The following is a 66,911-nucleotide window of genomic DNA, read 5'->3' as shown; positions in this document are numbered from 1 at the left end:
TTATATCAAGTCATGCTTTTAAGGGCTCTATCCTAATACTACATGTATACGAGCATGAGGTTGTTGGAAGATAGAACCCTTAAAAGCATGTCATGATATAATAATGATTCCTATTTCACAATCTTATCTATCATTTTCATGCATTATATCCACTTCAAGCATTTAGGCTTGACACATATTGTATTATACATAATTTAAGTGCATTAGAATTTACATAAAAGATCTAAGTTATGGGTTCCTTGCAAGCAAATGATTTGTTCATAGTCGATTCATAGACTTAGGCAACCCATTTAAGAATTTAGCGCAAACTCAATATCCTCTTAAGGTTGAGAGTCTATACATTATAGTAGGTTAATTAATCATGATTACTCAATAGCTAATGTCATGATTCATCGTAGGTTCTATCCTATGAGTAATCATACACACAGTGCACTTATCATGGGAAAACCATCCTAATGACTAAGACAAGTCATCCCTCCAATTAAGAGGTATCACTATAGTCTCATATGGATTGCCTAAATATATAAATCGATTGTGAACTACTTATCATCTTGCAAGGAATCCATGACTTAAATATTCTATACAACTCTTAATGTATTCAAGTTATGTACAATGTAGATGATGTGAGCATGTATGCGCAGATAATGAATTAATGCAAATGAGATAGATGATACAAATCATGTGTTCATTAAAAGAAGATAAGCTATTCACATTAATGAATTTGGGCAATCCAGTAGGGACTGTAGCATACTACCTCTTAATTAAAAGGATGATTTGTCTTGACGATCGAAATAGTTTTCCCATGGTGAGTGCACTAGTGTATATAATTATAAATTGGATAGGACCTACAGTAAATCATGACATAAGGCTATCAGTTATTACGATTCACCAAGTTACTATATTGTATAGACTCTCAACCTTGTGAGGATATTGAATTTGTGCCAAAATCAATAAGTTAAAGCTTTAACTTATGGGTGAGACTCTAATTTAGTCATATATCCCTATAGATTATGTCACTATTGATGGAGGTTGGTGACAACAAATATTCTAATTAGAAGCACCTTGATATCTCATGGTATTGAGACAATATATCCCCTTACATAATCCAAAGGACATGTGATCTAAAAGACTATGGTCATAGTAATTCCTTTTGTGGAATTTTGAAATATGCTCCTTAGAAATAAAATATGTCAATTGATCACATAATAAGTGAATCTATAACTCAAGAATTGGAGATGTAATCTTAATAAATGATAACACTGCCTTATTAGATTACAAACAATAGTTCATAAGGAGTTTGAATGTAATGGATGGTTGGACACAGACCTTAGCTATGCTCATTGCAATTTTAAATGATACTAAAGTTCAGTTGATTCTCTTTAATAGATTGTTGAATCAACTTCAGAATTGGATTCTTAGGGAGTCAGTACTTTTTTTTATGGATCCTAATGGTCCCCACTCGAGCTCATTTTTCATGGAGACAAATTTATTTTAAGGGATTTGGGTTTTTAGTTCATAAGTGTGCATAAGGGCGTTTCAATAGAAGCATGAAGTTGTACTAGATCTTATGAATTGTCTTTCTGGTATGAGCTAATTAATTAATGGGAGCCCGTTAAGGCTAATTAATTAATTAGAACCTAGTTGATCTAAATTAGGTGACCCAAGCCCAATTTAGGCTCAAGTCACTTAAGCCCACATTGAAACCTTTGTTTAGGGTTAAGGTTTCACTTTTGCCTATCACATTTCGAAGAGCCTTTATAGAGAAACCTTAAGCACCCTTTAGTGAGGAAAACACACTTTTTTCTCATGTCTAGAACCATGTTTAGAGATATTGAATCGAAGATTGTTAGGTAGATGAGATCTACAACGTTTTCTACAATTTTGAATTCTTCAACAACCGCTTTTGCAATTTTGAATTGATTTGGAAACATCCAAATCTAAGTATGTTTTCAATTTTCTCTAGATTATTTATCTAATTGGTTTTTGAAGATCATGTTTTCGCTTAGATTATTTTCTATAGAAGCCTTGGGTTAGATGCATTCATTCTGCTAGATCTAAGGCTAAGGAACGAAGCAATTCAAGGTTCCCAACATCTACACCTAGTATTCATGTTAGTTTTAGTACAAGAGAGCCTCTTCATAGTGGGATGACTATTATGCAACCAAATAGGTTCATGCATTTGAAAGAGTCTTGCAAGGCCATTCCAGAGGAACATGAGATTGATTCCATAGATTACGATGAAGTAATAAGCAGTAACGATGCTAGTTTATGACAATGAGCTATGGAAGTAGTTAGAATCTATGTATTCTAATGGGGTCTAAGAGGTTGTAGAAACACTAGAATGGATAAAGCCTATAAGGTGCAAGTGAGTCTATATAAGAGGAAGAAAGGGATAGGTAGAAGGTTGAGACATATAATGCTAGGCTTGTAGTGAATGGTTATAATAAAAAACTTGGTTCTAGCTATGAGAAGACCTTCTTACCAGTAACCATGCTCAAATACATCAAAATACTCTTATCCATTGCAACACATCTCGATTATGAGATATGAAAAATGGATGTTAAAACAACATTCTTGAATAGTAATCTTAAAGGGAACATCTATATTATGTAATCAGATAGATTCATAACAAAAAGGAAATGACACTTTGTGTGCAAGTTGCATAAATCCATTTATAGTTTTAAACAACCATCTCACTCATAGAATTGACATTTGATCAAGATATCAAGACTCTTGATTTTGACCAAAAATGAGGATAAGCCTTGTGTGTATAAGAACACATAGGAATGCATGGTGGTATTTTTTATCTTGTAAGTTGATGACATTCTACTCATTGTGAATGATATAGGTTTATTGTTATTAGACAAGATTTGGTTATCTACTTAGTTCTAGATGAAAGATTCAGGTGAGACACAAAGTATTCTTAGGATTAGGGTCTTTTAGGACTGCAATAATGGGAAGATTGAGTTATCTTAAGATACCTATATTGACAAGCTTTTGGACAAGTATGTGATATAAGACTCCAAAAAGGGTTTGCTATCCTTCAAGAATGGAGAGCCTTTTTATCAGGATTAGTGTCCTAATATATTTTATGAGAAATATAGCATGAAGGTAGTACTTATTAAGAAGCCCCATATCACTCTATTCCTAGGCCCAGGATCATTAAGGTATATGTAATCCTATCTTAGACTCTCTAGATTTATCACATAGTGGAAACTTAGCATTTAAAACCAAAATAAATACCATAGATCCAAAGACAAGTGTTATACTTGTGCTATGGATGTTCCCGAATTGATTCTTGTCGGTTAGAATACTCTAAAATGATATATGATCTCGTAAACTTAATCGTCTTCCATCCAATGAGTTCTCCTTGAGTCTAGGCATTGAGATGATGGAGATCTCTATGTTAGAGCCTAAGGTTCTCTCTATGGACTGAAATGAGAGAGAGTAAGAGTAAAACCCTAACCCTTAAGAGGGGTATTTATAGGCTTCTTATTTTACTTAAGTGACTTGAGCTCACCATGGGTTTAGGTTACTTAATCTAGACCAAAAAAGTTGTTAATCAATTAATTAACCCAACAGTGTTCCAATTAATCAATTAGCCAAGTCCAGAGATACCAGTCACTTACCCCTTATAATCTTGCATGATTAACAAAAAAACCTTTATGCACATAAATGAATTAAAAACTCATCTAACCTTTATAAACCATGTCATCAATGAATATGAACTCGAGTAAGGACTATTAAGACTTATAGAATGGTATTGGCTCTCTCAAAATCCAAATTTGAAGTTGACTCGACATCTTACTAAAAAGAGCCAACTATACTCCAATACCCTATGTATATTACAATGAAACATCAAGTGCTTAGGTCCATGACCTATTATCCGTTGTATGTAGTCCCCCCATGAACTGGTCATCTATAGTTTAACAAAGTCAAAACTATCAGCCTTTCAAGACTACTTCTACCATCCTTGAATTATAGATACTTTTATTATGTGATTAAATGCAATATTCTAGCTCACTAAGAACATATCTCAAATTCCACTAAAAGAATTATTATGGGCTCATAGATTTCATGATCACACACCCTTAGGATCACCCAAGGAGACACATTGTCCCAAAGTCCATGAGATATCATGGTGCCTTTATTGAAAATGCCTATTACTAATGATAACTCAATCCATAGGGAATATATAATCACTTTAGGATTTCACCCATAAGTCAAAACCACTGCTAATTTTGGCATAAACTCAATATTTTCTCAAGGTTGATAGACAATACAATGTAGCAGCTTAGTAAAGTCATGACTATTTAATAACCTTATGTCATAACTCACTATAAGTTTAGTCCAATATGTAACCATACACACTAGTGGACTTATCATGTAAACCTTATTCCGATGGCCAAAACCAACCATCCTTCCAATTAGGAGGTGGTATACAACAACCTCAAATGGATTGCTTAAGTCTACGAACTGGTTGTGAACAAATCATATACTTGTTAGGGACCCATGACTTGGATATTTCATGCAACTCTTAATGTACCCAAGTCATATACAATGCAAAACATGTTATGCTAGAATGCTCATAAAATATAATGCATGAAATAAGGATAAATAAAAGTGAGACTATAATATCATTAAATAAATATTGAATTCCAAATATGTTACATCATGTAATATTTTTAAGGGCTTTATCCTAACAACCTAAGTCTAATTTGGGCTTAAGTCACTTAAGCATAGGGAAGCCTATAAATAGTTAGGGCTTCAAACTTTTGTCATTCATTTTCCAAAAAAAAAATAGCAAAACCTCAAGAGAAAAAGAGAATGTCACCCTTCGCTTATGTTTAGATCCTTAAAGGGCAATATCAAGTGGAAAATCCTCGGGTAAACATGTAAGAAAAACTTGGATTGCTCCATTCCTAAGCCCTGGATAGTTATGGTGCATGAAATCCTATCCTAGGCTTCTTTATATCTAAGCACAACGAAAGCAAAGTATTAAAAAGCAAAATGATACCAAAGGTTTAGAGATTAGTGTCACACCTGTGATCTAAATGTTCCCAAATTGATTTCTTTCGGTGTAGAATACTCTAAAATTGTTGTAAATCTCATAAACGTCATAATCGTCTATCCTATGACTACTTCTTGAGTCTAGACATTGAGATGGTGAAGATCTTAGGGTTAGAGGCTAGGGTTCTTTCTTTGGAATATAAGGGGAAAATGACAAAATTGAACTTAAAACCCTAACCCCTAAAAGGGTATTTATAGGCTTGTTATTAGGATTAAGTGACTTGAGCCTACTATGAGATTGGGTCACTTAATCTAATCCAAAAAGATTGTTAATTGATTAATTAACACAACAAAACTCTAATTAATCAATTAGTTTAGTCTAAAGATACTGCTCATTTACCCCTGTGTAACCTTACATAGTTACCAAAATGCCCTTATACACATAAATGAACTAAGAACCCATCTAACCCTCATAAACCATGTCATCAAAGGATATAAGTTTGAGCGAGAACCATTGAAACTCATAGGATAATACCGGCTCATTCAAAATCCAATTATAAAGTTAACTCAACATTCTACTAAAAAGAGTCAATTGCAATCCAGTTATGAAGCTAACTCAACATTCCACTAAAAATAGTCAACTGTAGTCCAGTACCCTATGTATATTACAACGAGACACCGAGTGCTTAGGTCTATAACTTACTATTCACTGTATGTAGTCTCCCCATAAATTGGTTGTTTTAGTCTAACAAAGTGAAAACTATCAGTCTTTCAAGACTATATTTACTATCATTGAGTTATTGATCATTTTATTATGTGATTAAAAGTATCATCACTGCCTACCAGAGGGGCTGACTACAGTAGTATCTCCATCTCCTTGTCATCTGAAGGATAGCTGGGGGTATCCTAAGTGATGCCATGCTTTTTCATGCAGCACTGATAGCCGAAGAAAAACATGTCATCTACCTATTTCTAGTACTCGCTCTCCAGTCTCTCCTTCTAAGTAGCAAACCCTGTCCGGAGCTCCTTCATTTCCTTTCTCAACCGCTCGTTCTCTTACTCAGTTTTTTTGCACTTGGCCTGTGCCGCATTCTCTTCATCTCCTAGTCGACGTGCCTCAGCATTGACTGTCTCTCTCTCCTCTTCTACCTTCCTCAGCGACTCGGCTCTCTCATCAACGACTTTTCGAGCAATAGCAAGCTTGCTCTCTGCCAGTTTCAGTTTGGAGTGGAGCTCTTCACTTCTGTCCATTCGTTGGGTAATAAACGCCTTCATAGCCTCAGCAACCTCCAACCGTTTGAAGAGTATAGTGCATTGCCGATCCAGATTGCAGACATCGACCACTATCTGAATCATCAGTAAGGAATGTGTCAAATGGTCAGGGGCTAAGAGGGACAAGACTTACCACTTCTGCCATTTCAACAGCTGTGAAATCCTGCATAGTCCAAATACAGTAAAAAACAGATTCTAGGGTGCCAAATAGTAGATGGGCTGCGAAGAAAATGCGGGGATCGCCATCTAGGTCCACCGAGACCCGCTTCAGTAGTTTGACCATCTCCTCTCAGCTGGAAGCACGAGACGCCTGAGGGCGTGGAGGAACATAAGCCACGCACTCAATAGAGTCATTGCTAACTGGGGCCGAACCAGTAGAGGGCCCGACTCGCTCATAACGGGCATCCTTTCCAGCAGAAAGCCTCGTGACCAGCACACAATTGGGCAATGCAACATCAGCCGTAGGTTTTGACGCTGAGGGAATGGTTGAAACGGGCGTCGGGCGGAGTACCTCCGTGTAGGATTTCTTGGCAGGAGGAGGAGCGACTATGATAGATTCAGAGAGCCACTTGCGTTGCCTCTCCTTGAAGCCGAATTTTAGGTTTTTCGCCATATCTTTCTCTCCCTTTGGCTCATAGATGATACGGGGCACCATAGGTTTAACCTCCATCTCCGGCTCGATTCTCGCTGTAGACGAGTCAGCCATTGAATCTAGCTCAGTGTTGTCCGCAGAGGAGGATGTAGAAGAAGCTGAGGCAGACGAAGATGCAAGCGGCGAAGCCGGTGCCTTCTTAATAGGTTGAGTGGCAAGTTTCTTCTTCTTGGCGGGATGGCAAATAGTGGAACTAGTGGCAAGACTGCTTGTACCTAGGATTTGCCTTAGCGTCCTAACCAAACGCTTCTTCTTCATTTCTTCTAGCTAGTCTTGATGTGCCTTTGCGTCCGCTGCTCGTGCAACCTTGTAGAAAGGGAGATCCTTTAGCACGTGGTGCTCATCGGGCACCAAGACCTTGGGGGCTGGACGAGGAAGGATGGGCAGGACGTACGACTTGGGCTCCCGGACCACAACAAGCAGATTCCTATCTATCAAAAGGATCCGATGGTTCCGCTCGTTTGCAGTTATCTCAAACATCTTATTAAGATGGTCGAAGAAAGCCTTCTCTACCCACTCTACAACCTGACCTCTCCTGTCCTTGCATGCACCACGCAAACAAAAAATAATCAGTAACAAGTTTATAGGCAATAAGCTATGAATGACACATAAAAAAACTACAACGCATTCTATCCGGAATATGTAACGAGTAAAGCGGGTGAAATTCTCGGTCTGGACCCTCAAACATGCTAGCCCAAGGACCAAAGACAAGGACATGCCCCCTAGCCCCGCCCTTGTTAGAATCTGGAAGCCCCGTAACCAACTAGAGAAAGGGAATATGAGCGGACAGACTGAATATTTCTTTATGACTCATCTTGATGGTATAAACAAAAAGGACCTCTAATAGGGAGAGGTCCAAGTGGAAAAACATGTCTAGGATGTTGCACCTTATCAACACCCTAACAACATTCAGGTGAATGAAGGCTGGAGGGATTTTGGTGAAGTGAAGAAACTGCTTGAAGAAGGAAGGCAAGGGAAAGCGGAGGCCGACGTTGAACTGTTCCTCGCTAAAGTAGATGACATTGTGAGATTACTTCTCAATAGGGGTAGGTTTTCCGTCTACCAAGAGTACGAAGATGTCGTTCGGAATGCGAAAACGCTCTCGAAACTCCTGTTTAGATAAAAGTTCGGTAGGGTGCTCCATCCAAGTGCGTTCGGCGCCCGCACCCTTTCGGCCACCTTTCTGGCATTTACCAACTGTGCTAATAGAAGTAATGTCCCCTCTTGCTGACATACTAAAGCATAAGACGGCGTGAAGCCTGCACGACACAACGCCGATCGTTAGAAACAGTCACCCGACCCTTTAAATATATAGCAATTAACCTACGCAGATCTACAACCCACGCTTGGGCAAGTTACCTAGCCTAGCCTGTTAAGCAAGCCCTAACCAAGGACCCCTCCCCTACCCTTCCCCTCTCTTGTTATATGACCACAACAAAACAAATGCCTATGTGTACCATTTAAGGAACCACTAGAAAAGAAGTGAAAAGAGAAAGACGAAAAAAAACCTTAACTCTAGCAAGTGCTATCGGTCTTTCCCCCAACGACAACTGCCTTCTCCAGGGAAAACATTAAAACCCTACACTCTGAACCTCACAATGTTCATTTTGCATCCAAAAAGTCACAAACTCCAAAAACAACCCCAACAGCAGACCAATGAACAATGAAAAAGAAGAAACCAATGCAAAGGGAGAATGAGCTTGCCAATATCAAGAAGAGGCGTTCGCTAACAGAAACAAGGCTCGCTTGAGGCAGACCTGAGAAAAATTGTGAAACCGTAGGAAAAGGTGTAGCGACCGAAGTTGTAGCAGAACAAATGCAGAAGACTGGAAGAGGAAGAAGAAGCTCCAAAAGCAATAATGTCAAAAAAATTAGCCCAGAAGGTCTGAAGTCCCCTATTTATAGGAGATTGAACCCCTAGGGATCCCAAAAAACAAGCCGCTTGGAAGCGCACTCCACAACGTGCTGCCTAATAGGTGACCTCGGTGAAAGCGACCCTCATTGAAAACCCCAAGCGACACGTGTCTCGCAAAGATTGGGGTGATTAGAAAATATACATAACCTGTCCACCTCTGTTCGGACATAGGTACATTGATTAAAGAGGGCATTGTGGGGACACCCTCTCCACGTGTCACTTCCTTTCTACACTACTCGGGTAGTGCCACAACGTCCGGAGGCTTCCATTTGGACCTCAAGGACGTATGGCAAATGGCATCGGACCCCCTAAGCGGACGACTCCTTCCGGCCAGCCTTCAAGGCCCTCCTTGCTACATGTAATCATTTACATCTGACATGGAAATGGCTGATGGGATCTTTCCCGATCCTCATGTCCATGTCAATTGATTATCACTCATTGCCTCATACCTTAAGCAAGTTGAAATGACGGGCAATTGCATCATGACACAACTTCTGACGACACCTGCCAACCGCCTAAAACTGTAATGATTGCCTTGCCACCTACAGGGCAGCCATCATTATAGAGAAGGTCAAAGTGCCTATTCAGCACAATAGTGGTTTTCTCTTTAGCACTATAAAAAGCACTCATGAAACATAACTTAGGTACGCGCGAAGCTGGCCTATTCATTCTCCCCTTGAAATGGTCTAATCTACCTGTGTCTAACTTAAGCTTCGGAGGGGCTTGCCCGAACCACCTGTCCGGACATCCTTTGTGTGGGGAAGAACTCACCCAATTCCTCATTGTTAGGTAGAAGCTTTGAGAGGCACAACATAAAGAGGATCTGACCTCAGTTGACCTCGCATCAACAATGGAGACTTCCATATACAGTGTCTTCACTAAGGCCTTCATCAGCGTGACCGCCTCCATGAACATCACTAGAGTGGCAATAGTGGCACCATTCAACATCTACTTCAACTCAAAGAATGTGTATAGCACACGGGGTAAGGCAGTTGTTCCTACCATCGATCTTGTTCTGCAAAACAACAACGTGGTCTGGAGAATTTTCGGAGCGAATTCAATGGTGATGTGTTGTGCCTTGGATTTGTTGATAGAGGAGAAAACCCCAAAACTTCAATTGTTATTGGAGGGTACCAGTTGGAGGATAACCTTCTACAATTTGATTTGGTTGCATCAAGACTTAGGTTCAGCTCCTCTCTTATCTTTAGCCAAACCACATGCTCCAACTTCAACTTCACATCCAATTAAACCCTTAAGATGATCTTCACCTAGGTTTAAGAGTATGAATAAGGAAGAAGCCATGAGGCCTTGAAACCATCACTTTGTTTTGGAATGTGGTAATCCTATTTGAGAAGAAATGTTCCCAACAGAAGAAGATGTTAATGGAAAGTGAAGTTTTGGGAAAGAGATGGGTGTTTAATTTATTCCATAGTTTTGTTTAATGAACTTTGAAAGTTGTTAAGTCATAAGTCTAAAAAAATTATTAATTTAATTCTATTGAGTTGATTATATATTTTTAAATTGTTTGTGTAATGTTTGGTTTACAAAAATTGTAAAGCGAGAGAAATAAGATAAATAAAAAAAATAGGAGAAAAGAAATATAAAAATAAAAAATAAATTTAAAGTTAATAAATTATTTTTATATGTTATTTTAAATTTATTTAATTTATTTTAATTCTTTTATATAAATATTAAATAATATAAAATTTGTATAAATTTATAACTAATTTTTAATTATATTTCACTTTTTTTTTTATAATAATATCAAATATAAAAAAAATCATTTTTTTAAATATTTTTTTTCTTAAAAATCAAATATAATTAAATTTTTATATAGAAAAATTAAAATAAATAAATAAATTTTAAAGTTATATATAAAATATAATTTATCGAATTTAAATTATTTTTTCTTTGGCTCCACAAAATATTAAAAATGAAAAACAATTGATGTAAGTTTAATAAATTTTTAAATTTTATTGACCCAAAAATTTAAATCTTTTTAGAGAAATCTAAAAATTAATTCGAGATAATCAAGGTTGTTGATGAAGGCTTTGAGATAATGAAACTCTGTTTGGAGTTGAAACAGAGCTGGATTTAGAAGTTAGGCTTGAGCCCGCGTTTGTGTGACCGTTGGAAATCCCGCGTGTGACCGTTGGAAATCCCGCGTGTGACCGTTAGGGATTTGAAAATCCCGCGTGTGACCGTTAGGGATTTGAAAATCCCGCGTGTGACCGTTAGGGATTTGAAAATCCCGCGTTGTGTGACCGTTAGGGCTTTGAAAATCCCGCCTTTTTCAGGTTAGAAAGAGCATTTGGGATTTCAATTTATTAACAGCTGGATCTTCCAAGAACCCTATAAACCCAAGACTTCCCTCTGCTTTCGGAAAAAGTACTTCATCTGCGATCACGGAGATAAACATGGGGATGGCGAAAAGACGTAGGGATGAGGATGACGACAATTACGAATGGATGATCAGAAGATGCTTTCCATTCAATTTTGCGAGGAGGATCTTCTTTCATGGAGGAGGCCTGGACAATTCTGATGGTCTGACTTGGATTCGAAGCCACAAGCTGGGCCAAGGAAGCTTTGCGTCTGTATACTCTGCAAAATTGATATCAAAATCACCGGTTCTTTTCATTGATGATAATGGCGGCAGTTGCATCATGCCCTCTGAATTGGCGGTGAAATCAGCGGAAACCTCCAAAGCGTCATCCCTCCGCAGAGAAATGGAGACTCTTGGTGTTCTGAATTCCAGTTCGTATGTGGTGCGCTGTTATGGGGATGAAATCACAAGGTCGGGTGACGGAAAACTCTACTACAATCTATTGCTGGAGAAGTGTTGTGGGGGTAGTTTGGGTAGTCGGATCAGGAATTCTGGTGGGGTTGGATTGCCGGAGAATGAGGTGAGGTGCTATACTCGGGATATAGTTCGAGGACTCTGTTATATTCACGGCCATGGTTATGTCCACTGCGACATAAAACCCGATAATATTCTACTAGCGCCGACTTGTTGCAATGGTTTCAGAGCAAAGATTGGTGATTTTGGGTTGGCCAAGGAAGCCTATTATGACCCTGCGGATGAGGATGATGAGGGATGCAGTGGGGTGAGAGGTACTTTCCGATACATGTCCCCTGAATTATTGACACATAACATGCAGTGTTGGCTTTCAGATATATGGGCCCTTGGGTGTGTGGTGATAGAAATGATGACTGGGAAGCTGGTCTGGAGTTGTGAACAATTTGAAGTGTCCGACATGAGAGATCTTTTGAGGCGGATAGCTTACAGCCCTGAACTCCCAGCATTTCCAAGCAACATTTCAGAGCAAGGGAGGCATTTCTTGGAAAGTTGTCTTCATAGGGACATTGACGAGAGGTGGTCAGCCCTTATGCTATTGCGGCACCCTTTTCTATCAGAGGATGGCCAGAGGTCTGTAAGCAACCTCTTAATGGAATAAGGCGGGTCAGAACATCAAGTTTCAAGTTTTAAAGGGCAAAGAAGTGTATACTATGTACAGGGCAAGGCTGAAGGCAGTGGGTTAAGGCGGGTTTTCTTTTCCTCTGAATGGAATAAGGTCTGATGAGGACTCCTATCAAGCCAAAAGGAGGAGAAAGCTTGGGCAAGGAAATATGAGAGCATGGAGTGTATTAGTTTAGGGGACCGAATGGTCAGATGCTTTATTCAATTGTACATTTTTGTAAAAACCATCATACAATACATTATTGTTGTAACATGTGATATGAATGAAAGTAGCAAAGTTCCAAGGTCATACATGTGTGTATCGAATTCTTACCATGATTGATGAGAATGATTTTCAAGACTTTAATAGGTTGGCCATGATTTAAGTAAGGGCAGAGAGAGTAAGAATGCAAGAAGAACAAGGGCTGGAATTTGAACCATGCAGAATTGCTTACATAATTTCTGCAGTTGAAACAGGGGAATACACATTTGACTCTCTAATTAATGCTCTACAAGTAAAACTAATGAAGCAAGAACCTAGTTTTATTGCACATTCTCGAAACAAATGGGCCGCATTTCTTACTATTCACCTAATTATTACCAACCTCTCCCAACCCTCACTTATTTTCTCTATGAAGGCATATGCCAACCATGCATGAATCCTCCAGTCCTGCTTTAAAAGTGGCTAATAATTATCTCTTCAGCACTTAAACCAAATTGTTTTCCTCTTCTTGGCCTGTGGTTGCCTTTTAGTCTCCCATCTCTTTTCCAGAAGCTGAAGCTGCCGCTGCCGCTGCCGCCACCACAAGAAGAGCAGTATTCTTAGAGTAGTTGTATGTTCTTGTTGCTTTTATAACTGCAAGGTTTTGAGGCACAACATCTAATTCAAGAATCTGGGATGCCACTTGACCTGGATGAGTACTTGGTGACCAACTTCAGGAACATGGATGATTTGTCCTCTAATAGTCGTGCTGGCGTATCAAACTCTGCAGCTCGACCTGCCAAGTTTCCCAAAATCAAGTTCCATTAGCACTCACATGGAGAGTCTGTCCACCAACATAAATGGCAGAGTACTTCAAATGACCTTTTATACACCATAAAATGCTCAGAAGTTGATTTAGCAGATCTCAAGTTTCATCATTTAATCCCAAATTCTCTTGAATATATCATGGATTTTCTTTTTCAAACATTGAAACTCAAGCAGCAATACAAAACAGAAGCAGAGGCAACTCTGATTTTCAAGAGTACAGCAAAAAAAGCAATGAAACAAGAAGGGTATGCAACAAACTAACAGTGGAATATAAATGATTAAAAAAAAAAAAACAAACACAACCATGAAATCCCCAATGTTGTATCTTGTTTCCAAGGGAGAGAATGGATGAAAAACAAGATGCAGAACCCTGTAGCGAGCATTACAACCTAAATTAGTTACCAAGATTTCAATTTTCCTTTTATTATGATTCGTCTTCTCTGCTGAAGATTGCAGCCATGAAGAACTATTTCCTTTTTCTTTGTTTTTTTTTTTTTCGGTTTAATTTTTCTGACAACTAGGAAAAAATTTTACCCCCATATTGGTGCTGTATAAAGCTTCATTGATGGCACAAAAGGGACTCCCATGACTTTGAAAGACATAAAACTAGTTCCAAAAATTGGACCCTTCACCAATGCATCTGTCAATTCAAGTTCCCTAAAGACAACAATATAAATATTCTCATCTTCTCCTAGTCTAATTAAAATACCGGTGAATGACGAAGGAACTGTTTCCAACTATACCTAATGCCATCGATAAGTTCAGAACATGATCATACAATAATCTCAAAATTGCAAAATAAAAGGATAGTCAAGATTGTAATGATCTTAAAATCTTTCCAACCATGTGGTTTAGGTTGAAATTGTTGAATCCTACCTCAGTAGCCCAACAACATTCTCAATAGAACCATTAATCAGTTTTAAAAACATCTTGCAATCAAAATGGAAGCTTAAAATTTTAGAAATCTGGTTCAGACATATAACTTTGCCTACCATCACTTCAAAACTATTAGCTACTAATTATCTTTTGCACTGGCACAAAATTTTATCTGTTGAATTAAAGAAGTGGGATAATGGCAAATACCATCACTGAGGACCAGAGCAAGATCGCTATCGATAATGGTTGGGATCCGATGCGCAATAGTGCATACAGTGCAGTTCTGGAATTCAGTTCGGATAATCTTCTGGATAAGATTATCTGTGGCTGTATCAATTGAAGCAGTCGCTTCATCAAGCACCAAAATTGTTGCCTGTTTAAGCAAAGCCTGGCCCAGGGAAACCAGTTGCCTTTGCCCAACACTCCAATTATCTCCATTCTCGAGCACTGTCAATTTCACATACAACACAACTGACTAATTAGCTACAAACAACCTCAAAAAGCTTCTACAAACATTGTTGATGGTAGGCAAAGTTGATGTTCAAAATGTGTATGTACCTGGCGTATCAAGCTTTTGCTCTTTTTGGCGGATTACATCCCCAAGCTGAGACTTATCAAGTGCCTGTACCACATCAAGACAAAGTATTTAGTGGGAGCATTTTGTTATTGTGGGCATATTAACAAATTCAGGACCTTTGGAACAATTATATATCAAGGAATAAGACAAAAAAAAAAAAAAAAAAGTGAAATGGCTTGGTAGCCAATGGTTAATGGCAATTTTACCTGCCAAATTTCCTGGTCTGAGAGCTCTTCAAGGGGATCAAGATTGCCTCTAATTGTCCCTTCAAGCAAGGTAGGATCTTGAGGTATTATACTCAGACGGCTATGAATGTCATGAAGGCCAATTGTTGAAATATCAATGTTGACAATTATGATCTTCCCACCTGCTGGTTCAATCATTCGGAATAGCGCCTGGATCAAAGTCGATTTACCACTTCCAGTACGCCCAACAATTCCAATTTTATTACCACCAGGAAATTTGAAGGTTACACTATGAAGCACAACAGGAAGACTTTCCTTGTAGCGGACCTATAAGAACAGATTAATCAGCAGGAAATTCTGTGAACAAATTTGCATTGACTGAACTTTTCACTCCAACTATAAGAAAAAATTGTTAAGCTATAAAATATTCTTTCTATTAGGTTTTAATCCTAAATAAATAAATATTGCAACCAGAAACCAACTTTTTTTTTTATCCTAAAAAATTCTGGCAACCTGAATCCAGCTTATTCCATTTCTCTCTTTAATTGACCAAATTTTGAATTATAACTGATTAATAAAAAAATAAAAAATAATTACTAGAAGAAAGAAAGAAAATATGGGGGTGCTGATGTCTAAATGATGAAGAAAATATGGGGGTGCTGATGGCTAAATGATGAAGAAACAACTGAAAGTGTGAAAGGAATGAACGATGCGAGTTTAGGTATGCCATCCAGACCTGCCTCAAGTGGCAAGGGTTTGGGGAGGGGATATGGGGGGGTTCCAAGTTTGGGTCTTGGCACGACCATAAAAAAAAAAGGTTATGCAAGTATGGTCTATACTACTACAAGACTTGTTGCTTCTGAATGGTAATGACACCATAACTTAATAGGCCTGAGAAGCACTCAACTTAGTTCAACATGTGTATGGAGCACATTGTGACACTTTTTTTTTATAACCAATGATATTATAAGTTCCATCAATTCAAGAACTACGCATTACTAAGCTTGGTGACTCAAGGTTTGGGATTTTAGGATAAGCCTTATATAAGATGTCAAGGATTCCAAAGTTAAAGTTGCAGTGCTGCTATCTCACTTGCATAGCACTTCACATTGCAATTGTGTCCCTTAAAAATAGTCAGTTGTGTTAGAACTAGGCTGAGTTCTCACATATGGAAAGCCTGATAATTAAATATTTTATATTCCAATGTGTCATAATCTTATTCAAAAAACAGTAAAAATAAAGATGAAAAATCTCATGAAGAGGAAAAGTGCTTTTAGTAGAATTGTTTCTCTAAAAGCGTTTTTTGAAAGAATCACCTATCAAGTGCTCCCCAGGAAGCACCACAAGTGATTTTTAACATTTTAAAAGTGCTTTCTAAATTTTTCCATACACTTTTTAAGCTGGAATTGTTTTCTAAAAGTACTGTCAAATGGACTCTAAATAATAATAGCTACTTGAACCAAGAAGCTAACTTAACTAGGTGACTCATGAATGATGAATGGTCAACTCTGACATACTAAGAACATATTTGGGCACCTTTTGAATGCATGAAAACTCGAACTGTAGCAGGGCTTAAGGAAACTTACAAACACATGCATGCACACCCACCATATAAAAACAAACAGCTGCACTTGGCGCCAAGCCACCAAGTATAAATAGATATGGCACCTTGTCAAGAAGCAGAATGAATGCATACAGGAGGTAAGATGAAACTGCAGAACATACCTTTAGATCAATCAGTTCAATTGTTCCATTCTCTGGCCACGAGGATGGAGGGTGAGAGTTCTCAATGATCGGTGGAGCTTCTCCTGGGATTTGGCTGTATTGGTGAATCTTTCAATGGAAATAATTTTGTTTTCAAGCTTGCAGAAACTAAGTATCCACCGTGATAGTCGAGCATTCAAATTAAGGCCATAAGTAACAGCAAGGCCTGCCATGCCTGTAAAGAACCAGCAGCCACTATTAGCAATAGTATACCAACATATTTTAAGAGGGTATGATCAGTCAACAGAAAACTTACATGATTCAGTATACGTCCAGCTGGAGTAGAGTCAAAGAAAGACATTGGTGCTCGAAACACACTTCTAAGCATCTTTACAAACAATTTCTGCACAGCTTCTAGACCAAATGTGGCAACCAGAACATACATGTGCTTTATTCAATTGTACATTTTTGGAAAAACCATCATACAATACATCATTGTTCTAACATGTGATATGAATGAAAGTAGCAAAGTTCCAAGGTCATACATGTGTGTATCGAATTCTTACCATGATTGATGAGAATGATTTTCAAGAGTTTAAAGATTCATACATGGAAGTACAAAGACTTTAATAGGTTGGCCATGATTTAAGTAAGGGCAGAGAGAGTAAGAATGCAAGAAGAACAAGGGCTGGAATTTGAACCATGCAGAATTGCTTAACATAATTTCTGCAGTTGAAACAGGGGAATACACATTTGACTCTCTAATTAATGCTCTACAAGTAAAACTAATGAAGCAAGAACCTAGTTTTATTGCACATTCTCGAAACAAATGGGCCGCATTTCTTACTATTCACCTAATTATTACCAACCTCTCCCAACCCTCACTTATTTTCTCTTTGAAGGCATATGCCAACCATGCATCTCCAGTCCTGCTTTAAAAGTGGCTAATAATTATCTCTTCAGCACTTAAACCAAATTGTTTTCCTCTTCTTGGCCTGTGGTTGCCTTTTAGTCTCCCATCTCTTTTCCAGAAGCTGAAGCTGCCGCTGCCGCCACCACAAGAAGAGCAGTATTCTTAGAGTAGTTGTATGTTCTTGTTGCTTTTATAACTGCAAGGTTTTGAGGCACACCATCTAATTCAAGAATCTGGGATGCCACTTGACCTGGATGAGTACTTGGTGACCAACGTCAGGAACATGGATGATTTGTCCTCTAATAGTCGTGCTGGCGTATCAAACTCTGCAACTCGACCTGCCAAGTTTCCCAAAATCAAGTTCCATTAGCACTCACATGGAGAGTCTGTCCACCAACATAAATGGCAGAGTACTTCAAATGACCTTTTATACACCATAAAATGCTCAGAAGTTGATTTAGCAGATCTCAAGTTTCTTCATTTAATCCCAAATTCTCTTGAATATATCATGGATTTTCTTTTTCAAAAATTGAAACTCAAGCAGCAATACAAAACAGAAGCAGAAGCAACTCTGATTTTCAAGAGTACAGCAAAAAAAGCAATGAAACAAGAAGGGTATGCAACAAACTAACAGTGGAATATAAATGATTAAAAAAAAAAAAAAAAAAAAAAACACAACCATGAAATCCCCAATGTTGTATCTTGTTTCCAGGCAAGAGAACAGATGAAAAACAAGATGCAGAACCATGTAGCGAGCATTACGACCTAAATTAGTTACCAAGATTTCAATTTTCCTTTTATTATGATTCGTCTTCTCTGCTGAAGATTGCAGCCATGAAGAACTATTTCCTTTTTCTTTGTTTTTTTTTTTTCGGTTCAATTTTTCTGACAACTAGGAAAAACTTTTACTCCCATATTGGTGCTGTATAAAGCTTCATTGATGGCACAAAAGGGACTCCCATGACTTTGAAAGACATAAAACTAGTTCCAAAAATTGGACCCTTCACCAATGCATCTGTCAATTCAAGTTCCCTAAAGACAACAATATAAATATTCTCATCTTCTCCTAGTCTAATTAAAATACCGGTGAATGACGAAGGAACTGTTTCCAACTATACCTAATGCCAACGATAAGTTCAGAGCATGATCATACAATAATCTCAAAATTGCAAAATAAAAGGATAGTCTAGATTGTAATGATCTTAAAATCTTTCCAACCATGTGGTTTAGGTTGAAATTGTTGAATCCTACCTCAGTAGCCCAACAACATTATCAATAGAACCATTAATCAGTTTTAAAAACATCTTGCAATCAAAATGGAAACTTGAAATCTTAGAAATCTGGTTCAGACATATAACTTTGCCTACCATCACTTACCAAAACTATTAGCTACTAATTATCTTTTGCACTGGCACAAAATTTTATCTATTGAATTAAAGAAGTGGGATAATGGCAAATACCATCACTGAGGACCAGAACAAGATCGCTATCGATAACGGTTGGGATCCGATGCGCAATAGTGCATACAGTGCAGTTCTGGAATTCAGTTCGGATAATCTTCTGGATAAGATTATCTGTGGCTGTATCAACTGAAGCAGTCGCTTCATCAAGCACCAAAATTGTTGCCTGTTTAAGCAAAGCCTGGCCCAGGGAAACCAGTTGCCTTTGCCCAACACTCCAATTATCTCCATTCTCGAGCACTGTCAATTTCACATACAATACAACTGACTAATTAGCTACAAACAACCTCAAAAAGCTTCTACAAACCTTGTTGATGGTAGGCAAAGTTGATGTTCAAAATGTGTATGTACCTGGCGTATCAAGCTTTTGCTCTTTTTGGCGGATTACATCCCCAAGCTGAGACTTATCAAGTGCCAGTACAAAGTATTTAGTGGGAGAATTTTGTTATTGTGGGCATATTAACAAATTTAGGACCTTTAGATTTGGATATGTATTAGGCTATTAGCAGTATGGATTTGGATTTATTTTTATGCTTAGAGTTATTTATTTTTATATTTTTTGTTGATTAAATTGAAGTTTTGAGTGATATTTGATGATTTATGTATTTAGAACAAATAAATTATTGTTAAATTTTATTATATTATATTAAAATATATATGTAAATTAGGATGTGCCTTATTCCACTAAAGTCGGTGCCTTAAGTGCGCCTTGCACCTCAGGCTCCAAGACTACTTTGTGCCTTGGTGCGCCTTGAGCCTTTTAAAATTATGGTTAGAACCTAAGTCAAAAGTTTGCAAGTTTGTTGGGTATCTAGAATGGACTAAGAAGAGAATAGGCGAATTTCGGTGACTGCATAAGGTAACTTGAGGTTGATTTTTTATGGTGGAAACGTGCATTTGGGTGGTAGCATGATTGAGATTTGAAATGCTGAATTTTAATGATGGAAAGACACATGATTTAAGAGCTTTTGAGGTAAGTTGCTGAAATTTCTCTTTTGTCTTTTATTCTATTATTATATCTTTCATCTTCTACATTTTTTTTCCTTCTTTTAATTTAGAAATTTTAGGGTATGTTTGGGTGTGGATGTAAAGGCCACACATGAGTGTTGTTAGATTTGTTGTTTAAGTGATTGTATGATTGAATCTTGATGATTGATGAATTAGGAGTGAGACTAGATTCATTTTCTTCAAATTCTTTTTTATATATATAAGCCATTAGATAATCACATAAAGATTGGCTTTGAATGAATGTATAAATGTGAATTCATGTCTCTTTGATTTGAGATTTTAGTTAATTAATGTTTACAAGTTCATCTTTCACAATTCACACACGCACTTGACACTAATGCATGATCACATGTTTGGGTTTGACTAGGCATTAGTTTAGGATTTTTTTTTTTTTTTCACTCTTGAGTTGACACAAAAATTAGGCCTCAATTGATCTTCTATACAACTACACTTCAAGTCCATATTTAAGTCACTTGAGTTCCACTTTAGCACACTAGAGAATTCACATACATACGCTTACATTTTTTTCCTTGATGGTTAACATTTGAGATTTCATGTGTTTTAATATTTTAAAATTGTTTTAATCTTTTTCCTAACTAAATCAATCCTTAAATTTCTCTTTAAAATTCATCTTAGATCACTAGGTCAGTGAGAAAGTCTTATTCTTAAGAAAACCAAGCTACCTATTTCATTTGGTATGTATCTTCTAGTTTTTAAAATAAATTTCAATTTTGCTTCACAAATTAAATCCGTAGCTCCAATCAATGGAGTCATTCATAGCCCTAGTGAGCTTATCCATGATCATTCGAGGTAATGAATTATGGATGAATTTGTGGAAATTAAAAAGGGATTTAGTAAATCCTTACATACAAAGTTTTTTAAAAATTGTTTGTCTATTGTCACCGTTGATAGTCCACTACATCTTTAAACTTGTAAATTAGAATATGACCATTTAAGCACCTTATAAAATGTTTATAATGCTTTTATGATATTTTAGACTTCCTAGACATGTCAATAGAACTTTGTTTGATGTTAAAAATAGTTTTCAAATTAGAAGATATAAGTCAATATTTCAATAGGTTAAGTTTTCACTCTATTTTTTACACTTTAATTGTTCTGCACAATTAAATTATTAAATGATATTTTTCATTTTTTTAGATATTTTTCCTTAATTTAGAATTCTTAAATTTGATTTTAGATACATAAAAGATTGAGAAATGATTTCCCAAGTGAGAGATGTAATTTTCCCTTGTACCCACTATGCTATCCTAATTTTTTAATAAAGGTATTGCTTATTGATTTTAAAATTAATCCATGTGCATACTTGCCTTGTCATAATTTTTCTTGTAAATTTTACATTTTGAATATATTGTATAATTTTTTGTATAATTTTATAGCACTTCTAGGTTAGTTAAAAAAAATCAATATATGCATATTATTAAATTCTATCCTATTTTAAGCCTTTTGAGATATTTTTATATATTGGAATTTATTCAAATTTTATTAAATTATTTGGCTAATTAGATGATAAACTAAACATGTAGGAGATGTTTCCTAAAAATTTTTTATAATTAAATTCGCCTTCTAGATTTTTTTTTTAGGATTTATTTTGTGAAGACTCTTGTTTGACTACATGTTGGAATTTTTGTACAATGTTTACTTTATCTTTTAATTTGGTATGAATTTGTATATCACAACTTGATCTTGGCTTTGGTTTTGTATCATAGACATAATGAGGATGTTGTATGATTTTTTCCATGATGAGATTTTGCTTCTAGATATATTTTTTTTCTTATGAATGTCTCTATTATGAGTATTTGCTAAGTGTTTGAAATAAGTTATCCATTTTGTCATTTTTAGTTCACTTGTAAATTAATCTAACTTTAGTTATGTGTTGTGAACATGTCATATAGGATAGATGAACTTTTATTTGAGTCTTAGGATCACTTTTGGTATTTTATATGGTTTCATTTTTTAATTGCATGTTTGTTGGAAATTTTAAAGTTGGTGTTGTATACTATTCGAATTTCCTATATCTTAATTTAAGCTGTACATACATCATGTCAAAGATGAGGTTTTGATTGTGTTAATTATTACTGTTTGTAAGCTAACCCTCTTCTAGCTATATGTAAGTGCATTGTGAGTTGTGTGTGCTATTCAGCCACGTCTCTTACACTTTCTACTTCTTTAATTTTGTAAATATGCAAACCTTGTTTATGAGCTTTCTACTATATAATATTGTTTTGATTGCTTTGATTATTGTTTGATTATTTGAATGGATATAATGCATGTTGTATGTTATATTTGTTAAACTAACTTTGACGTTTTCATGAAAGCGCTTTGGGATGAGTTCAAGTACATTTGTCTTCTCTTCTCATGTGATTAACTTCTTTGTATGTTCGTTTTGGTGTGAATAAGGTGTTGTTTGGTTTTAGATATAATCACCTTTGCTATCTTATGGTATCCATGATTTATCGATAAATTGTATTATTCCTTTTAATCTAGTCAGTAGAAACATGCTTTTAGGGCTTAGAAGGGTGCTGCCTAAATAGTATATTCTTAATAAGTAACTTGACCTCTGGACTTAGAATTGGGTTTTCAAAAACACTCTTTTCCAAAAATGAAGAGTCATTTTTTTAGGGTTTTATTTTTTAAAAATAAATAAATAAAAATGAATGGAAACTCTAGTTTTATAAAAATCAGTTTTTCACTAAGAAAAAAGCCTTGCTGTCAAGTGGGAATGCATGTGAAAAATACAGGTCCACATCTACGTTCTCTAGCTTTAAAAGGCCGCCTTGTCATTTTACATTTAATGTAGGATTCACATAATGGAACCAACATTTCTAATGGACCTAAACTCTCGAATCTTTGGATCCTATTCAAGTTAATATGACCCAACCTTAAGTATCAAAGGTATATTTGATTAGTGGTAGGTTATTTTATTTTATGAGTTAATGTATTCTCGACTTGGTTAATTTCCATAAAAGTTACTGTGATATAAAAGAAAATGAATAGCTCATTTTACACATATTAGAGACTGAAATTAAATTCTTTCTAAACTCCAACACATATAAGCAATCTTAGAGTTCTAGAACATTATTCCCTCCAACTAGTGGTCTAATTGTTCCCATAGTATAAATAACTATTTGAGTAGAAGAGACAAGAGTCAAGTCAATCCTCCATCATTGAGTCATTTCCAGACTTAAAGCCCCTATATAAAGAATTACAAATATGGTCAATGACTCTAAAATCTAGTTACCAATAACCAATGAAATCTACCACTAAGTAAGACTTAATAATTGAAAGTTAGTGATTACCTTCCTTTCTTTTGAGGAACTCAAGGTACTCATTTTTCTAGTGGCATTTCTTGCCACAAAGGAAACACTTCTCCATGGGTTTCTTCTTAGTCACCTTTCCACTATATCTTTTATCATTTCTTGGATTTAGATGAATTACTAGGATTGGTGTTAAAACTCTTTCTTTTCTTTTTGGAAGATTTGGAAGGGTTTTTTGAAACTACATTAATTGACTTTTGATTTTTGAGAATCCCCTTAATCATTTGTGAAAGGTGAATCTCAATAATGGACTACACCTAGAGAGAAGGTGAATAGGTGTTGTTGAACTATAAAAAAAATTTCCCAACAAAGATTACCTAACCTTAGAACTTCTCAATATAAATAAACTTCTCTTCCAACAACTTTTCAACAAAGCATAAAATCCACAAGTAAGTATGTATGCACCAACACTCTCCCAATAATTTATAAATGTAATTCACATGCAAATGCTTCAACACTCCTCAAAATTAATTCAAAAGAATAATTATCTCCTTAACTCATTTCAATTTACTACAAAATATCATTAACCAAAATGAACAGAAAAATTATTGAAGATATTCCATGGATAATCACACTTATTTCAGCTCATATATCTTTCATTCAACATATATGCCTAAAAAACCAATGATATCAAAAACTGAAAATAAATCAAAGAGTAAAGTGAGAGAAAGAGACAATTGACACTGAATTTTAACATGGAAAACCACTGAAGAGATAAAAAAATCTCGAGCCTACAATCGAGTGAAAACATCCACTATGAAGAATAAAAACTAAATACAAGGTTTTACCGAGCTCAAGCCAACCAATCGTTCTTGGACCACTTGACTAGCACCTTTCACTTTCAACTTCTCACCTTCTTCTTCCGGGGCACTAGAAATGGGAAAAGTTTGTATTTAAAAAGCAAAAGAAACCTTTAATTTGATGGCTGAAATTTGATCTTAAAAACAGTTTTGTTAGATCGATCTACCTCTGCACCTGGATCAATCTAAAAACAAGGGAACAAAAGCCTTTCAACAAAAATATTTCTCCCAGCTTTCTTAACTCTTTTAAAGATGAAAAACAAGGTTGATTCACTTCATTCAACACACACTTGGCTACAAACCTCGATCAATTAGCAAAGTCTTAATCTTCAAAGGTCAAGTAGTCCGAAGAAGAATTGGAAAATCGAGTTAGAGAACACTTAGGAATTTTGTCCAAAATTGTCAGCTTAGCTAAACACTTACAATTTGTAATTCTTTCATCAATTCTAGTAATGACTAGATCATTCTACTCATTGAATAGTTCAACTTAAATTGACTAAAGGATGCTAGATCATCCAAATTTTTTTTTTTTTTTATAATAACATCAAATATAAAAAAAATATTTTTTAAATATTTTACTTCTTAAAAATCAAATATAATTTAATTTTTATATAGAAAAATTAAAATAAAAAAATTAAAAGTTATATATAAAATATAATTTATCGAATTTAAATTATTTTTTCTTTGACTCCACAAAATATTAAAAATTAAAAACAATTGATGTAAATTTAATAAATTTTTTAATTTTATTGACCCAAAAATTTAAATTTTTTTAGAGAAATCTAAAAATTAATTCGAGATAATGAGGTTGTTGATTAAGGTTTAGAGATAATGAAACTCTGTTTGGAGTTGAAACATGGGTGGATTTAGAAGTTAGGCTTGATTCTTTCAAAACTATGCTCTTGCGTTTGTGTGTCTGTTGGAAATCCCGTGTTATGTGACCGTTAGGGATTGAAAATCCAACCTGAAAAACTATGCTCCCGCCTTATGTGATCGTTGGAAATCCCGCGTTGAGTGACCGTTAGGGATTTGAAAATCCCACATTTTTCAGGTTAGAAAGAGCATTTGGGATTTTAATTTATTAACAGCTGGATCTTCCAAGAACCCTATAAACCCAAGACTTCCCTCTACTTTTAGAAAAAGTACTTCATCTGTGATCACGAAGATAAACATGGGGTTGGGGAAAAGACGTAGGGATAAGGATCCCGACAATTACGAATGGATGATTAGAAGATGCTTTCCATTCAAATTTGCGATGAGGATCTTCTTTCATGGAGGAGGTCTAGACAATTCTGATGGTTTGACTTGGATTCGAAGCCACAAGCTAGACCAAGGAAGCTTTGCGTCTGTATACTCTACAAAATTGAGATCAAAATCACTGATTGTTTTCATTGATGATAATGGCGCTAGTTGCATCATGCCCTCTGAATTGGCGGTGAAATCAGCGGAAACCTCCAAAGCGTCATCCCTCCGCAGAGAAATGGAGATTCTTGGTGTTCTGAATTCCAGTTCGTGGTGGTGCACTATTATGGGGATGAAAGCACAAGGTCCAATGATGGAAAACTTTACTACAATATATTGCTCGAGAAGTGTTGTGGGGGTAGTTTGGGTAGTCGGATCAGGAATTTTGGTGGGATTGGTTTGCCGAAGAATGAGGTGAGGTGCTATACTCGGGATATAGTTTGAGGACTCTGTTATATTCACGGCCATGGTTATGTCCACTGCGGCATAAAACCCGATAATATTCTACTAGTGCCGACTTGTTGCAATGGTTTCAAAGCAAAGATTGGTGATTTTGGGTTGGCCAAGGAAGCCTATTATGACCCTGCAGATGAGGATGATGAGGGATGCAGTGGGGTGAGAAGTGAAAGGAATTAAGCCGAATTTCCGACCTGTGAGAAACAAAAAAAAAATAGAGAAAACTCACGCCAAAGAAAAACAATCACACGCACAAGACAATATTTACGTGGTTCGACAATTTGCCCACATCCACGGAGTTGCAGGGATATCACTATTATCAGATAAGAATATAGAGTACTTCTGTCGGCTATAATATTTTCTCTTTGTATAAAACACAGCAACCACACCACACTAAAAAACCCTAATTACAAAATGTAGTTCCACAATGGGCTAAACGGGCCCAAAAAATATTGCACGAATATTACACATTAAAAAAATAACCACGCAATATTATTTGGGTCAGGTCGTCAAACCAGATAAAAAAAAAAATAGGCTCCACAAAGCTTGACAAATCTCCCACTTGGAGACTAGTTTAATCACCAATATCAAACCGTTATCCTTCAAGAAACAATCTCTCATTCCTGTAACTCATCCTCCTATCCTCAAGCTAGAAGACCAATTGAAGCTACGCACAGCTTCAACTTCTCAATAGTGACACCCTTAGTCAACATGTCTGTCGGGTTCTTAGATCCACAAATCTTCTCAAGCATTACCAGTTTACCTTCAATAAGGTAACGACTAAAGTGGTATTTTGTTTGTATATGCTTCAACTTTGAATGAAAATCCAAATTTTTTGCAAGAAAAATTGCACTCTAACTGTCACTGTGTAGAATGCCCATCTCCTACTTCTTACCTAATTCATTTAAGAAACCATGTAGCCAAATCATCTCCTTTCCAGCTTTAGTATTTACAACATACTCAGCTTCTGTAGTAGACAAAGTAACAATCTTCTGTAGATTTGAAGCCCATGATATAATTGTACTATCTAGAGTAAAAACAAACCCAGTAGTACTCTTTCTACTATCAATATCACCAGCAAAATCAGCATCTACATAACCCTACAGTTTCAAACTTGCACCTGTGAAGCAAATACATGTATCTAATGAACCATTAAGATATCTTAGAATCCACTTGACTGCCTCCCAATGCTACTTTTCAAGCCTACTCATGAATCTACTCACAACTCCCACTACATGAGCAATGTCTGGCCTTGTACACACCATAGCATTCATCAAGTTGCCAATAGCTAAGGCATAGGGCACCTTGCTCATATGGTCCATTTCTTCTTCTGTCTTCGGTGACTGTTCTTTGCTTAGTTTGAAATGACTACCCAAGGGTGTGCTCACTGGTTTAACTTCATTCATGTTGAACCTGTTGAGAACTTTCTTCACATACTCTGACTGTGAAAGCTTCAATGTACCATTAGTCTTGTCTCTAATGATTCTCATTCCAAGGATTTGCTTTGCAGCTCCCAAATCCTTCATTGCAAACTATTTGGACAATTGCTTCTTCAGATTATTAATATTCTTAATGCCAAACCCTGCAATAAGCATATCATCCACATACAACAGTAATATGATGTAAGAATTGTCAAAAGACTTAACATAGCGACAGTGATCAACTTCACATCTCTTGAACCCAATTCTATGCATAAAATTGTCAAACTTCTTGTATCACTGTCTAGGAGCTTGTTTAAGGCCATACAAGCTTTTTCTCAATTTGCAGACTAGATTCTCTTGTCCTTGAACAATGAACCCTTTTGGCTGAATCATGTAAAGGTCTTCCTCCAAGTCACCATGAAAGAATGTTGTCTTCACATCTAACTGCTCAAGATGTAAGTTTCTGCAGCCACCATTCCCAGTATAAGTCTGATTGTTGACATCTTCACAACTGAAGAAAATATCTCTGTGTAGTCAATGCCCTCTTTCTGTTGGAACCCTTTAACAATTAATCTGTCTTTGTAACGTTTGTTACCATCATGCTCATTCTTTATTCTATATACCCACTTGTTGTGCAAAGTCTTTTTTCCTACTGGTAATTCAGTCAGTTCCCATGTATCATTCCCCAACAAGGAATCTATCTCATCTTTCATGGCTAACTCCCACTTGCTTGAATTCTCATCTTGCAAGGCTTCATCATAACACTTTGGCTCACCACCATCAGTCAACAGGAGATAATTTAAAATAGGTGAATAACGTTGTGGAGGTCTAATGTTCCTGGAAGATCTACGAACTTTAGCTACAGGTGTACTCAAGTCTACCTGTGAATTTACATTCTCTTTATCTTCTTCACCCATTTTTTGGACAGTACTTTCAGTCAATTCATCTAAGATGACAAACTCAAATTTCTTTTGATCTATCTCTATAACATCTGACACTACAGTTGACCTGTCCTTGTACATAACCTGTTCATTAAATATCACATTTCTACTTCTGATGATTTTTCGGTTTTGTTCATCCCAAAACCTATAGCCAAATTTCTCATCACCATAGCCAATGAAAAAACATATTTTAGATTTTGCATCAAGTTTACTACGAGCATCAGAATCAATATGAACATAAGAAACACAACAAAAAACTTTTAAATGTAAAAACTTTACCTCTTTACCACTCCAAACCTCCTCAAGAAGTCTGAACTCCATGGGAACTGATGGTCCTTGGTTTATCAGGTCAGCTGCAGTGCTAATAGCATCAGCCCAAAAAGTTTTTGATAGTCCAACATGCAACCTCATACTTCTAGCACGCTCATTGAGAGTTCTATTCATGCGTTCAACCACACCATTCTGCTATGGTATCCCAGGAATGGTCTTCTCTATCCTAATTCCCTGTGCAACACAATACTCACTAAACCCTCCATCTATGTACTCTTCTCCATTATCTGACCTCAAACATTTTACTTTCAAACCTGTTTCTATCTCAACCATGACCTTCCACTTCTTAAAAGCTTCAAATACATCAGATTTATTTTTCAGAAAATAAACCCATATCTTTCTGCTTGAGTCATCAATAAAAGTGATGTAGTACCTTGAACCTCTAAGGGATGCAACATGAAGGCCCCCACAAATCAGTGTGTACTAGTTCCAATTTTTCAGCCTTCGGTGTCCTGTCAGTTTTCAAGAAGCTCACATTTTTTTGCTTTCCTAAGATGTAACTTTCACACATGTCAAAGTCAATGGACTTCAATTCTGGTAGTTTTCCTTTTGACAACAACATCTTTATCCATTTCTTACTCATGTGACCAAGTCTACAGTGTCATAGGCTTGTATCAGTACTTGCATCAGTAACTGCAATTGTGTCTCTTGGACATGAGGTCATATACAGAGTACCAGTCTTCTTTCCACGAGCCAATACCCTAGCTCTCTTTGTAACCTTCCAAGTACCACCAACAAATAGTATTGCATGTCCTTCATCATCAAGTTGTCCAATAGAAATCAGATTCCTCCTCAGGTCAAGAATATGTCGAACCTTCTCCAGTAACCAAACAGACCCATTGGGCAACAATATTTGGACATCTCCCAGACCCACAACATCCAAGGCTGAACCATTAGCCAAATACACCTTACCAAAATCACCTGCAGCATAATTCTGTATGATTTCTCGGTGTAAAGTGGTATTATACGAAGCTCCTGAATCCAAAACCCAATCATCAAGTGGACTGTCTACTGCAAGAAGTAATGCATCATGTAGCTCTTCTGTTACAGCATTAACAGAATCATCTTCATTTTTCTTTTTAGAACTTTTGCATTGCTTTCTAAAGTGACCTATTTTCCCACAGTTCCAGCATTGTACTTGTTGGCCTGATCTAGATTTTCTTCTGTTCCGATTAGAATTTCTGGATTTTAATCTACCCTGATTTGAATTTCTGTCATTACCTCAGCCTTTTGTCTCAAGGTTTAAGGTAGAACCAGATCCTGAGGTTTTGTCTGCATCTCTTCAACGAATCTCCTCAGCCATAATTAAATCTCGTATATCATTGTACTTTAGCGTTTCATTTCCCGTAGAATTGCTTACTGTCATCCTCATTGCCTCCCAACTATTTGGCAAAGAAGCTAAGACGATCAGAGCACGAATCTCACCATCAAAATCAATTTCTACAGACGACAATTGATTTGTAATTGTATTAAATTCATTCAGATGTTGTGCTACTGATGTATTCTCTACCATCTTCGAATTGAACAATTTCTTCATCAGATGCACCTTATTGTTTGCGGACGACTTTTCATACATACCGGACAAAGCCTTCATCAAATCTGTTGTGGTCTTCTCATTTACAACATTGTGTGCAACAGACCTAAACAGAGTTAACCTAATAACTCCTAGAACCTGTCTATCAAGAAGCGCCCATTCTTAACCTTCATACTTTCATGTTTTGTCCCCAAAAGAGGTAGATGCAATTTCCTCCCATAGAGATAATCTTCAATCTGCATCCTCAATACGCAAAGTCTGTGTCATTAAACTTTTCTATTCCAGACGCCTTTTCTACTTCCTTTGCCATTACTCCCACTCAAACCTAACCCTAGGCTCCGATACCAATTGAAGGGAATTAAGCCAAATTCCCAACTTGTGCGAAACAAAAAAATAGAGAAAACAAACGCCAAAGAAAAACAATCGCACGCACAAGATAGTATTTACGTGGTTCAGCAATTTGCCTACATCCACGGAGTTGTAGGGATATCACTATTATCAAAAAAGAATACAAAGTACTTCTGTCGGCTACAATATTTTCTCTCTATATAAAACACAGCAACCACACCACACTAAAAAACCCTAATTACAAAATGTGGTTCCACAATGAGTTAAACGGACCCAAAAAATATTGCACGAATATAGCACATTAAAAAAAAACCACGCAATATTATTCGGGTCGGGTCATCAAACCAGATCAAACAAAACTAGGCTCAACAAAGCCCGATAAGAGGTATTTTCCGATACATGTCCCCTGAATTATTGACACATAACATGCAATGTTGGCTTTCAAATATATGGGCCCTTGGGTGTGTGGTGATAGAAATGATGACAGGGAAGCTGGTCTGGAGTTGTGAACAATTTGAAGGGTTCGACATGAGAGATCTTTTGAGACGGATAGCTTACAGCCTTGAACTCTCAACATTTCCAAGTAACATTTCAGAGCAAGGGAGGCATTTCTTGGAAAGTTGTCTTCATAGGGACATTGATGAGAAGTGGTCAGCCCTTATGCTATTGCGACACCTTTAAGGCGGGTTTTCTTTTCCTCTGAATGGAGTAAGGCCTGATGAGGACTCCTATCAAGCCAAAAGGAGGAGAAAGCTTGGGCAAGGAAATATAAGAGCATGGAGTGTATTAGTTTAGGGAACAAAAAGGTCAGATGCTTTATTCAATTGTACATTTTTGTAAAAACCATCATATAATACATCATTGTTGTAACATGTGATATGAATGACAATAGAAAAGTTCCAAGGTCATACATGTGTGTATCGAATTCTTACCATGATTGATGAGAATGATTTTCAAGAGTTTAGAGACTCATACATGGAAGTACAAAGACTTTAATAGGTTGACTATGATTTAAGTAAGGGCAGGGCAGAGAGAGTAAGAATGTAAGAAGAAAAAGGGCTAGAATTTGAACCATGCAGAATTGCTTAACATAATTTATGCAGTTGAAACAATGGAATACACATTTGACTATCTAATTATTGCTCTACAAGTAAAACTAATGAAGCAAGAACCTAGTTTTATTGCACATTCTCGAAACAAATGGGCCGCATTTCTTACTAGTCACCTAATTATTACCAACCTCTCCTAACCTTGACTTATTTTCTCTATGAAGGCATATGCCAACCATGCATGAATCCTCCAGTCCTGCTTTAAAAGTGGCTAATAATTATCTATTCAGCACTTAAACCAAATTGTTTTCCTCTTCTTGGCTTGTGGTTGCCTTTTAGTCTCCCATCTCTTTTCCAGAAGCTGAAGCTACCGCTGTCGCCATCATAAGAAGAACAGTATTCTTAGAGTAGTTGTATGTTCTTGATGCTTTTATAATTGCAAGGTTTTGAGGCACACCATCTAATTCAAAAATTTGGAATGCCACTTGACCTAGATGAGTACTCGGTGACCAACTTCAGGAACATTGATGATTTGTCCTCTAATAGTCGTGCTGGCATATCAAACTTTGCAACTTAACCTGCCAAGTTTCCTAAAATCAAGTTCCATTAGCACTCACATGGAGAGTCTGTCCACCAACATAAATGGCAGAGTACTTCAAATGAACTTTTATACACCATAAAATGCTCAGAAGTTTGATTTAGCATATCTCAAGTTTCATCATTTAATCCCAAATTCTCTTGAATATATCATGGATTTTCTTTTTCAAACATTGAAACTCAAGCAGCAATACAAAACAGAAGCAGAAGCAACTTTGATTTTCAAGAGTATAGCAAAAAAAGCAATGAAACAAGAAAGGTATGCAACAAACTAACAGTGGAATATAAATGATTAAAAAATAAACAAACAAACTCAACCATGAAATCCCCAATGTTGTATCTTGTTTCCAAGGAAGAGAACCGATGAAAAACAAGATGCAGAACAATGTAGCAAGCATTACAACCTAAATTAGTTACCAAGATTTCAATTTTCCTTTTATTATAATTTGTCTTCTTTGTTGAAGATTGCAGCCATGAAGAACTATTTCCTTTTTATTATTATTATTTTTGGTTTAATTTTTTTGACAACTAGGAAAAACTTTTACTCCCGTATTAGTGCTATATAAAGCTTCATTGATGGCACAAAAGGGACTCCCATGACTTTGAAAGACATAAAACTAGTTCCAAAAATTGGACCCTTCACTAATGCATCTGTCAATTCAAGATCCCTAAAGACAACAATATAAATATTCTCATCTTCTCCTAGTCTAATTAAAATACCGGTGAATGACGAAGGAATTGTTTCCAACTATACCTAATGCCAATGATAAGTTCAAAGCATGATCATACAATAATCTCAAAATTGCAAAATAAAAGGATAGTCAAGATTGTAATGATCTTAAAATATTTCCTATCATGTGGTTTAGGTTGAAATTGTTGAATCCTACCTTAGTAACCCAACAACATTCTCAATAGAACCATTAATCAGTTTTAAAAACATCTTGTAATCAAAATGGAAACTTAAAATTTTAGAAATCTAGTTCATACATATAACTTTGCCTACCATCACTTCAAAACTATTAGCTACTAATTATCTTTTGCACTGGCACAAAATTTTATCTGTTGAATTAAAGAAGTGGGATAATGGCAAATACCATCACTGAGGACCAGAACAAGATCGCTATCGATAACGGTTGGGATCCGATGCGCAATATTGCATACAGTGCAGTTTTGGAATTCAGTTCGGATAATCTTCTGGATAAGATTATGTGTCTATATCAACTGAAGCAATCACTTCATCACGCACCAAAATTGTTGTCTGTTTAAGCAAAGCCTGGCCCAAGGAAACCAGTTGCCTTTGCCCAACACTCCAATTATCTCCATTCTTGAGCACTGTCAATTTCACATACAACACAACTGACTAATTAGCTACAAACAACCTCAAAAAGCTTCTACAAACCTTGTTGATGGTTGGCAAAGTTGATGTTCAAAATGTGTATGTACCTGGCGTATCAAGCTTTTGCTCTTTTTGGCGGATTACATCCCCAAGCTGAGACTTATCAAGTGCCTGTACCACATCAAGACAAGGTATTTAGTGGGAGCATTTTGTTATTGTAGGCATATTAGCAAATTTAGGACCTTTGGATTTGGATATGTATTAGGCTATTAGCAATATGGATTTGGATTTGTTTTTATGCTTGGAGTTCTTTATTTTTAAGTTTTTTGTTGATTAAATTGAAGTTTTGGATGATATTTGATGATTTATGTATTTAGGATAAATAAATGATTGTTAAATTTGATTATATTATATAAAAATATATATGTAAATTAGCATATATAAAAATATATCTTTTAATTTGGTATGAATTTGTATATCACAACTTAATCTTGGCTTTGGTTTTGTATTATAGACATAATGAGGATATTGTATGATTTTTTCGATGATGAGATATTGCTTCTAGATATATTTTTTCTTATGAATGTCTTTATTATGAGTATTTGCTAAGTGTTTGAAATAAGTTATCCATTTAAGTCTTAGGATCACTTTTGGTATTTTATATGGTTTCATTTTTTAATTGTATGTTTGTTGGAAATTTTAAACTTGGTGTTGTATACTATTCGAATTTCCTATATCTTAATTTAAGCTGTACACACATCATGTTAAAGATGAGGTTTTGATTGTGTTAATTATTACTCTTTTGTAAGCTAACCCTCTTCTAGCTATATGTAAGCGCATTGTGAGTTGTGTGTGCTATTCAGCCATGTCTCTTACACTTTCTAATTCTTTAATTTTGTAAATATGCAAACCTTGTTTATGAGCTTTCTAATATATGATATTGTTTTGATTGCTTTGATTATTGTTTGATTATTTGAATGGATGTAATGCATGTTGTATGTTATATTTGTTAAACTAACTTTGACGTTTTCATGAAAGCGCTTTGGGATGAGTTCAAGTACGCTTGTCTTCCATTCTCATGTGATTAACTTCTTTGTATGTTCGTTTTGGTGTGAATAAGGTGTTGTTTGGTTTTAGATATAATCACCTTTGCTATCTTATGGTATCCATGATTTATCGATAAATTGTATTATTCCTTTTAATCTAGTCAGTAGAAACCTGCTTTTAGGGCTTAGAAGGGTGCTACCTAAATAATATATTCTCAATAAGTAACTTGACGTCCAGACTTAGACTCGGGTTTTCAAAGACACGCTTTTCCAAAAATGAGGAGTCATTTTTTTAGGGTTTTATTTTCCTTTTTAAAATAAATAAAAATAAATGGAAACTCTAGTTTTATAAAAATCAGTTTTTCACCAAGAAAAAAAGTCTTGCCGTCAAGTGGGAGACACATGTGAAAAATATAGGTCCACATATACGTTCTCTAGCTTTAAAAGGTCGCCTTGTCATTTTACATTTAATGTAGGATTCACATAATGGAACCGACATTTCTAATGGACCTAAACTCACCAATCTTTAGATCCTATTCAAGTTAATATGACCCAACCTTAGGTATCAAATGTATATTTGATTAGTGGTAGGTTATTTTCTTTTATGAGTTAACGTATTCTCGACTTGGTTAATTTCCATAAAAGTTGCAGTGATATAAAAGAAAATGAATATCTCATTTTACATATATTAGAGACTGAAATTAAATTCTTTCTAGACTCCACCACATATAAGCAATCTTAGAGTTCTAGAACATTATTCTCTCCAACTAGTGGTCTAATTGTTCCCATAGTATAAACAACTATTTGAGCAAAAGAGGCAAGAGTCAAGTCAATCTCTCCATCATTGAGTCATTTCCAGACTTGAAGCCCCTATATAAAGAATTACAAATATGGCCAATGACTCTAAAATCTATCTACCAATAACCAACGAAATCTGCCACTAAGTAAGACTTAATAACTGAAAGTCAGTGATTACTTTCCTTTCTTTTGAGGAACTCAAGGTACTCCTTTTTCTAGTGGCCTTTCTTGCCACGAAGGAGTCTTCCTAGTCACCTTTCCACTCTATCTTTTATCATTTCTTGGATTTAGATGAATTACTAGGATTGGTGTTAAAACTCTTTTTTTTTTTTTTTTTTTGGAAGATTTGGAAGGGTTTTTTGAAACTACATTAATTGAATTTTGATTCTTGAGAATCCCCTTAACCATTTGTGAAAGGTGAATCTCAATAATGGACTACACCTAGAGGGGATGTGAATAGGTGTTGTTGAACTATAAAAAAAATTTCCCAACAAAGGTTACCTAACCTTAGAACTTCTCAATGTAAATAAACTCCTTTTCCAACAACTTTTCAACAAAGCATAAAATCCACTAGCAAATATGTATGCACCAACACTCTCCCAACAATTTATAAATGCAATTCACATGCAAATGTTTCAACACTCCTCAAAATTAATTCAAAAGAATAATTATCTCCTTAACTCATTTCAGTTTACTACAAAATATCATTAACCAAAATGAACAGAAAAGTTATTGAAGATATTCCATGGATAATCACACTTATTTCAACTCATATATCTTTCATTCAACATATATGCCTAAAAAACCAATGATATCGAAAACTAAAAATAAATCAAAGAGTAGAGTGAGAGAAAGAGACAATTGACACTGAATTTTAAAGTGGAAAACCTCCGAAGAGATAAAAAAATCTCAGGCCTACAATCGATAAAAAACATCCACTATGAAGAATAAAAACTGAATACAAGGTTTTACCGAGCTCAAGCCAGTCAATCGTTCTTGGACCACTTGACTAGCACTTTTCACTTTCAACTTTTCACCTTCTTCTTCCGGGGCACACTTGGAGTCTACACCAAGCTTGATCTCGGCCTCTTCTTGAATCCACACAAGAAGAAAATGAGTTTTTGCACAAAAACAAGAGAATGAGAGATGAATGTTTTAAAAATCAACCCATGTTCATTTTCAGAAAATCCATTTAAAAATTTTTCTTAGAAAACTTGGATGAGATTTTCTTAGTAGGCAAACATCCTCAAAACGGTAAGGAATGAGAAACTCTCTCACGGTTGTTGCAGTCTCTCCTCACTAGAAATGAGAAAAGTTTGTATTTAAAAAGCAATAGAAACCTTTAATTTGATGGCTGAAATTTGATCTTAAAAACAGGTTTGTTAGATCGATCTACCTCTGCACCTGGATCAATCCAAAAACAAGGGAACAAAAGCCTTTTAGCAAAAATATTTCTCTTAGCTTTCTTAACTCTTTTAAAGATGAAAAACAGGATTGATTCACTTCATTCAAAACACACTTGGCTACAAACCTCGATCTATAAGCAAAGTCTTAATCTTCAAAGGTCAAGTAGTCCGAAGAAGAATTGGAAAACTGAGTTAGGGGGCACTTAGGAATTCTGTCCAAAATTGTCAACTTAGCTAAACACTCACAATTTGTAATTCTTTCATCAATTCTAGTAATGACTAGATCATCCTATTCATTGAATAGTTCAACTTAAATTGACTAAAGGATGCTGGTAAGGTCTCAAGTACCATGTCAATATTAGTTTCACCGTTATTCTCTACTCTAAGGATCTCCATCTCATTAAAGAGATTGATCATCTTGATCATCTTGATCATATGCTCTTTAACAAGGGTTCCTTTAGACATTTTGGTGTTCATTATGGACCTTAGGGCTGCTTGTCTAGCAAATCGCCCCCTGTCACTAAACATCTCCTACATGTTGAAAAGGATATCATATGCAAAAGAAAATGATTGATGTTGTTGTTGTAGCATATTGTCAAGTGACCCAAGGATGCAACACCTTGTTATCTCATCATCCTTTTTCCACTTTGGGTTTGCTTCCTTTTCATCATATGCTTTTCATTCTATGTGAAGGATTCAAAAGGGGCAATTGATGCAAGTTGTTGAGTCATCCAAAGGAGTTGCTCTACAATAAGGATTGTGATTAAAATCCTCCCTTGGCTTGATTTAATTAATTTGTTTTGGGGTGAGAATGATTGTAAGTGGCCTAAAAGACATGATTATCTATAGAAGATGTAAATTAAATGTGCATTAAAATAATGAATACTTAAAACGGAAAATGAATTAATATTCATTAGTTTTTCAATAATTTTAAATATTTTATAGTACTCTCTAAAACTATAAAATTAATTACTATGGTATCCCAATTTCATAAGAGTTTTCTATCCTACATTGGGCAAGCCTAGATTCTTACAATTAGGTAGAGCAGTTATCTGATCAATTTCACCAACTGTGATCAATCACAAGATAAGACTAACATACCATATATTTGGCCACCCAAAAAGAATGGAAGGGATTACTTTAAGTAGTTGTACCATCCAAATTAAATTAAGTGTATAACCACTACCATTGACATCAATGTTACTGAGTGAAAAAGTTTTATCATAGGATTATCCATTTTTCACTACAAACATATCTAGTTTATCCATAAAGGAAGTTTAGTATCTAATATGGCACCATAAGCATGCCCATCTTTACGAGGCTTGTACCTATTGCCAAATTGAACTTAGTAGTAGGAGCTTGTGGATTTGTCAAGACCCTCTCCCACTTGAGTTTTTGAAAAATAATGAGAGTTTCCAACTTCTTATTTATGGAAAATTTATTTTTCATGAAACATTAATTTTCTCCAAAAATTTTCTAATTATAGAAAGTTCCAAGTTTTCTTTTATTGAAAGCTTGCCAAATTGGACCCATCAGTACTTTAAGAAAAGTCCACTTTCTATTTTTTGCATAAAAAAAATTAGAAAGTGACTTAGGCTCTTTGACAATTGTTTTTAAGAACAATTTTCTATTTTTTAGAATAAAAAAAAATTGAAAAACACGTTTGACAATAAAAAATTATTTTCTATTTTTTTTTTCTATTTTCTATTATCAAAAAACAGAAAATAGGGTGTTTTCATAGAATTTCTTTTAGTTATTTTCAGTTATTTTTTTTAGAGTTGTTTTAAAGAATAATTATATAAACATATATAATGATTAAAAATAAAGTTATGAACATAAAAATTATTTTAAAAACATATTTAAAAATATTAAAAACAAATTAAAATTAATTTTAGGTTCCCAAACAGACTTTTGTTTTACAAAACATTATAAAATAGTTTCAAAAACTGTTCTTAAAAACTATTTTTTTCAGAACTGTTTTAAAAAACAGTTACCAAACAAGACCTTAGACTTTATCATCTTTACTAATCCAATTTAAAATTTCAAAATAGTTTTCTAAATCAACTTTATTTTTCATAATTATTTCCATAATCTAATAATTAATTAATTAATTTCTAAAATTTTATGCACATCCAAAATTGAATCCAATTTTTTTTCATGCATTAAATTTTAAATAATTAATTTTACTTATTTAATTTATAATTACCCATTAAATTGAATTTCATACTTTTTTTAAAAAAAATTATGAAATTTAAATGTTGGATAATTAACTAATTATGACCTCCAAATTAAAATTTCTTAATTATCCTAATTTTGCATTTAAAAAATTCATGGAATTTTTATGCACAATTAAAATCTTAATTTTACCAATTTTAAATTTCCTCATTAATATCAATTTTGCATTTCCAAAATTATAAAGGATTTTTCTTAATCATAAAATTAATTGCATTAAACTTGTATTATCAAACATTTTATGCATCTCTAAAATTATTCAGGCTTCTCAATCCAATAATTTTATGCATCAAAATATTTTTCTAGGATAGATTTTATTATTATTATTCAACTAATACATGCAATCAAAATAATAATAATAATAATAAGCAGTTTAATTTTTAAAATTGTATCCTGGTCCACATAAATTTCCGAATTGAGCTTCTGACCCATAAATTTAAAGCTTGTGACAGCTCATTTAACTTCATTAATGTTAGCAATTAGAGTCATTTATTTCAATTGCATAATCAATGCAATTCAGCAACTCCACAATAAATTCTACTGAATTACTATGGCAATACAACTTCTAATTGCATGAAAGTGGTTCTTAGGAACCTTACAAACCCAAGAAAACAAAATCAACCCATAAATTAAAATCGTAGGCTTGTTGGATTGTTGTTTTTAAAAACTGTTTTGGGAAGCAGTTTTTGAGAACAGTTTTTTGTGTTTTAAAAAAAATAAAAAAATTTGGTTAAATTAATAATTTTTTTTTTAAAATGATTTTTTTAATGAAGTGTTTTCTTTAATTAACATGATGTTATAAATATATAAATAATTTTTATATGTATAATTCATTTAAATTAAAAAAATTATTTCATTTTGAAATCTTTATATCAGTTATAATTTTCTTAAACAAAGAGCTTTTTGAACATTGAAAAAATATGGAGAAAAGAATAATCTATTTTTTAAACAGTGAAAAATAATAATAAAAAAATCTTTTTATTATTTCCAAAAAAATGATTTTTACGAATACAAAAAAAAAAAACACACCTATCCCTAAACATGTTTTTTATTTTTAAGAACAAAAAACAGTTCTTAAAAACAACAATCAAACAGACTCATTCATTCTAGTCGGACTATGGGATATCAAAAGTTGCACAACAAAAATTAACTTCGGTTAAAAATAGTAACCAAACATTCCGATTGGACTATGGGATACCAAAAGTTGCACAACAAAAGTTAGCTTGTGTTTGAAATGGGGTATCAAACCAATCACTCTTATACTATTTGTTGGATGTGAACCTCTTGCCCGCTTGCCATAGCGAAAGACATATATACTCAAGGTAATAAAGTTTTCTATCCTACCATGCTTTTCCAACAAAGTAATAATAGAATTTGTATGGTCAAAAAGTGAGGATCATTTTTTCCAATTAGAAATTATATTTTATTACTTTAATCAAATATCCCCTTCATGCATCATCCGAAACGAAAAAAAAAAGAGGGGAAAAAAGGAAAAACGGCACCGTTTTATCTTTTTCAAAACGGAAGAAACGACGTCGTTTGAGCGACTTGCCCAGTAAAAAACATAAAAACAACATCGATTGACTACTCAAAAGCAAGGAAAACGACGTCGCATCAAAGAGTTGCCCGTACAGCTCGCGGTTTCCGTGCTTCTTCTTCCGTTCCAATTGAACTCTGATCTCCTCCCGCAGTTCATTTCAAAGCTCCCTTCCCCCACTCACATTAACAATCGATTATTCGATCATCTCAGTCAACATATGCAGCCCCTTGTTTCAGTTAATATTTCCATCGGCTCTTTTTGCTTTTTGCAGGCTTTATATCATCTTATTAGGAATTTAGGTTAGCATTTGCTTTGGTTCCTTTTCTGCCTATTTCAATCTTCATTTTGTAATTTTGAGTAGAGGAACCATACGGGTATGTGAAAATTTTGCGTTTTTGCGTTTATTTTTTCAAAATTTTATATTCACTGTAGGAAGATGGGTCGATGTGATTTTGCGTTTCTTGTTACGTTTGTTTTTTCTGGTTATTACCATCATTATTTTGACATTTTGGGTATTAGGAAATGTTTGGTTTGTTGGAATTTTGGGTCTCTGGTGCTGAGTTTTGACACCACCTTTTAGGTATCTGGGCAAGTGTTGTTTTGGGTTCTTTGGTGTCCTTTTTTTTTTTTTTTTTAACTTTGATAATTTATTTGATTATTTTTTGAGGTTCTGGCTACTTGGAAATTGGCATTATGCTAAGGTTTCGTATCAGTCATTAGATATTTGGATTAGGACTGCTTTTGGTTCTCTTGTGTCCTGATATTTCTGCCTCCTATTAATCATTTTGAGGTTTTTGAGTATTTTAGATTTTGGGCATCTGGCCTAAGTTTTTCCTGGAAAATTAGATTTTGATTTTGGAAAATTTCCTATTTTTGATTACTCCCTTAACATTGGGACTTATGGCCAATGGAAGAGAAGAAATGGGAATTCTCAAATATGAAACAGGAGGAAGTTCACCAAAACATCATAAGAATCAGAGAGATCCCACATCAATGGAGAATGCGACTGCAATGCTTGGCCCAAAGCGCCTAATAAAGAAGCATGAATTTGTGAGGATTATAATTCAATGTCTGCATTCACTAGGCTACAAAAATTCTGCATCCTGTTTGGAGTCTGAATCCGGTATTTCACACAAATCCCCGGAGTCTAAGTTGCTTGAGATGCAAGTTCTTAATGCAAATTGGGAGGACAGCATTGGTATACTTAATGGAATTGAAGATTTGACTGATGAAACACGAGCTTCAGCTTTGTTTCTAGTACTTCAGCAGTGTTTATTGGAGTGTTTGAGTCGTGGGGATGACTCTTCTGCTTTGACCATTTTACGGAAACGGGTTTCACCATTAAAGGTGGGCAGGGAGAAAGTCCATAACCTTGCGGCAGGTATGCTCTCATTAAAGGAGATGGGAATGGGTAAGATAGATGATAGCAGTATTTGTGAATTAAGAAGGAAATCGTTGGTAGAGTTGGAAAAATTGCTACCACCACCAATTACATTGCCAGAAGGACGGTTGGAACATTTAGTTGAAACTGCTATTACTGCTCAGATGGATTCTTGTATCTATCACAATTCATTCAGAGAAATTTCACTCTATGAAGATCATTATTGTGGTAGAGATCAGATCCCTACTCAAACAGTTCAGGTGTGCTTTTTACCTTGGTTAAGTTTTTATTGCCTTGAAAATTCAAAGACTTCAATTAGCAAGTTAATTGATTCTCTAAAGAAAAATTGTTGAAGTTCAGAGAGATATTTGTTCATTTGATTTACTTCACTAGAATTTGAATCTAGGGACCTAAACATCTCATATGCAACTTAGTTCGGGTTGTTGAATGCTGAGACTTTAAGCTATTATTTTGGCATTTTTTCATTTGTTATTATGACTTATTTGAACAAGTCAAGGATTGAATTAAGTGTCACAAGCATGTAGGTCAGCAGTGCCACTTCGTGTTGATTCACTAAATTAGCGAAGGCAATGGATTTAGCCCTTTGGGTCTTATAAGATAACATTGTCACTGGTTAATCCTTCAAAAAAAAATTTAGGATAAGATCATGGAAGTGTAAGTTTGTGATATATTTCACCAATACCTGAATTTTATCCTCTACCGAAAGGAAGCAGGAATTGATCTGGATTTACTTTTCGTGATGCTTGTCTGGTGATGAGTAGTCCGATCTCTAGAATCATCTGCACTTGGCATGGAGGAAATCTCCTAAATTCTGGTTGTTCACCCAGTTTGACACAGCTAAATAATGAGCTTTGTTGAACTTTCTTGATAATGTCCTCCAAAATGGTCTATAAGCTTGAAATCTTGATTCAACTCAATGGATTTTGGAACTTGAAGCAGTTGATATACTGTCTATATAGAAAATCCAATTAGCAGAAGAGAAGCATCAACTGTATCCATCTTAGGGTGAAATTTGGTGTCTTTGAAGATTAAACCCCAACTATCACAATTGAATCAATTTTTTTTATGTGAAATGGCATACATGTGATTAAAAAATAACAAATATTTGCAGAAGGAAGGTTAAGATGCCCTTTAGAAAGAAAAGATTAAGCTCTACGATAGACTATGGGTAGTAAACAAGAGTCAACCAAGGTTAAGGTGCTAATGTAGGACAACCTAGGATGGTTGCCTACAATAAAATAAGTGGACTTTTTACTTTTTAAGGTTTAAGGTGAGGAACAAGTGATAAAGTTTATGGTAGATAAAAAAATAAAATAAAAAAAATATAGAGAAAGAAGATACGAAGAGAAGAGATAAAAACCTTAAAGTCTCATTAAGTCCTTCTAGGAGTCTCACCTAGAAGAAAATCAATGGAGTCTAACATCGAGGATTGCAACACTTGCAAAGAAAACATAATATTATTAACATCAATCAATCGATTTGATTTACATCGATTAGCCTTATTTATAGGCTTTTCTAAGAAATTCAAAATCTACTAGGATTCTAATAACTCATTATGCCTCTAATTCTAATTGTTTTATACCTAATTAGCTAATCCTAATTTAACTCCAACAAATACTAATCCTAATTTAACTCCAAGTAACACTAATCTTACTTTAATTACAACTAATAGTAATTCATTTTCTTGATGTATATCTTACAGATTCATCCTCATTAGGTGCCCTTTAAAAAGAAATGATTAAGCTACACGATAGACTATGGAAACATGTGGCTTCACTATGGCTATAGTTCAAAGTTAAAAGCTCTTTCAGAACGACCTGAGAGGGTGTTTGTAAATGACCTTTGGAGGCTTCTAAGACTGATATTCGCCTTTTAGGTAGAAAATCAGATTCTTGATTAGAATACCTCCAATCCTGCTGAACTTCACTTACAGTTTTCTAAAATCATCTGACGTCTGCCTCATAAATAGGCATAGCATATCTCTAAGAGCCGCTCTATCTCTTGCTCATTGAATAAGTACTGTATTGCCCCTCTCAATCAGAAACCACATCATGCCTAATGCTCTACTAGCTCTCAAGTCCTCAGGAACGGCTAGGATCACTAAGTGCCTCCTACACCCATTTAACTAGGATTCCCATATCCATCAAATTTCAACTTGAGAGTTCCTAGGAAAGATACCTTACTCCTAAAATCACATACATGTCAATCAAGCAATATGCTTCTCAATGGTACCCTAGCAAACCCTTTGGTTATTAACATCCACAAAGAAGTAGGAAAATACACCTACCCCATTGATATGGTTAGGAAGTCATCCTTCTCCTTTTGTCTATGGAAAATGTTTGGGATTCCTTCTATTTATAAAAACAAAAAATGATTAGGAAGTTCATGTTTTCAAGAAAATTTCTTGTACATTTTTATGTCCATCTAATCCACACTAGCCAATATTGCACTAGATCACTAGATCCTAGTTCTTTCTTTTGTAGCCAAATCTTCAAAAGAATTTTCAATCATGTTGCAAGTCCTATGAGGAGTCACCCAAGACATGTGACAATTGAAACCATTCTACCATAAATAGATAATCCACTATCTCTCCAATGGCCGTACACATCACACAATGAGAAAGTCTTACTAAGGACTTTTGGCTTAAGGTTTGTATGGGGATTAACTTTTCAATGAGGTTTTTATTGCCAAAAGATGACACACCAAAGTACATGGGACTTATACAAATAGCGCCTAAAAAGCACATCAAACAGGAGAGAACACAAAAAACAACTCCCTCTCTTAATAAGAACCCAACCATTCTACAAAATCGAATAAAGACATAAAACCTATATTTATCTATATCTTCACCCATGAAAACAAATTTTTAAGAAAAGAGTTCTTCAAATGTTGATTTTAATGCTCCTCATTATCAAATGACCTTTAATTCATTTCTTTCCTTACACTCTAAAAGATATGCAAAGGGGTTACTCTCCAAACCTTCTTGCGTATTTTACCCATAATGGAACCATGCCACCCTACGAGAGTCTCTTTAACAGTAGTAGCTTGCAGCCAATGAACATTGAAAAGAGCAAACAGTAACTGCCTGAGGACCCTGACTTTGACACAGTGGAGAAGGATGTGATTTGTCAATTCTTCCTCGTATTTACAAAAAAAAAAAATTATTGACCAAAGGCCACTCTCTTTTCTGAAGTTGATCCATTGTCAACACCTTTCCCAAACTAGCCTCCCATGCAAAAAAACTAGCTTTAGAAAGCACCCAAGAGTTCCAAGTTATTCTTGTAACTCGTTGGAAAGGAAATCAATTGCCTCAGTTCCAATGCAGCCATTTCAATGGCTATTGATCACTCCAAATCTTTGAACTAAAAAGGAACTTTGTGGCCTTCCATATCATTTTGGAATGGATAAAGAACAGTTGACCATGGTTTTTAGGCAACAATTGGGAAAATTTTTGAAGAAAACACTGTACTCTTGCAAGGTCACATCCTGAGAAAAATTAAGAAATACAGACTCCATTTAGAAATAAAAAAGGCATAATAAATTCTTCAATTCTGATAAAAAATTAAATAATAAATTCTTCAATCTATAGACATCTGAAATTTATGAGAAACTGAAATTTGAAGTGAAAGATCCATCAGAATTAACTGGGAGGTTTACAATATCAGCCCAGGTTTGCTTTTGAATGCAAGAAAAGAGATGAACAAAACAAATTTAAATGTTTGGTTCCCCCACCACTAGTCCTCCCAAAATTTAATCTTAGGCACATCCAAAAATAGATCTAACATGAGTGGGGAATTCTGAAAAATTGATTGAAGGTCTGCCTGGTTGTCTTAGTTGGGGAGTTTTTACTTCCCTGGACTCAGTTGTTTTGTGTCTTGAATGCCCTTTCCCTCTGGTGTTTTGGTTGTATTTGGGAGTTGTAGTTGTATTTGGTGATCTTGATTTTCTTAGTTGAAGGACTACTTTTTTTTGTCCTTCATGTTCTATTTGATAATTATTTGAGATAAAAAAAAAAGTAAAAAAAAGATTCCATACACAGGAATTTTTGGAAAAATACACTTTTATTTACAATGGAAGATGTAAAGAATCTAAGGAGCAAATATGGTCCTGTGTACGAAGTGAGGAATCTAAGGAGGAACAAATATGGCACTGCACATATGTGTGATACATGTATCAAACTGCCAACAAGATTTGAATCATGATTATAGAATAGCACAAGTTGCTTCTTTTGATTATACCATTTGCAAATGATTTATTTGTATTGCTACTCTGTCATTTTAAGATACATGCTACACTTGTTTCTCATTTTCACAGATTTTGACTGAGCATAAGCATGAGGTTTGGTTCGTACAGTTTTCTCATAATGGGGAATACTTAGCCTCGTCATCAAGGGACTGTGCAGCCATCATTTGGAAGGTACTGTTTGTGTTATCCTTTAGCATGTTTATTAGGAAGCAGAATTTTGAATTTTGCTTTTGTGTGCATATCTCAGTTGGTGGATAAAGGTATATATATCTGCAAAGGTCAACCCTTAGTTCGAGTCACGTTCCCCTAACCTATATGAGCAGTCATTTTTTAATTATCTCACTTTCACAATTAAAGGGTAGTGGGAGTTATCAAACAAGTGGCAGATTGGTCAGAAAAATTTCCCTTAGGAAGTCTTGGAGGACCTTTTGAGTGGAAAAGTTCATTTTTCATAGTTCTTTAGTAGGTTGATTCTGTTTGCCCCTGGATTACTTATCTCTTAAAAGTGTGGTGCTACAGTGAAGTCTTTTTGTTTTTTCTCCTCAAGGACTGACTGATGTTCTAATTTCAATCAATTCTCTCCTATACTTTGTTAGCCAAATGGAAAACTAAATATGAACAAAATGATGAAAAAAATGATTGATGGAACAAAAGGATAAGGCTCCTTCCATGATCCAGGGTAAAAAAAAAAAGAATGACACATGACATTGAAAAAATGGAGTTGAGAAGCTATAATGCATGATTGCATGTATAATAAACTCTACCAAATTCTCTCATTAAAAAAAAAAAAAACTCCACAAAATTCATAGTTGGGTGTCCCCTTGAAGAACTTTTTCTCAACTAGTGGATTTGAGAGCACAAAATAGCATGAAGATCACAAGGCAATAGACCAACTATTTCTTTGATAAGGTGGTGCACCTTCATGGTTGCTAAGTTACATCTCCACTTGATCAGGGTAGAGGAGAGAAAGAGGATGATAGGTTTATGGAGTTAAACAGAAAATACAGTAGTCCAGGGATTTAGAGAAAAGTAAAAGAAGGATTAGAAGGAAGAAAAAGAAACTACACAACCATGCATTTAAATCAGCTAGAACTTTCAAATTTTCATTAATCAAGCCCTGGCTACTATTTAAGTCTCCTGGGGAAAGGAATGTAGAAACTTTGAGAACAAACAAGATTCGCAACCTGTCCCTCATTAATTTTTGGGACTCCAAAGATTGAGTTGCTCCTCTTTCCCTTGAGGAAGTTGAGGCTAGAAGGTTGGCCTAGGAGGAGTTCAAAAAGTGGGATTTATTGGAAGAAACTTCTTGGAGACAAAAGCCTAGAGAAATCTGGTTAAGGGAAGGAGGTAAGAACACCGGGTTCTTTCACAAAATGGCTAATGCTCATAGTAGAAGCAACCTGTTGACCAAAGTGAGAGTTAATGGTGCTCTTTTGGCTGAGGTTGATGACATAAAGGATAGGGTTTGTAGAGCTTTTCATACTCTTCTTGCCAAGTCAAGGGATTGGAGGCTGACCATGAGGGTTTTGTGCTTTAAAGTTTTGGGGAGAGAATCCTCCAGCATCCTAGAGGGGCTTTCTTGGAGGAGGAAGTTTTGGATGCTCTCAATAGCCTTTGTGGGGAAAAGGCTCCAAGCTCAGATGGTTTTACTTTGGCATTCTAGCAATTTTGATGGGATTCTGTCAGGTCCAAGATCATGGATTGTTTTAGGGAGTTCTTCACCCATGGCACTTTTCAAAGAAGCTTAAACACCAATTTCGTGGTGTTGGTCCCAAAAAAGGGGGTGTTGAAGATTTGAAAGACTTTAAACCCATTAGCCTTGTAGGGGTCATGTTCAAGCTGCTAGCTAAAGTTTTGGTAAATAGACTCAAGAAAGTTGTGGGAGAGGTTATTTCAGATTTTCAACATGCTTTTATAGAAGGAAGATAAATTCTTGATGCAGTGCTCATTGCCTGTGAAGCCATTGACTCTAGGTTAAAGAGCAACACTTTGGGTCTTATCTTAAAGATGGACATTGAGAAGGCTTAGGATCATGTCAATTGAGACTTTTTATTGGCATTCTTGTCTAAAATGGGGTTTGGCCAAAAGTGTATAAGATGGATTGATTGGTGTATTTTTTTTTATAAGTAAAAAGGAAGTATATTAATCGAAAAGACGAAACACCAAAAACCAGTGCCCTCGAAGTATACAGGGAGTATACACACCACCTTTCCTAACTAGGAGCCTATCCAATCTACAAAACTTACAAGAGAAGAATGACTCTCTACTAGGGAGCTCCTCACCCAAGACTAAAGATTACATACAAAAGAATATTTCAACCTTTGAAGCGAGAGATCGTCATTCCCGAATGCTAGTTTATTTCTCTCCTTCCAAACTGACCAAAAAATACATAAAGGAGTCATTTGCCAAGCCCTCTTGCGCCTTTTCCCCACAAACCCTCCATTCCATCCAAGAAGGGTTGCCTTCACTGTAAACAAAAGAGTCCAAGATACACCAAAAAGGGAGAAAAAAAGGTTCCACAGGACTCACGTCTTGACACAATGAAGTAAGAGATGATCTACCGTTTCTTCTTCGGAAAGACAAAGAAAGCACCTATTTGCCAAAGAAAATCCCCTCCTTTGAAGTTGCTCCTGAGTTAATGGTTTACCCCAGGAAGCCTCCCAAGCAAAGAAAACTACCTTTGGAGGCACTCTTGCCCTCCAAATTCTTTCACTAGGGAACATAGAAGAGCCCTCCCTTTCCAACAAAGAATAAAGAGACTTAACTGAGAAAGCACCATCATTTGAAGCTGTCCAGATCACTCTATCTTCCTCCTCCCTTTGAACCCTGAAGGCATGGATCTTCTGCAATAAACGCTCTACCAAATCAATCTCCCAATCATTAAACGCCCTTGCAAAAAGGGGAGTCCAACCATTCCCATCTCCAACGGGGTTCCAAACCTCCGAAACCCAAGCATTCTTCGACATGGACATGGAGAAAAGAGAGGAGAATGACTCACAAAGTGACCTATCTCCGCACCACTTGTCTTTCCAAAATCTCACTCTTTGCCCATTACCCACATGGTAAGCTAACCTGCCATCTAACAACCCCCACTTTTTCCTAATTGCTTTCCAAAGCCCACCTCCGTTTCTCCCCATCACATCCCAAGTACGCCATCCCCCTCCTCTTCGTCATACTTGCGGCTAATTACACGCCTCCACAACGCCTCTCTCTCATTAGCAAACCTCCAATTCCACTTACACAAAAGGGCACTATTCATCAAAGCTAAATTTCTCGCCCCTAGCCCACCTTTACTTTTCTCCAGGCAAACCAAGCTCCATCTGACAAGATGAGGTTTTTGTGCGAGAGCTCCCCCACCCCATAGAAAATCCCTCTGAATTTTCTCCAATCTCAACCTCACTTTTCTTGGCAAATAGAAGGTAGACATAAAATAAATAGGCATATTGGAGAGAGTACTTCTGATTAGGGTGAGTCTCCCCCCTTTAGATATATACTGCCTCTTCCACATAGTAAGCCTTCTGCGAAAATGCTCTTCAACACCATCCCACACAGCCAATGAATTGAAGGCTGGCCCTAAAGGCATTCCCAAATAACAAGAAGGAAGCCCACCCACTTTACAACCCAACTCCAAGGACAATCCCTCTATATTATGCACCCTCCCCACTGGAATCATCTCACTCTTCTCTAAGTTGATCCTCAAACCCGAACACGCCTCAAACCACATGAGGAGCCAACTTAGATAAGTCATCTGATCTGAAGACTCCTCACAAAAAACCAACGTATTGTCTGCGAATAAAAAATGCGAGATTTGCAACCCCTCACCCCTCCTACCACTCACCCTCCACCCAGATAAATAGCCCCCACTAATAGCCCTTCTCAGCATACTGCTGAACACTTCCATGGCAATCACAAACAAGTAAGGGGAGAGGGGATCTCCTTGTCTCAACTCCCTCGAGCTTCGAAAAAAACCGGATGGAGAACCATTAATTAAAACGGAGAACTTCACTATGGAGATGCGCCAATCTATCCACTTTATCCATCTCTCTCCAAAACCCATATTTTTAAGAATTGCCAACAAAAAGCTCCAACTAACGTGGTCGTAAGCCTTCTCTATGTCCAACTTGCATAACACCCCTCCAATATTGTCTTTCAACCTTGAGTCCACAGCCTCGTTTGCAATCAAAACTGCATCCAAAATTTGTCTACTCTCCACAAAGGCATTTTGGGACTCTGAAATCACTTTCCCCATCACCTTTTTAATTCTATTGGCCAACACCTTAGCCAACAACTTGTAGAGGCTGCCTACAAGGCTGATAGGTCTGAAATCTTTCAAATCTTATGCACCTCCCTTCTTTGGAACTAAGACTAGGAAAGTTGCATTAAGAGATTTAACAAATCTGCCCCTCTCATGAAATTCCTTGAAAAAACCCATTATCTCAACCTTTACTAAATCCCAACAAAACAGCCTAAAATCCATGGTGAAGCCATCCGGACCAGGGGCTTTATCCTTGCCTAGATCTGAAAGTGCCGCGAACACCTCTCCTTCCGCAAAAGGAACCTCCAGCCACTCAGCCTCAATGCTAGCTAATCTCATGAAAGGCAACCCCTCAACTCCAGGACGCCACCCCCCTTCTTCAGTATACAGCTTTTTAAACGCCCCCACCACACTATTTCTTAAGTCAATCTCCTCCGTATGCCAACAATCAGCCACTTTCAACTTGGACAACCAACTCCTTCTGCTATGCACATTCGCCATTCTATGAAAGAATCTGGTATTATTGTCCCCCTCCTTCAACCATAGTTCCCTCGACCTCTGTCTCCAAGAAATTTCTTCCCTCAACACCCATGTCTTATAAGCCTCCTTAGCCTCCTTCCTTGCTTCACAATCCTCCAGACTCAAAGTTGAATGTTTCTCCAATTCATCCCAGTACTCCACCTGACTAAAAGCTTCTCTCTTCTTAGTATCAATAACACCAAAAACTTCTTTATTCCAAGTCTTTAAAAACACTTTTAAGGCTCTTAGTTTTGCATCCAGAACAAAGCTAAAAGACCCAGTAAAAGTTAAACTGCCCCACCACCTCTTCATTTGATCCATGAACCCCTTTTCCTCCAGCCACATGTTCTCAAATCTGAACGGTGAAGGCCCCCTCTTCAAGCCTCCACCTTCTAGAAGAATGGGAAAATGATCAGAGACTGCTCTAGCAAGAATCCCCTGCACGGCTCCATCGAACATCCTGTCCCAATCATCTGTCACTAAGAACCTGTTGAGCCTAGACTGTGACTGGTTATTTAACCCGCCTCGCCATGTAAAAGGACCCTCCTGTAAAGGATAGTCCCTTAGCTCCAAATCCTCCACCACTTCTGTAAATCTCCTCATTGATGCTGAAAGCCCACACCCCCCCCCGCTTTTCTAGGTATCTGATCATATTGAAGTCTCCCCCCACACACCAGGGATCTCTCCATAACCCTTTTATTGACCCAAGCTCTTCCCAAAAAACCTCTCTATCCCTTCTACACACTGGCCCATAAACTCTAGTGAACACCCACCTCAACCCATCCATATTGTTCTTGAACTGGCATGACACTGTAAACATCCCTTCTTCCACCTCCAACAACTCAACCACTCTGTTGTCCCAAAACACCAGAACACCTCCAGCTGCCCCCCTAGAGTTGATTGCTCTCCAGTCAATATGTCTTCCCACCCCAAGACTACGCACAATCCCCGTACTCATATCCTTGATTTTAGTTTCCTACAAGTACACCACATCCACTTTATTGGATTTTATGATAGACTTAATGACTTTTCTCTTATCACTATCATTTGCCCCTCTAACATTCCATGATAAAATCCTTATCTTCATTTATACCCCGATCCAGAAGCCCCTCCAAGCTTGCCTTCATTGGAAGCCACTCTAGCTCTTTTATAGCTTATTGTCCATTCTAGCTTCTTTAATTCCCTGCTGGATTTTGAAGCCAAAGACTTTGTCTTTTTATACTCCCTGTCCTGACTCTTTTTTTCAATTCTCCCCCTCATTCTCCTCAAAAGGAATAGAATTTCCTCCTCAAACCCAACTATCGGCATTCCCAGATAGCGACTGAACTTCGCGAGGCAGTTGGAACTCCATCCTTCCTCTCCCTTCCCCCTTTTCCACCTGAAGGGCCAATGTCTCCGCTAATGGGCTTTCTAAACCCACTCCAAAAGGAATTATAGCTAGCTCAGACCCACTTGCATCACTGCCCGTCGCCCTCGGAGACAGGTTCCCTCCTTCGTGGGCCGAGAAAACTTCCAGCCTCTCTTCATGCAGAGAATCCCTCCTCCTTGCTCCTTCCATTGCCCCCAACATCCCACTGGAAACCCCCACCTTCCCCATCACAACACCATCGGGCCCCAAGAAAGGAGTAGAAGGAGAAGAAACCCCAAACCCCAAGGAGAAAATAGGGAGTTTGCGGCAAAGGGGATACCTGGATGCTTCGTCCAAAAGAGCTTCAGACGGTCGAGGGACGACACCTTGCCGTCAGCGTTTCCCACAGCCAGGAGCTCCTGCTCTAGCGCTGCGAAGATCCTGACAGACTCAAAGGGAGCCCTAGAAGGAACGGGCTCCCTTAAAGGACCCAGATGGGCCTCAGTCTTAAAAGGCCCATTAGGCTCCTCTGGCTCCTTGCCCCGGCCCAAAACCTTAGGGCTAAGTGAATAAAGACCCTCAGCCTAGCCCGATACATCTTTTAAAGATGGCTCACTAGCGCCTTTTAAAAACTCCCAGCTACCAGCCTTGGGCCAAGGCCCACTCACTGAGGAGCCCACTGCATGAATTTCTGCTGTTCTGCCCCTTACACCTTCAGTCGTCCTTCTACCACTGCCACACGCAACCTTCACATCTGACCCCTTTTTTTGAATTTCAACTTGAGGCTCCTGTACTCTAACTTCAGCGCGTGAGACTCCCCTACCTTCATCCCTAACCTCACACTCGCTACTCATCTGCAACCAGGAGCAAGACTCAGCCTACAACACCCTCGGTGAGGCTTCCCACCACAGGCAAAGCTCCCACCTAGAGTTACCAGCCTCCACCTGCAGCAACCCTAACCATTTCTTACCTGTAACATTGACCAAAATCCAAGCCCATTGCAGTTGGGAGAAAAAGGTAGTTTCCTCATCCACAGCTACAAACCCCCCACAACACTCCAATGCTCTTGAAAACCTCCCTACTCCAAAGATGAAGAGGAAGTCCTACAACCCTCACCCAAACTTCCTTAGCAAAGCTCTCTTTCCAGGTGCACCCCACTTCCGGTCCCCACCTTTGCAATAGAAAATCTCTATCCTTGAAACGTCTGCTTCCTCTTAAAAGCACCATATCAGCTTCCCATTTATTTTGAAACTCAAATAGCACTAGGGCCCCACCCTGCCTGGATATTCTTAACTCCCTCTTCAGCAACCAACTTTCATACGCCCATCTCTTTAAAGAAGGCAGTAGAGGGATGGACTCAGGACTACCACCAAAACAACCCACCAGGCAACGCCCTAGCTGCTCCTCCCTGCACATCATTTCCCTTTCCCCTAGGTGCACCCTCAAAGAATCCCCTGACTCACCTGTCTTCCCTTTCACTACTTCTGTGTACGAACCTGGCTCATTCTCTAAAGCATTGACACTACTCTCCACCTTGCCAGCAGATGAATCACATTGGAAGCTATTCCTCACAACTGGAAAAGAGACCCCAAGAGCCCTCAATTTCTTAGCCAATAGAAACCAACCCCCCACTAAGCCAAATCCCTTTGGAAAAACTAGACAGAACTTCTTTCCTTCCACATCTCTGATCGAACAGAGTAAAAATCTCCCAGCCACATTAGAACGACATTCTAGGCTAAATTTTCTTCCTCCTTCATCCCAAACTTTTAAACGCCTCAAATTTGACTCTCCTCTACACCAAGCTTCCACACCTTCCAACAGAAGACTTAAACTTTTTTCTCCAAATCTTATCCAAGAGGAGAAGTCTTTACTCCTTTCCAAAATAGTTTCTCTCAATTTACCTCGGACCACTTCAATGGAGATTTTGAATGCTTTAGATTCAACGGCAAACCAGCACTTACCTCCTTTCGAGACTCCACTAGAGTCCATTCCTTCTAGGAGATTCAAGTTATGTATCAATTCTGCATGATTGGTGTATTTCCACAACTAGCTTTTCTATTCTTATTAATGGAAGTCCTTTGGGCTTCTTTTAGAGTTTTAGGGGTTTGAGGCAAGGTGACCCTTTATCTCCTTATCTTTTCATTATGGCTATGGAAGCTCTTAATCAGATGTTGAGCAAATCTAAGAGTGGTGGTTTAATTTCTGGTTTTAAGGCGAGAAGAAAGGGTGGAGGGGGGATGTTTGTGTCTCACCTCTTGTTCGCTGACAACACCTTGATTTGTTGTGAGGTTAACAGTGATTGGTTGAGATATTTGAGTTGGGTGTTTGTGTAGTTCGAGGCAATCTTGGGCTAAAAATTAATTTGGATAAGGTTGAGGTTATTCCTGTAGGGGAGGTTCTTAAAGTGAAGAATTTAGCTTCGGTGTTGGGTTGTAGAATAGGGAAGTTGCCCACTTCCTATTTAGGTCTACCTTTGGGAGTCTTGTTTAAATCTTCTAGGGTTTGGGATGCAGTAGAAGAGAGATTCATAAAAAGATTAGCGATGTGGAAGAGACAATACTTTTTCTAGGGGGGAAGACTTACTTTGATCAAAAACACTTTATCAAGTCTTCCGATTTATTTCATGTCTTTATTCGTTATCTCAAGAAAGGTTAGCTTAAGGCTTGAAAAGATCCAAAGAGATTTCCTATGGGGAGATGGTGCTCTAGAGAAAAAACATCATCTAGTGAATTAGAATCTAATTCAGTTAGGCAAGAAGGAAGGGGGCTAGGTATTTGTAACCTTGTAATTCTCAACAAAGCTTTGCTTGGGAAGTGTGGTGTTGGAGATTTGCCATAGAAAATGAGCCCTTTTAGAAACAAATCATAATAGGGAAGTACGGAGCAAAGGAAGGGGGGTGGTGTTTGAGAGAAGTGAGGGAAAGTTATGGAGTTAGGGTGTGGAAGACCATTAGAAATGAATGGGAGGGTATAAGAAGTAGATCTCACTTTTTAGTTGGGAATGAGAGAAGGATTAAATTCTTGAAAGACTTGTGGTATGGGCACCAAGCTTTGGAAGAAGCATTCCCAAGTTTATTCTCTTGTGTGGTCAACAAAGATGAATGGGTGGTGGAGGCTTGGGAGTAGGATGGGGACGGGGGTAGTCAGGGCAGTCAAGGCCCTCATTTCTCAAGACATTTTAAGGATTGGGAGTTGGGTGATGTGGAAACTTTGTTTCAGAAATTACATCCTTTAGTAGTCAAGAGGGATGTGGAGGACACTCCAAGTTGGAACGATTCCAAGAATGACAAATTCTCAGTTAGATCTTTATATTGCTCCTTTTCTAAAGGACCTAGAGATCCTTTTATGTTCAATATCATGTGGAAGAGTTAGGCTCCAATAAAGGTCAGCTTCTTTGCCTGGGAATCGGCATGGGTTCGAATTGTAACTTTAGATCAACTTAAGAGGAGGGGTTGGAATCTCTTGAATAGGTGTTTTTGTGCAAAATTGAGGAGGAAACCACAGATCACTTGCTTCTTTTTTACCCCAAAGCAAGAATGTTGTGGAGTTTGATTTACTCCCTTTTAGGTGTGGAGTGAGTTTTGCATTCCTCAATTAGAAGGAATTTGTTGGGTTGGCATGGCTCTTTCATGGGTAACAAACGGAAGAAAGCATGGAGGACCGCTCCCTTGTGCTTGTGGTGGACTATTTGGAAGGAAAGAAACAGAAGGGCTTTCAATGATGTGGAGCAATCTGATCAGGCCATTAAATTTGCATTTTTGTATACTTTTGTGAATTGGGCTAGTTGTATATAGAGAACCACACTCTTTATATGTAGATTTTGTAGATTTGTTGGGTTCCAAGTAAGGAGAAGGTTTCCTTACCTTCTCGTCTTTACTAGGCTTTGTTTATATTCTTCGTGTGTACTTGTTTTTCCTGCTTAAAGGTGCCTTTAATACATGTCCTCTTTATGCCTATCAAAAAAATAAACAAGATTCACAACATAATTTGTGGGTAGAATTTTGTTTTCTGACTACTTTTTGGATTTCACTTTCTAATGAATGTTCTGATATTGCAGTTAGCATCACTGTTTGCAACTGAGGCTACTAGGTTAGTAAAAGTAAGTCAAGGAGTAAACTTTAGTGGATTCCTCTTGTAGGATTTTTCAAGCTTAATAAGGATGGATCCATATCTAGTTTAACCTCTCCAGATGGGCATTGGAGGGCTATTTGGAACAATAGAGGTCTCTTTGTTTTTGTATCTTGTCCTGAGCCTGCTGGTTTTGCAACCCTGTGGTTGTCATTGGTTGGGATTATTCTCCACATTCAATCAAATCTCTGCTTTTACTTTTGCTTATTGTTTATGAATGAAAAAAAAAAAGAATTCTTTAAACCAAAATATTTTACTTGCCCAAGGAAAATGGCCAAAATTGTCTTGGTTATGAGTTGGGTATTTCCTCTCTTTAAGGGATCTTATAGTGGGGTAATGCTAGGAGACTAAGGGTGTTATGATGGCTTTCCATTTGGAATTCCTTTAAGCTTTTTGGAGGGATAGAAATGGGAGAAAATTCCAAAGTATCTCCATGAACTTCTGCATACTTTGGTGTAATGGAATAGAAACGGAATTCCTTTGCTATTGATTTTTATTTTTTTTATTTTATATTTTTTTAATGTAAGAACATTGGTTATTTTTTTCCCTTGTTTCTTCGTAGGAATCATTGACTGATAACAAAGACTGAAATGTTTATGTCATGTCATATGTGATATAATATTTCAATATGTTTTAGGAGACAAAACAATCATTTTTATGCCCTAAGAATAGTGTGCTTGTGTAGTTCAGGCCAGTCCTTTATTGTGAAAGGCTAAGTCACTCAAATTGGGGGCTGTTGTTCTAAAACCGGTTGACTTGGCTAGAATTCAGCCTAATTTGACTTGCTGACTCTTTGAGCCGACTAAAAGGAATTCTTAGGATAACGTAAATGAGTTTCTGGTTGCTCAAGTGGTAAGGGGCTGCCTAATATTTCCTGCTTTCTTTCTTCAACTGCAAAATGAGGAAATTGAATGGTTTAAAGATGCTTCAGCTTCTGATTCTATTTTTGAAATTTTTGTTTCAGGTGTTGGAAAATGGGGTACTGATATTGAGACACATGCTACAAAGCCACCAAAACCCTGTATCCTTTGTAGCATGGAGTCCCGATGACACAATGTTGCTCACATGTGGAAATGGGGAAGTTCTCAAGCTATGGGATGTGGAAACAGGTACTTGCAAGCACACATTTGGAGATCATGGGTTCATTGTCAGCTCATGCGCTTGGTTTCCTGACTCGAAGCGAATTGTGTGTGGAAGCTCTGACCCTGAAAAGGGCATCTACATGTGGGACTGTGATGGCAACGAGATAAAGGCATGGAAAGGGATGAGGATGCCCAAGGTTTTAGATCTTGCTGTGACACCTGATGGGGAAAATCTTATCAGCATATTTTCTGAAAAAGAAATCCGGATATTGAATGTAGGAACAAATGCTGAGCATGTCATTTCAGAGGACTATTCAATCACATCCCTTTCAGTTTCCAGGGATAGTAAGTTCCTAATAGTCAACCTAAACAGTGAAGAGATCCATATGTGGGATGTTGCTGGGAAGTGGGAGAAGCCACTGAAGTATACAGGCCACAAGCAAAATAAATATGTGATAAGATCCTGCTTTGGTGGGTTCCATTGCACATTCATCGCTAGTGGAAGTGAAAATTCACTGGTATGTCCTTCTTTTACTAAGTTTATATGTGAGCTTTTTCTTTCATTTTTTTTGTTCAGCCTTACATATTTGTTTTTATGGCTGCCAAATTATTTGCTTTAGCTTTTCATTGATATATGTGTAAGAGAAAAAATTATTAGTTATTGTAATACTCATGTATGGTATGTCCTAGTTCAATGAAATTTCTCATGCATTCATTGAAGATGAAAAACAAAGGATAAACTTGTTCTTTAATAATATAAACCAAGTTGTTGCTTGGGGTAAGCTAACTATCTTAGTTAGGAATAGGGCAACATATTTTTTTTATCACAAAATAAACTTTTATTGATAAAGAAAAACTAAAACTTATCAAAAAGGAATAAGAAATGGTATATAGCACAAACTAAAACTTGAGAATAGAAGTGCCCTCTAAATACCTCAATAATTACACTGCTCCTATGGATGAAATTGTCTTTTTCGTTATTATAAAGCAATATCCACTTAAAGTTGATCCATTCTCAAAGCAGTATAATTATGGGATCCATCCTGAAAGCAATACACTAAACCTCTCTCATGAGATGGATGATGTTGAAAATGGATGATCTCCCGTATATTCCATTACGTATATATGTGTGTGTGTGTGTGTAAAAGATGGGTTGACAAGATCCCTTTAAATTAAGCAACCTGATTTTTAGGCTCCTATTATGGATTTTACTTAGATTGCTTGATATAAAAATCTTAGGTCAACTTCTACAAGAAAGGAGAAAATGTGGCAGTAAAAATAATAGCAATACATATGGATCTTCATACCACAATCCACCCAAAAGAATTTGCAAATATTTAGGCTATTCTTCTAACACTCCTCTCAAGCTGGTTCAAAGATATTTTGCATCCCTAACTTGTCTAGGATTGCATTAAATGTGGAACTTGGTAGACCCTTTGTTAACATGCCTACCAACCATTTAGAAGAGGTGACATATGAAGTGCAAATCAGCCCAGTGTCAAGATTTTCTTTGATGAAATGCCAATCTATCTCCACATGCTTGGTTTGATCGTGATGAAGGGGTTATAAGCTATATTTATAACAGCTTGGTTATCACAATAAAGCTTTATGTGTCTTTTAAACTGATGCCAAGGTCTATAAGAATGATCTTTATCTAAAGTAGTTCACAAATCTCTTCAGTCATGGCTCTAAACTTGCTTTTGCACTAGATCCAACTACTACTAGTTGCTTTTTACTTTTCCGAGTAACTAGATTTCCTCCCGAGAAGGTATAATATCTAGTTGTTGACCTTTTATTGACATTTGATCCAGCCTAATCAGCATCACTATAAACTTCCAATTCCATGTTTCCTTTCTTCTAAAATAAGATTCACTTGCTTGGTGTGAACTTTAGGTAACGTAGGATTTTGTATATTCCCTCCATGTAAAATTTATGTGGTGAATGCATGAATTGGCTTACCACATTTACAGTGTACACAATGTCTGATGGGGTGTGAGACAAATAAATTAATCTCCACTAATCTTTGATAGAGGCTATGGGCTACCAAGTCATCATCCATTTTTTTCTCCTAGTTTATGATTTTGCTCAATTGGAGTGTTGCTGTTTTACATCTTAACATCCCTATCTCCCTTAGCAAATCAAGATATATTTTTGTTAGGAAATAAATATTCATCCTTTGAGCATGGCACTTTAATCCTAAAGAAATACCTTAAGACTCCCTAGATCCTTGATTTCGAATTTATACAAATAAGTTTTTAGTCTTTGAATTCCCCTTCATCATTTCTAGATTTCTAGTGATGATAATGACATCCATAAAAACTATCAAGGCAGTCAACTTACTAGAGAAGTTGTGTTTGATAAGCAGTGTGTTCCCCTTGACTTTGATAGATGTTCATTGTTATCATTGATTTTGTAAATCTCCCTAACCATGCTCTTGGAATTTGTTGAAGTCCATAACAATACTTATTAATAGGAAGAAGATTGATTGGTAAAAAGTACACTTTCTAGCCTTCCAATTTACTTCATGTCTTTACTTGTCATCCCTTGAAATGTGAGCTTAAGACTAGACAAGATTCAAAGGGACTTCTTATGTGGGGAAGGGGGGAAGGATTTCAAAGAAGGGCTCATCTAGAGAATTGGTCGATAGTCTATATGGAAAGAAGGGTGGGGGCATGGGTGTTAGAAATTTGTCTACTCTAAAAAAGCCCCTCCTTAGAAAATGGTGTTGGAGATTCACAACTGAGAATGAGACCCTCTGGAAGCAGGTGATTTAAGGGAAGTATAGGGAGGAAGAAGGGGATTGGCGTTCTAAAACATCAAGGGATAGATATAGAGTAGGGTTGTGGAAGCTATTAGGAGTAAGTGGGAGGAGTTTATTAAAAGGGTTGGGTTTGGGGTGGGAAATGGTAAGAGGGTGACATTTTGGAAGCACATGTGGTGCAGCTATAATTCATTGGAAGAGGTGTTCCTGGGCTTGTTTCTCCATAGCTACTACTAAGGATGCCTTGTTTCTCCATAGTAGGCTGGGCGGTGGGCAGGGCTGGGAGTTAGGAGAGGTGGAGGCTTTTTTTAGGAGGTTGGAAGGACAATTGATTAGAAAGATGTAGAGGACATCATGGTTTGGCGGGATTCAAAGAGCAGCATTTTTACAATTAAATCCTTGTATTCCTCCGTAACAAATTGCAATATGGAGCAGTTTCCAATAAGCATTGTGTGGAAACCTTAGGTTCTGATGAAGGTTAGTTTCCTTTTCTTTGGAAGCTTCATGGAGAAGAATTTTGTCTTTGAATCAGCTCAAAAGGAGGGGAGATTGTCGAGTAGATGTTATTTGTGTAAAGGAAGAAATAGCGGATCGTATCCTCCATTGCTCCAAAGCAGGCATGCTGTGGTGGTTAGTTTTTGCTCTATTTGGAGTTCAATGGGTGATGTCCTCTTCAATTAAAGATGTCCTTCTTAGTTGGCATAGATCATTTGTAGGGAAGAAGAAAAAGAAACCACGGAGAGCAACTCCTTTGTGTTTATTTAGGACCTTATGGAAGGAGAGAAATAGGAAAGCTTTTGAAAACACCAAGAAGGTGGATCAAACAATTAAACGATCTTTTAGGTACATGTTCCTAGAATGAGTTAAGGTCCACATAGGAGATCATTCTTTAACTTTATTTGATTTTATTGTTTGGTTGAGCGGCAAGTAAGGAAAGGTGTTGTTTTTTGCATTCCCCTCCGCTTTTTTGGCTTTTAGCGTCTTGCATACACTGTGTACACTTTTGTACGCCCTTTTTTGTTGGCATTTTTAATTCATTTGTGATTACCTATCAAAATAATAATAATGATAATGATAATAGGACTTCGTGAGTAAACTTTGTTCTTTCAAGTTCGTAAGTTAATAGTAATAATAGGACTTTGTAAGTTTGCAAACTTTGTTCTTTCTAGCCTTGTCACCAAACCTCTGTAGGGTATCCATTTATACCCCCTATTCTAAGTCACCATGTAAAAAGGCATTCTTCACATTAAATTGTTGTAAGGGCCAATCAAGATTAGCAGCTGAAGATAACATACGAATCTGTTCATTTTTGCCACGAGTGCAAGGGTCTCTTAGTAGTCAATAAACTTTGTTCTTTCAAGCCTTGTCACCAAACCTATGTGGGGTATCCATTTATACCTCATATTCTAAGTCACCATGTAAAAAGACATGCTTCACATTAAATTGTTGCAAGGGCCAATCAAGATTAGCAGCTGAAGACAACAAAATACGAATGTGTTCATTTTTGCCACGAGTGCAAGGGTCTCTTGGTAGTCAATACCATAAGTTTGCTTGAATCCCTTGGCTGTCAACCTAGCTTTACACCTTTCCATTACCTCATCAGCCTTCTTTTTAATTGTGACAATCCACTTACAGCCTTCTATTTTCTTCATTTTGGGAAGCTCGACTATATCCCACATCTCATTTTTTTCTAGGGTTTGCATCTCCTCATTAATTGATCTCCTCTAATTTTTTTCTCCAAGTGCCTCTTGGACTTATGTTTGGAATGTCAATAATAGACATTTGGAAAAGCTCAGTATGTAGAAAATAAATGTACTGAGGTAAAATTTGAAATAGGATGTTGGGTGCATTTTCTAGTGCCTTTCCTCAATGCAATAAGCCAATACAAATCATCATAGGCACTAGGATGCTGGGTGCATTTTTGAGTGGCTCTCCTCAATGCAGTAGGCCAATTCATCATAGGCAGTAGCATGGGTATTTTTATTACTGAGCTAACAAGTTTCACAATTGAAGTGTGTAAAGGAAGGTAAAGTAGGAACTAATAGATGGAGCTTGGTAAAAGAAATGTGACCAAGATGACAATGCCGCTGGTATGGGGAGACAATTGTATGGAGAGCAAAGGACTTGTGTAACAACAATAATTTGAGTCCATTTTTTCACATCTTCCATCAATCGTCTTCTTTATCTTTAGATCCTGAAAAATGCAATATGACGGATAAAATGTGATTGAACAGTTCAAATGAGAAACTAGTTTACAAACAAACAATATGTTGGAAGGAAAATTAGGGATGTATAAAACGAACGAAAGTATAAAATCAAACATACTAACTATTCCAATCCCATGAATAGGAGATTTGGAACCATTAGCAATAGTAGTTTTGAACATAATGAGTACATTGCTTGGTTCCATGGTCTCAGCCACACCACGGGTTGTGCAGCCTCCACCTCCACCATGACCTTCACATATAGGATTATAGGAGTCAAGCGGCTAAAAAGAGCAGCAAGAGTTGATGTATTGAATTTGTCAAGTGTAGGTTGATTTAGGCTAACATGCTGAACACAATCAAAGACTTCTCCAATAGTGGGCACTTTTGCACTAGAAAGAATCTGTGAGCATACAGTTTCTAGCTTTGGTTAAAGCTTTAGAGATGAATTTAACTATGTGAAATTCTTCTCGGTGGCACTTCTGAATCTCTAAATCTAAAGTCAAGGGCTTATAGACGTTCAACTCTTCCTATATAGTAATATTGTTGAAGTGATCTATAGCCTTATCGGCAAGAGAAGAGATTTTGATAGAGTTCATAAATACAAGAAACATTTTTGGCAAGAAAATACATTTCAGCTAATGTATTCCAAATATCCTTAACAAAACTGAGATAGGAGACACTATTGAATACATTTGGTTCCATGTTATTCATTTCATAATTTCTGTATATTTTGAATGAAGTTACAACAAGGATATTTATAAGCCTATAACTGTAAAAGAAAAGAAAATAAATTGAAAATATTCTCATAATTTCTCCTCCAATCTCTCCAACAATATTTCCTATAATATCTTATAATGTTTTCTATAATTGCTTTTCTAATCTTGACAACCTGCATTCCTTAAGGGTGCCTTTGGTTGACTAGCATCTAGACTTGGGAATGGAGATCATATTTCCATACTAAATTTTTGGAATATATGGATGTGGAATTTAAATTCTAATGTTTGCTTTAGAATTTGAAAGTCCTGTCAAATTTATTTCCATCATAGAATTTCAAAAATATTTATGTATTTATTTATAAATGAAGGGGAAAAAAAAAATGTCCAGCCTCCTTTTATCTTCATTCCCTTAGAATGAGAATAAAAAAAAATACTAAATCTTTCATTGGAATGAGATTTTCCCAGTCTTGAGGGGTGCTCATCTTCTACTTGGATATGAGATATCCAGTTCCTAACCGAGATATACGTGAACCAAAAGCTTCCTATAGAGTAACCATCAAAAATAAATTTTACACACAACCTTACTGAGGGAGTTCTAAGTAGAAATGGTAGTTGGGAATCTTCTACCATTTTCATAACTCCTTCATTCCTTTTAAGATGCACCAAAGTGGGATCCCATTGAACTCTTTTGCTATCCAAATCTAAACAGGAGTGAAGAAAGTACTGTTATCGGTTATCCTAAACGAAGTCTTCTGATTGTACCTATCTAAGAAAACTCTTGACTTCCTTTCAAACCTAAATGGTCCAAATCAAGGATAGGAAGACAAGACTACAAACGTTTTGACTCTACTTTCACATTTAAGAGCAGCTCCAGCTTCTAGTTGTAGCTCTTCCTCTATGTATAATGTATGTTACACCTGAAGTGCATACAAGTGCAACCTTCTTACCACATTCAAGATCAACTCCAGTTTCTAGTGTTATTACCCTCCATGTGTAGTAAAGGAATTTGCATGACAACCTTCCTGAACTGGAAAAATAGGTAAAGGATTTAATACAAAAGGACATAACAAAATGTTTTACTAGTCACATGGGCATTGAGACTTAATTTTTATTTCCCTTTCATATGCACATTTTTATTTAAAGGTGTAGAAGATTGAAAAAACAGAAAGATGTATGCAAGGTTTACCTCTTGTGTGGCACATCATATATTTGTGAGGAAGTTTTTTGTTTGCGGACTTCAAATAGTGAAACTGATATCTAATAATTCTACCAATTAATAAGTTTTGCCGTCTTCCTTGATCAGTGCTTGTGAGAAAGTTGCCTGTGTAACATATAGATGCTTTTGAATGGGCTTCCTAAGCCCCAGTCCAATCCGAATTCCATGCAAGCATGTGAAAAGATTTAACCCAAAGAAAGCTCGTCATTGTTCATGGCTGCTTTCCTACTGGTGGCATGGTTCCTTCCTTCCTAACAAATGGAGAACTCATGAATCTTTGTTTTGAGCTTGTTCACTGTGTATTTTATCTTGTTCTCTGTCTCTACTAATTTGCTTTTTGAATGTTAGTTCTGGAATGCAAGTTTCACATAATTTTGTCGTGTTTTTGATAGAATAAAATTCCTCTTTTTGTGATGATGAGTTTGATCATGCTCCAACTTGTAGAGGCAGTTGTTTTCTGAAAAATAGGCTTTAGCGGTATTCTATAGTTGTAATCACATTAGTCGGCAAATTGGCTGCATCAAGATCATATTCAATACTTCAATTTCCATTTGAAGCAAACAGAACCCTGATTTTACCTGCATGTCTTGGCAGGTCTACATCTGGAACCGAGGAAACTCTACACCGCTCGAGGTTTTGTCCGGCCATCTAATGACCGTGAACTGTGTGAGCTGGAACCCTAGAAGGCATCAAATGTTGGCATCAGCTAGCGATGATCATACAATCCGTATATGGGGACCGAGCCAGCCCAGAAACATAACAACCACCTGAAAAGTGAATCAATTTCCACAACCTATGCATATAGCTTGCCCCATTTTCTTATTCATTCATGCATTTGTAAATCTGTGGACTTACCACAATTTGTCTTATAAATTTTGTATACCTTTCTTTCCTCTTCCCTTGTAAATCCCCAATTCTAGCCACCTATTCTCTCCTGCAACTCTTGAGCATTTTCTAAATATTTAGACATGGGTAGCTTTTTCAATGAGGCTGGTTCTATTTTATGAGATGTAATTGAGCTTAGCCTCAATTCATACTCGAGCATAAGGGAAAGTTATGAATGTAGTGCAGTATTTTTTTCTCCAATTGTTATTTGATGTTATTAAATTCCTTTAGACCATGTTTGGTTCGTCGGATATAACATGGGATGGGATAAGAGAGGGGATATTATATCATACCTCATGTTTGATTGTTGATAGGATAAGATAAGTTATTTCATTATTTATTCTATTTTATGTTCAACAAAACATAAGATGGGAAAAGCGGTGGGATATATTATTCACTCTTTTTTTTATCCATTTTACATAAGATATGTTAATCTCATGGTAAAATATTGGATATACACATCTTATGTATTAAAATTTTATTTTTTTTATCAATTTTTTATTTTTTTAATATACCCATTTTACAAAATAAATTTTTTATTATAAATTAAATTTATGATTAAAAAAGAAAAACTAAAATAATATTAATATATGATATATAAAAATTATTTTTATATATTAAATAACATAATATAAAAAAATAGTTGTAAAGTTTAAATATTTTAATAATGAATATTGTTAAACATAATAAAATTTTCATTTTTTAAATAGAAAATATTTGAATGTGATATAATTTTATTTTAAACATTGAAAATAATATATATTTTATATTATTTTTTATTCATTTCAAAAATTAAATATAAATATAATATAATATAACATACTTCATTGAATATATTACCTTAAAATATCATGTTCGATATATATATTTAAGGATATCATATCCCATTGAAAATCATATCTTAGGATATGCATATCTTATTCAAGGGGATATGATATCCTATAATATACATATATTATCTTATCATATCTCGTTAATCAAACCTAGTCTTAGAAGGAAAAACAATAAATAGAGAATGTGCTTTTTGGGTATTATATTAAAAAGGGGTTATCAATCAAGTGTGTCATGTGTTTATCTTTGGTTATGTGGTTTTTTTCTTTTTATTGTTTTACATTTTTATCTTTCATAAAAATTTATTAAATTTATGATTTTTTAAATAAATATTAGAATCATATTTTTCATTAAAAATAAATAATAATATTTTGTAAAATTTAACCATAAATTCTGCTATATTAAAATCTCATGGGAATTTCTATCTACTTTAAAAGGAATATTATATCACAAGAAATAAATATGGATAATAATTTTTTAAATAAATAATGTAATAATAAATTTTGTAAACAACAATATTGATAATAAAAATACAAGTTAATATATATATATATATATATATATATTGGGGGTTAAAAGATGATATATTTATTAAAAATTATAAAATATAAATACTAATATTTTAATAAATCTTTAAAATTGTTTTTGTTAAAAATATATAATAATAATTTGAAAATGAAAAGTATTGATAGTATTTTATTTAGAATTATTTATAAAAATAAATACTACTCGTTTTTTTAAATATGCAAATAAACAATTTTTTTTCATTTACACATTATACCATTGCTCCTAAATTACTATCAAGGTATTTTAGATCAATTTGGTCTAAATTATGGTAATAATTGAT

The 66,911-nt window shown here is 36.1% G+C and overlaps 3 protein-coding genes across 4 annotated transcripts; 2 read left to right on the top strand and 1 right to left on the bottom strand.

The window, feature by feature from the left end:
- The first annotated feature begins 11,266 nt into the window (after positions 1–11,266).
- LOC100853137 (mitogen-activated protein kinase kinase kinase 20) lies at positions 11,267–13,132 on the top strand. Its single transcript, XM_059737692.1, has 3 exons — positions 11,267–11,960; positions 12,021–12,276; positions 13,060–13,132. The coding sequence occupies exons 1-3, from the start codon at positions 11,267–11,269 to the stop codon at positions 13,130–13,132; spliced, it is 1,023 nt and encodes a 340-aa protein (XP_059593675.1).
- LOC100261770 (ABC transporter C family member 5) lies at positions 12,623–16,935 on the bottom strand. The gene is made up of 5 exons (XM_019220862.2): positions 16,700–16,935; positions 14,996–15,301; positions 14,771–14,834; positions 14,420–14,659; positions 12,623–13,304 (listed from the first exon to the last, which is right to left on the bottom strand). The coding sequence occupies exons 2-5, from the start codon at positions 15,170–15,172 to the stop codon at positions 13,192–13,194; spliced, it is 594 nt and encodes a 197-aa protein (XP_019076407.1). The 5' UTR covers positions 15,173–15,301; positions 16,700–16,935; the 3' UTR covers positions 12,623–13,191.
- Positions 16,936–40,532: 23,597 nt separating this feature from the next.
- Positions 40,533–65,434, top strand: LOC100251541 (WD repeat-containing protein WDS homolog). Of its 2 annotated transcripts, XM_002268753.4 has the most exons (4): positions 40,533–42,111; positions 46,187–46,288; positions 57,331–57,966; positions 64,943–65,434. In XM_002268753.4, exons 1-4 carry the CDS (start codon positions 41,371–41,373, stop codon positions 65,117–65,119), a joined length of 1,656 nt encoding a protein of 551 aa, XP_002268789.2. In that variant the 5' UTR covers positions 40,533–41,370; the 3' UTR covers positions 65,120–65,434. The 2 variants fall into 2 exon arrangements, with proteins under 2 accessions (XP_002268789.2, XP_019076870.1); XM_019221325.2 differs by lacking the exon at positions 46,187–46,288.
- Positions 65,435–66,911: the final 1,477 nt, after the last annotated feature.

Source organism: Vitis vinifera, chromosome 7 (genome assembly GCF_030704535.1).
Source record: "Vitis vinifera cultivar Pinot Noir 40024 chromosome 7, ASM3070453v1".
NCBI classification, from domain to species: Eukaryota; Viridiplantae; Streptophyta; class Magnoliopsida; order Vitales; family Vitaceae; genus Vitis; species Vitis vinifera.
This window is presented reverse-complemented; position numbering and strand designations above follow the sequence as displayed.

What these genes read in the sequence shown, in the direction of transcription:
- LOC100261770 (XM_019220862.2), bottom strand. Translation starts at nt 15,172, where the DNA reads ATGATTGAACCAGCAGGTGGGAAGATCATAATTGTCAACATTGATATT. An exon ending in CAGACCAGGAAATTTGGCAG is followed by an intron (nt 14,835 to 14,995) that starts GTAAAATTGCCA and finishes GATGTGGTACAG; the next exon opens with GCACTTGATAAGTCTCAGCT. An exon ending in GCAAAAGCTTGATACGCCAG is followed by an intron (nt 14,660 to 14,770) that starts GTACATACACAT and finishes TGAAATTGACAG; the next exon opens with TGCTCGAGAATGGAGATAAT.
- LOC100853137 (XM_059737692.1), top strand. Translation starts at nt 11,267, where the DNA reads ATGGGGATGGCGAAAAGACGTAGGGATGAGGATGACGACAATTACGAA. An exon ending in GGGATGCAGTGGGGTGAGAG is followed by an intron (nt 11,961 to 12,020) that starts GTACTTTCCGAT and finishes GTTGGCTTTCAG; the next exon opens with ATATATGGGCCCTTGGGTGT. An exon ending in CTATCAGAGGATGGCCAGAG is followed by an intron (nt 12,277 to 13,059) that starts GTCTGTAAGCAA and finishes GTTGCCTTTTAG; the next exon opens with TCTCCCATCTCTTTTCCAGA.
- LOC100251541 (XM_002268753.4), top strand. Translation starts at nt 41,371, where the DNA reads ATGGCCAATGGAAGAGAAGAAATGGGAATTCTCAAATATGAAACAGGA. An exon ending in TCCCTACTCAAACAGTTCAG is followed by an intron (nt 42,112 to 46,186) that starts GTGTGCTTTTTA and finishes TCATTTTCACAG; the next exon opens with ATTTTGACTGAGCATAAGCA. An exon ending in GTGCAGCCATCATTTGGAAG is followed by an intron (nt 46,289 to 57,330) that starts GTACTGTTTGTG and finishes TTTTTGTTTCAG; the next exon opens with GTGTTGGAAAATGGGGTACT.